The 72,089-nt window shown below is 39.2% G+C and overlaps 1 long non-coding RNA gene across 1 annotated transcript; it reads right to left on the bottom strand.

Annotated features, from left to right (window-relative positions):
• Positions 1-31,005: 31,005 nt before the first annotated feature.
• Positions 31,006-69,946, bottom strand: LOC129148728 (uncharacterized). Its single transcript, XR_008555693.1, has 3 exons — positions 69,921-69,946; positions 52,930-53,058; positions 31,006-31,118 (listed from the first exon to the last, which is right to left on the bottom strand). It is a non-coding gene; the product is annotated as an uncharacterized LOC129148728 (long non-coding RNA).
• Positions 69,947-72,089: the final 2,143 nt, after the last annotated feature.

The following is a 72,089-nucleotide window of genomic DNA, read 5'->3' as shown; positions in this document are numbered from 1 at the left end:
TATTAGGAGTCCTGAGGTCCTTCCCATTTCTGTCATGGCCTTTATGCACCTCACTGACTGACACTTTCTGAGCCTCCGTGCATCATAAGACACATGAGGGATCAGAAATTGCAACATTTAAGCTTCTTTGTTGTTCTAGTAAGTCTCTGATTCTTTATTAGCCCTCACCTTAATTGCCTCCTTGCTGACATCTTTACCTTCTTTTGTAGAGACTATTGTGTTGAGTTTTCCCCTCCTCCTCTAGCACTGTACTCCAAATTCTCCTGCCTGTCTTCCCAAAACCATTTCTCTCTTTCAATGACTTTCCCTGCTCTTCTCTGCACTTGCCCAGTTCCATCCCAGGGTAGAGAGCAACACTGCAGAGAGGGCTCAAATGAAAGCCTGTCTGGTGCTGAAGTAGGAGAAGCACCCAGGGCAGTGGCCGGCAAACCGCGGCTCGCGAGCCACATGCGGCTCTTGGCCCCTTGAGTGTGGCACGGCCTTAGAACCACTTCTTTAAAATAGACTTGCCCAGGCCGGAAACCAACTTCTGCGCATGGGCCACAAAGTTTCAATCGCACTGTACGTGCGCGCCCGCATGTGGTATTTTGTGGAAGAGCCACACTCAAGGGGCCAAAGAGCCGCATGTGGCTCGCGAGCCGTGATTTGCGGACCACTGACCCAGGGCATCCATCTCCATGTTGGACAAATCCAAGCATTGGACACTAGGTGCAGCTGACTTCCTAGGGGAGGGAGCCCAGCCTGACTGGGCCAGGTCACGGGGGGTCAGTGCCTTTGCTCCAGCACCTTCCTTCAGCTCAGCACCTTCCTAGCTACAAAAAAAAAAAAAACTGGATCCACTGACTGAGTGCTCTGCCAGCTGCAGGATAAATTCTTCTGAGACGATCACATCCTTTAGGGCCCTGCTTGCTTCAGGCAATTCTGACTGCATTTCACACATAGGCAGTTTGTTTTCATTTCGTCCTTTCATACAATACAAAGAAGCCTCTCCTTTCAGAGTCCATCTGAGGGGCCCTGCTTCATTGAAAGGTGTTTAACTCTGTATTTAAGCCACTAGCGTCCAGTTGGCTTGTCAGGCTCCCTCTTCCATTAGCAGATCATTAATAGACCAGTTAATAAGTAACATCAGGCTAACACTGACTTCGTAGAATTCAGTATGTACAGCCAGGCTCATATTGACTCATTGGTAAGTGCAGATTTGGCTTATTTTGAGTAAAATAGATTCGAAGGGAGGGAAAAATTTAGTATGATTGTTTGGTGAGAATTGGCCAGATTGAATCAGTGAAAAATCTGAATGAAGAAAGGTTTTTCAATATTGATTTTTATTTCATGGATTAATAATTATTGTAATTATTATTGTTGAATATCTGTTCTGTGTCAGACACTATTCTAAGCTTTTTTGTTTTTTTTTTACATATAATATGTCGTTTAATTTAACAGTGGATAAGTTAGAACAGGTGGCTAAAAAAATACCAAGTAGGAGGACTCCCTAACTAGATTTCAATAAACAGTTGGATTCTGTGACATCTCCCGGAATACTTAGTCTTTGACAGGAATTAAAAGCTCACAGGCCTCCAGGATCAGGGCCAATCACATACGTGAGTGAAGAGAGATGGGTGTGAGGCAATAGTGAGTGAAAGCGACTGTGGCGAACTGGAGAGTGCACACTCAGCTGGTGGTTACCTTGCTGAAGTGTAGCTGTTTTACCTAATCTTCTGATGTTTTCTTCAGAAGTGTCAGTAGGTATGTGGTATCCCCTCTTGTTTCTGAAACACTGGAAGGCCAAACAAGAAACATCTGAGAGACAGATGTGTCTTCCTGGTCTCTAGTTCATGACCTTTTCCCTCTACTATTTATTTGTACACATCACATACTACCGTACTGTCACAGGTAATCTCTTAGACTGTATTCAGGGAGTCCCCAGCTTTGGAGCACGTGATATCTCTTCTTAACAAATGGCTACTCTGACAAGGGACTCATTTCCCTTCTATGTGACTCTTCTCCTTCATGCCACCAGAACCTTCCATTAGCAAGCATTCAGCTCTTCCATATTCCTTGAGATAGTTTCCCTCCCTCATATTTTTCTCGTATTGCCCCATGACCATAATGACAGAGGTTTGACAGGCTGTTCTTGAAGCTGCAGGTCCTTCATCCCCGGTTGAAAATGGAATAATGCAATGCATAGTCTTTTAAGTCTGGCTTATTTGACCTGCATAATACTTTTTGAGGTTCATTGATGGTGTAGCAGGTATCAGTTTTATTTCTTTTTGTTCATGAAGAGTGTTATACTGTTTCCACATTTTGTTTATTGATTTGGATTGTTTCCAGTTTGGGGCTACTATAATAAAGCTCTGATAATCATTTATGCACAAGTTTTTAGGTGAACACATGATTTTATGTAGATACCTTAGAGTGGAATTGCTGGGTTGTATGGTTTTTAAGAAACTGATTTTTAGCCTTCACCGGTTTGGCTCAGTGGACAGAGCGTCGTTCTGCGGACTGAAGGGTCCCAGGTTCGATTCCGTTCAAGGGCATGCACCTTGGTTATGGGCATATCCCTAGTAGGAGGTGTGCAGGAGGCAGCTGATCAATGTTTCTAACTCTCTATCACTTTCCCTTCCTCTCTGTAAAAAAATCAATAAAGTATATTTTTAAGAAAGAAACTGATTTTTCAAAAGTGGCTATGTGCCTGGTGCATGGATTCCTGCATCACTGGGGTCCCTTGGCCTGGCCTGTGCCCTCTCACAATCTGGGACCCCTCAGGGGATGTCGGACTGCCGGTTTCGGACCAATCCCCGCAGGCCAGGCCGAGGGACCCCACCAGTGCATGGATGGGCCTCTAGTATGTATATAAGATCTTTGGTTAATCTCTTCCCGCCCTCCCTCCTCCCCCATTCCCTCTGAGATTCATCAGTCTGTTCCATGAGATTCATCAGTCTGTGCGCCTGTCCCCTGGTGGTCAGTGTGTGTCATCACTACTGGTCGAACGGCTGAACAGTCAGACGGTTGCTTAGACTTTTATATATATAGACTAGAGGCCCTGGTGCACGAAATTCGTGCACGGGGGTGGGGGGGTGAGGGTGTCCCTCAGCCCAGCCTGCACCCTCTCTAATCTGGGACCCCTCGAGGGATGTCCGACTGCCCGATTAGGCCCGATCCCAGTAGGATCGGCCCTAAACGGGCAGTCGGACATCCCTCTCACAATCCAGGACTGCTGACTCCCAACTGCTCGCCTGCCTGCCTTCCTGATTGCCCCTAACCACTTCTGCCTGCCAGCCTGATCACCCCCTAACCACTCCCCTGCCAGCCTGATTGATGCCTAACTGCTCCCCTGCCAGCCTGATTGCCCCTAATGCCCTCCCCTGCAGGCCTGGTCACCCCTAACTGCCCTCCCCTGAAGGCCTGGTCCCCCCCAACTGCCCTTCCCTGCAGGCCCGATCACTCCCAACTTCCCTCCTCTGCCGACCTGGTCACCCCTAACTGCCCTCCCCTGCAGGCTTGATCGCCCCCAACTGCCCTCCCTTGCAGGCCTGATCCCTCCCAATTGCCCTCCCCTGCTGGCCATCTTGTGGAGGCCATCTTGTGTCCACATGGGGGCAGCCATCTTGTGTGTTGGAGTGATGTTCAATTTGCATATTACTCTTTTATTAGATAAAATAGCTTAAGGTATCTACATAAAATCATGTCATATAGCCTATATTTGCAGGGTATACCTACACATCACTTCATTTACATGGATTTCACAGAGTTCTTGGTGTGTGGCAAATTCAGGTTTTGCTTTTTGGAACTTTATGCAATTTTTTTTTCCTGATATTTTCAAACCACAGTTGGTTGAATCCTTTGGAAACAAACCTGCAGATAAGGAAGATCAACTTTATAAGGGTTTCTGTTACTTCATATTGTCTCCCACACTTGGTATTGTCTGTTTTTTAGTATACCTATTCCAATGAATATGCATTGGCCTCTAGTTTAAATTTTAATTTGCATTTTCTTCTATTGCTGAAAAGACTATTTGTTCCCTATTGAATGGCCTTAGACCCTTTTATGAAAATCAATTGACCATGAATGTAAGGCTTTATTTCTACACTTTCAATTGTGTTTCATCGATCTATATATTTATTCTTTCCCCAATACTATACGGTTGTGATTGTGGTCAGTGTAATTTTATCCGAAGTTTTGAAATCAGTGAATGACATCCAAATTTGTTTCTTTTTCCAATTTTTTTGGCTACTCTAGGCCCTTTACATTTCCATATAAATTTTAGGAGCATCTTATCAATTTCTTTAAAAAAAAAAAAAACACACAACGACAACAGTGGAAATCTTCAATGGTGTAGATTAATTTGGAGAGAATTGCCATCTTAATAGTGAATCTTTCTACTCAGTCACTTTGTATGTTTCTCCACTTATTTATGATTTAAATTTTTTTCTTATACAGTCTAGAATCTTTGGTACATGGTTGTTTTGAAGTGGTAAGAGTAAATAAATAGGCTTACCACTATAATCTTAGGAGGAAAGTATTCATTATTTTACCATTAGGTATGATATTAACTATAGGATGCTTTTTAAGGATGCCTTTTATTAAATTGGGGAAGTTTCACTTTATTTTTAATTTGTTGAGAGTTTTTATAATGAATAGGTGTTTTGATTGGGTCAAGTGCTTTTTCTACCTTGCTTAAGTGATAATGTGGTTTCTTTAGTCTATTAACATGGTATATTACATTATATGATTTTCATTTGTTAAATACATTTTTCTTGAGATAAATCCATTTGGTCATGGTATAAAATACTTTTCATATGTTTTTGGATTTGTTAACATTTTGTTAAGGATTTTTACATTTATGTTCATCAAAGATGTTGATGTATTGTTTCCTTTTTTCTGAAAAAGTTTGTGTAGGGTTTATAATATTTCTTTTTTGAATACTTAGTAAAATTTACCACTGAAGACATTTAGTCCTAGATGTTTTATTGTGGGAAAATTTCTTTTCCATTACTAATTACATTTCCTTACTTCACATGGGTCTATTGAAATTGTTTCCTCTTGAGTCAGTTTTAGTTATGTAGGTCTTTCAATAAATTTGTTCATTTAATATAGGTTGACTAATTTCTTGGTGTAACTGAAACACAGGTTCCACTGCCTGACGCAAGGAAAGCCAAACAGGAGAGGCCAGTGCTGGGGCAAAAGGAAAGAGGGTAATTCAGGTGCCTCAACCTAGGAAAACGGTGGACTGGGGTCTCAAAGACCATCCCCACTTCCTGCTCAAGTCCTTGGTTCTGATAAGGATAGGGAGGGGAGGGATTTTTTTTTCTAACCAGTTATCATGCTACCTCTCCGTGTTCATGATGAATGGACAATTCATCTTTCTAGCTTTTGGCTCTAGGGCCCTGTCTTTCTAGCCTTGGGTGCTCAATGTAAGAACCTCCCCCTGCTCCATCTAGGCTAGGCCAATGGGGAGACTCCCCGGCGCTCCCTGTCTGGTGTCAGGTTCAGGGGGAGCAGGGGGCGGTAGGACCCACCATCAAGACGCCTGGAGATGTTGCAGCCCTATGCCTGTCTTCCCATACCGGAGATGGTGCTCGCACATCCAGGAGGTTCAGTTTGAGCCTGCAGGGCACCCCTGAATCCCTGCACCTGTGCCCTCAGTGCCTCCGAAGTGGTCAGCCCATGTGCTAACCCAGCTACCGGCTGCTCTCGCTCTCACTGACCAAGGTAAATTGGAATAAAGTTTTCATAATATTTCTTTACAAGCTTTTTTTTATTTCTTTTGGGTCAGCATTGTAGTTTGTTTCTGTTTTTTCTTACATTACTGATTTTGATCATTTGTGTCTTCTCTCATAAGTTCTTGGTGAGTCTTGCTAATGATGTATCAATTTTGTTGAGTTTTTCCCCAAAGAACCAACTTTAGGTTTAATTGGTTTTTTTTCCTACTGCCTTTTATTTTCTATTCCATTGATTTCTGTTATGATTTTTACTATTTTCTTTGTTCTGTTTGCTATGAGTTTCATGTTTGCTCTCTTTTCACTAGTTTCTAAAGGTAGAAATTTAGGTTTTTTAATTTGAAACCTTTCTCTTTTTTTTCTAGTATAGTATTTAACACTAGAAGTTTCTCTCTAAGCACTGCTTTAGTTGAACCCCATAAATTCTGATGTCTTCTTTTCTATTTTATTCAATTCAAGCTTCATTTCTTCTTAATCCATGGATTGTTTAGAAATGTAATATCCAAATATTTGATTTGGATTTCCAAAATTTCCTTTGTTGTTGATATTTAAATCTATTGTAATTAAAGTATGTTATTTCAACCCTCCTAAATTTATTGAGACTTGTTTTGCTGCCTACCATATGGTCTATTCTTGAATATGCTGTATTCAAACATATTCTGTGTTTGCTTGAAAAGAATAAATAATCTGCTGTTATTGGGGAGAATGTTCTATAAATGTCAATTAATAAAATTAGTTAATAGTGTTAAGTCCTCTATCTGCTTATTGGTTTTCTGTCTCCTTGCTTTATCAGTTATTGAGAGAATATAGTAATATATTAAACTATAATATTTAAATGTACATTTCTTCTATAAATTTTGTCCATTTTTATGTATGTTAGGGCTCTATTTATAGATTCACAGACATTCATCATTGTTATATCTTTTTCTGTATTGATATTCTTACTAGGAAACCCTTTTTTTCCCGCCAGTAATATTTCTGATCTTAAAGATTATTCTGGCTGACATTAATATAGCTAACTCCAATTGTATTATGGTCATTATTTGCAAAATATACCTGTTCTCAACCTTTTACTTTCAACCTATCTGTATTTTTTAATCTACAGTGTAGACAGCATATAGGTGGATCTGCTTTTTTTCTCCAGCTTGGCAATCTGCCTTTTGATTGCTTGTTTAGTCCATTCACATTTAATGTAGTTATTGATCATGTTGGATTTACATCAGCTATTCTGCTATACATTTTTTATATTCTAATGTAGTTTTATATCTCTGTTCCTCCTGTACTGCCTTCTTTTGTGTTAAGAAATATTTTTTAGAGTACCTCTGTTGACTTTTAACCATATACATTTAAATTAATTTCTTAGTGGTTGCTCTAGGGATTGAAATATGCTTCTTAATTTATCACAGTTGTTGACCTAAATAAATAGGTAAACTGAGGCAAGCTCAAAATTATCAAAAGATGAATTTATTTGAGAATAGTAGAGGAATTGCATTTTTGGGACTTGCAATTTGTAACAAACTACAGGTGAGTCTGTTGAGGGTTTGAGGTAGACTGTTTTCATGGGAAGGGAATGTAAAGAGAGGAGAGTTCAGTTAGAGTGTGTTAAAGTAAAAAACAAGAGGAAACAGTTTTGGGAACCCCCTAAGCAGACAAAACCATTCTAGTCATAGAAAGTTCAATTCAGCTTATTTTGCCAGACTAACCCTACCAGGGTCATTTCCCGGGCATGCCTCTGAAAACCGTAAGCAGAACTTGCCAAGGTAGATCTGAGGCAATCCCTGACCACCAAAAATGAATATCTGTATCAACAAAATGTCTTGTAGAATAATGTCCATATCAGCTTTATTCATAGTAGCAAAAACCTGAAACTACTAAGTGTCCATTTAAAGAGAATATAAATATATTAAGATATGTTCATTCAATGGAATACTGCTCAAACATAAAAATACTGCTCAAGTAGAAAAACAACTAGAAGAGAGTCACCCTAGAACTAGAAACATAGGAAAAGGGATTTCTTATCTATGTAATATATTTTCATAATTAATTTACTCATTTTTCTGATTATAAAATAATGCATATTAAATGTAGAATATTCTGAAAACACAGAAAAGTTTCATTTAAAGGAAAAAAAAAAAGAACAACAGCCATGATCTGACCATTTAACTTAAACCATGTTAATATTTGTTACATGTTGTTCTGAACTTTTCCTATAACATATGAATGAGTATATTTATAGGTTACATTTTAAGTGATATAAACAATATATCATATCATGATTATTTTTTCAAGCTAATCAATTGCATCTATATTATATTTTAATGACTCAGTATTATAATTTTATATAGATATACGACAAAATATCTAGCAAGTAACCAATTGCTAGATATTTAGATGTATTTACCCACTTAAAAATTAATTCTAGAGTAAGCTTCTAGAGTTTCAATTAATGAATGAAGATTCTTGCACAAAGACTTTACTTCCAGTAATGGTGGCATGATGCTATTAGGTGATTCTTCTCTGAGAAAACCAGAAGAAAATGTGACAAGATAATCCAAGACAAACATATCAGGGCACTGGAAAATGACCAAAGGTAGATAAGAAATGTTTACTTCTGTGAAACTACAACCACATTGCATAAGAATGGCAATTAGTGGTCTTTTCTGGGGGAATTTTCATCTCCCCTCATGTCAGCTTGGGTGTTGAAAACCTACAGCTTGACCAGCTGGGGGAGGCAGATTCAGGACAGGTGGCAGAGAATCTGGAAGATTTGGAAGGGAAGATGGACACAGAGAAGGCCTGAGGAAATTAGCGCTTCATACATTCTTGGATGTCTGTTACACTATGTATATACAGGGGGAGATCTCAGAGATTCCAGAAAAATGGAAAGCCTTGGGAAATATGTGAACTTGTGCCTTTTATTGCATTCCTCAATCCACGCAGTTTGGGCAGCAGAGGATGGAAGCCTTATAAGCTGGAGGTGTCTGGACATAACCTCTGCCCATATAATTGGCTGATTGCTGATTTATACAGATGCAGAAAAGATGAGTCAATAAATAGCTAATGAAAACTTATGGGTGGGGGGGAATGTAGCAGACATTCTAAACTAAAATGTGCAATAACTTTAAAAATTCACTCACTTGGTTAAACAGTAGATTTGAAATTGAAGGCATAGAATGTTATATTTTACTAGAGGCCTGGTACACAGGTAGGGTCCCTAGGCCTGGCTGGTGATCAGGGCTGATCTGTGGGGCAACCTCCAGGGCGATGGGGGGGAGGGACCCCTCCTCCCCCACTGGCACCTGCTTTGGTCAACCTGGAACCCCCACTCCCTGGCCCCGCCCCCCGCCACCGCCACCACCAACGGACGCCTCCCTCTGCAGGCAACCAGCAGGGCAATCTCCCTCCCCCCCACTGGCACCCACCTTGGCTGGCCTGGGGCCTGCGGGCTGCGGGCAGCTCCTGCGTTCAGTGTCTTCCCCCTGGTGGTCAGTGCATGTATTAGCGACTGGTCATTATGCAGTTCAGTCAATTTGCATAGTATGCTTTTATTATATAGGATTAGTCATACAGACCAACCCTGATACAGCATGGAAAAGGACCACACAGGGTGTGAGTATACGAGGTAGGGATTGTTGAGAGCCATCTTAAAGGATAGCTACCTTAACATAAACTTAACAAATATACTTACTAAATTCACTTCATAGTTGTTAGCAGGCCATTTTTGTTTCTTTTGTATATTCCTTAGGATTTCTACCTGTACAACCATATTGTCAATGATAAAACATTTCATTTCTTTACTAGTCTTTACCAATGCAGGTGTTTTTGTTTTTGTTTTTTCTTGTGTTATGGACTTTTCACAACCTTCACTACAATGATGAATACAAATAATGGGAGACTTTATTACTGTCTTATTCCCAATCTTAGGGAGAAAACATAAGTATGCATTAAGATACTTTTGTGGATTACTTTATTGTAAATTTTTTTCTATATGTAATTTACTGACTTAACATATATAAATGAATACTGAATTTAGATCTATTGAGATGATCACATTTTATTCTTTTTCTTTAAAATTGTTGAGTGGGCCCAGCTGGCGTGGCTCAGTGGTTGAGCATTGACCTATGAACCAGGAGGTCATGGTTTGATTCCCGATAGGCCACATTCATTCATCTTTTCTTCAGTAGTGCTCAATCTGTTGTTATACCCATTCAGAAAATTTTTCATTTCAGTTTTTATATTTTTTATAATTATACTTTTTATTTAATTCTTTTCTCTACTTTCCTTTTATTGGCTGAGATTTTTCAATCTGTATAAATGTTTAAAAACCTTTGTACCAGTTTCAACATCTGTGTTATATCTGAGTCTGTTTCTATTCATTGCTTTTTCTCCTGATTATGGTGACATTTTCCTTCTCTTATTTATGCTTAGTAACTTCTTGATTGCATGCTGGACATTGTGGGTGCCATTGTTAAGAGTCTAGATTTTGTTGTTTCTCTAAAGAATTTTTCTGGAAGGCAGCTAGTTTTTCACTGGATATTACTGAGGCTTGTTTTTAAGGCTATCCTGGGCTGAGTCCAGTTAGCCTTACTTCTGAGGCATGGTGTTTTGTGATTACAACTGAATGACCAGGGTATTTAGTGAGGTCTCCACATTGACTGAAATTCCAGTCTTACCCAGGCTAGTGTGATCTTTTGAGTCTCGGTTCAACTAACAGTTCCCCAGTAGCTTCCTTCTCAGGACTCATAGAACCTCATCCTGTGCATACCTGCCTTAGTATTCATCCAAAGACCCAGTCATCTCTATGGACAGATTGTTTCTCTGTGTAGCTCTCTCACCTCCAATATCTTGCCCCAGAAATTGTAGGTATCTTGTCTGTTACAAATGTTAATTTCTGTGTGGTGTATTTTTTGTGTGTGTTGTTTTATTTTTTGACTGATGATCTGAAGCTGAATGAGATCATTGTTCTTTGTTCAGGTTCCACTTCCTTGTGTCACAGTTTGAAAAGGACCTTCAGATGAGAAGCCCAAGAAAACATTTAGGTTATCTTTTGTGTTTCCTTTTTCTCAATATTACAGCTCTGTACCATGTGTTAACCAATGCCTGAAAATAGTTGCTATTTTAAACCAGGTTTATAATTCTTTACAATTGAAGAATAACATTAATACATATTGTACCCTATCATGGTTGAAACTAAAAGTTTTACATTTCTTTCTGTTCGTTGTTTTTCATTTTTGTCATGAACTTCCTATATGCCCTCTTAATATTTTTCTCTTAAGGTTTTCATAACATGATATTAACCAGTAATAATTTTAATGAAATAACATTTTATAGTTTGCTATTGTTTTTTTCATTTTGTTTTTTTAATTTGACAAAAGACATAGTTTTTAAATGTTTATGTAATCAAATCTACCAACCTTTTCTTCTATGGTTCTTGCTTGGAGTTATGTTAAAAAGTCCTTCTTCAGCCCCAAATTATTTAAACTCCTTTATTTCTCACAGTGCCTAGTTAACCTTTAAAACCTTTAAATATTTAATTCAGCTGGAATTTATATGGGCAAAAAGTATGAGGTAAGGATTTAACTTGATTTTTGTTCACAAAGAGTTAGGTAACTTTTCTAACAATTTGTGAACTAATCTATCCTTTTCTATCATTTATTATAGATGTCAACTTTCCTACATGTTAATTTTTTTAATATGAAGATATCTATTTCTACTCTGTCTATTCCAGTCTATTAATCTTTCTGCTTATTTTTACGATACTATCACAATAAATGTAGTTGCATGATGGTATAATTCCTCCTCATATTTTTTTGCATATATTTACCTATCTGTACATATTTTACTAAATTTGGATTGTACTGTTTATGTAATGTGTTAGCCTTCATTTCTTTTTAAGAAGTCATATTTCCAAAAATTAAATTATTTACACACATGTATTTAAGTGACTGAATATTCCATTATATATGTTCCATACTTTAGCCAATTCTTTATTTCCTTTATACCTCCTTAAGATATTTTAAAGGTTCTTGAAACATACATTCTGATTGCTTTCTAAAATGTCTGTTTTATTTTAAAATATTACCAGATAGAATGAGGGTGGTTAAAAGATTAGAGTTGGGGAATTGAGTTCATTTTATTAAATTACTTAAATATCTCCTATGTGCCTAGGTCTGGGTTCATATGTAAAATAAATGTATGACAGACATAGTTGTTGCCTTTAAAAGGCTTTTAAGGAAATAAAGTATGATTCTAACTAAGCCTTTAGTGTAGGTAAGCAAAGCCTTGTGAAAGTCTCCATCCCAACATCTGCTTTCTTGAGATAACAGAAACAGAGAACAAAGACTAAAACAAAAGTTTTAAAAGTGTTATTGTTCTCAGAAATCACTTCACTTTGCAAAAGTGCTTGCCAAAAAATCATTTCAGAATATTTTTGCTTTCAAATAAATATTTTATATCTTATGCTATTGCTTAATGTAGTAATAGTGTGCTTAAAAATCCATGATACAATGTATTTCCAGTAATACATTATTAAAATACACAAATGCTTATCTATATATATATATATATAATAGAGAAATATGCTAATTAACTGGGACGCCTTAACAGGTAGACCGAATAGGAGAAGGTTGTGCGCTCAGCGTTGGGGGCACGCCTGCGCTGGGGGAGGGCCTGATCAGCAGCGGCCGGGGCTGCTTCAAGGGCTGGAGAGGGAGGTAGGGCCAGACGGGTGACTTGAGGGTGGGTGGTGCGGTGTGATTTTGAATTGCGTGCTGGGCTCCTAGTATACTCATAAAGTATAATTATAGATATATTAAAATGCAATTTATTTTAATAATATAATTATTAAATTTAATAAGCAATATTCTAACATGTAAATACTATTTAATAAATTAATATTGTGAAACCTGAGAAAGAAGACACCTACTAAGAAGGGCCCCTGATGGCTAGCAGGGTTAAAAAAATTTTAAAAACAGAACCTAGCAGTTATTTCTACACTTGGGCCTGTCATGCAAACTGAACTTCTGGGAGAGACGTGCATTGATCTGCCTTCCTCTACAGTGAACTGCCTGCCGGCACTATTTCTGCTATCTGAGCCAGTCCTTATAAAAGAGTTCCTATTTCAACCATTAAGACTGAGGCTCTACCTAGCTAATGCAGCTCCAACCAATCAGAATGGTTCTAATTTGACCAATCAGGACAGTACCTTTTGTACCAATCAAACTGTGAGGACTGAGTCTTTATTTGCATGAGAATGGACCAGTCAGGGCCTCGGGTGGGGACTTCTATCCACATGAGCCAGCTCTCCTTTGGCTTGAAGAGCTATTTTCCCTTTCCACTAGAGGCTGAAGACTGTCCCCCTGGCTGAGCTGAAACACTGAAAATGTCTCAGCAGAGCAGAGCTGTAGAGGTGGAAAGGGGCCTGGCCCCAGAACTGTTCTATAGCTGAGCTGTTGTTATAGCCATGTTGTAGCACAATTGAGGTGTTTTACACTAAATAGAGTTTCCTTCTTCATTGTACTCCAATTTGCGGATTCCTATTGGCATTGAATTGGTTGACAATATATAATACAATTAAATAGTATTCAATAAAATGTATATTAAAATATGGAAGTATAATAACTTATCAAATATTTGATACCATTATAACAACCTGTGTCTTATTGAGTTTTCAATATGACTGTTATTTGAAGCATTGACTTAGGTTGAATATTATTATCTAATTAGGTTAAGAAAATTATGTCAAATGACCTTTTAAAAATAAGTTCTGGCAAAATAAATAAATACAATCTCCTGTTTAGACTGATTATTTAGTTTTTGCTATAAATTATCCTAGTCAGTTCAGGTTTTTAACAGCTTTATTGAGATATAATTTGCATATCACATATTTAACCCATTTGAAATGTACAATTCAGTTGTTTTCAGTATATTTACTGAGTTTTGTAACCACAATTCAATCATCAGCACAATCTAGAATATTTCACCACCCCCTTCCACCAAATCCTATATCCATTAGCACACATTCCCCACATGGTTGCTCTCCCCTGCCCTTGGCCCCAGCCCTAAACATACACGAATCTACTTTCTGTCTCCATAAAATTACCTATTCTGAGTATATCAAATAGTGTAACACAATACGTGGTCTTTTTTTTTTATACTTGTTTCTTTCACTTAGTATAGTTTCAAGATTGATCTGTGTTGTAGCATATATCAGAACTTGATTTCTCTTTATTGCTGAGTAACATTTTATTTTACTGATATTTAATCTTTTATTTATTCATTCGTCAATTGGTGGTCTAATGACCTTTTTCCAAAAAGTAGTATAGGGGCCACTCTAATAAAAGTTACAGTGCAGTGGACAATTGACACATTTGAACATGTTATATGTTTGGGGGAATTTCTATACTTTTCTGTACTTGTATCCATATGTGTAAAAGCAGGCAAATAGCCTTGGACTCACTAGTGTAGCACTATGAAATGTCTATTTGGAAGCAAGTAACCCTGAAGAAGCAAGAGCCACAGAAAGACATTTGGCAATTGTACCAGACCCAGTTCATATGCCCTCCCCAGATTTATTCAGCTGTGCTGTAATATACGTAATCTATATTTGGTCTTTGCGCTGGTAGACACATGAATACTCCAGAGGGTTCCAGTTTTTTGGCCTAGATCTTCAAAAACCCTTGGAATTTCCTGAGTGATAAAATGGACTTTTTTGTTCATAATGAACCCTTTTGGACCACATCTGAGTTTATACTAGCAAGGTGACTCATGGCAGGCTGGGCCCCGAGATATGTTCAGGATGGGGGCTAGTTTCCTGAAAAATGAATGACATGATTAGAGGGTTGGAATTTCAGCCCTGCCCCCTTCCCCCCAGAGAGGGAAGGATGACAAGAAATTAAGTTCAATCGTATGAACTCAATGATGGAATTAGGCATGCCTACATAATGAAACCTAGATTAAAAACTGAACAACATGTGTGGGGAAATTCCTGGTTAGTGAGTATATTAAAGTACTGGGAGGGTGGCATACCCTGATGCCACAGGGACAATGCTTCCCCCAAACCTTGGGTTATATGCCTCTTCTGTTTGGTTTCTCTGTGGGATATGATGCTAATTCCCTGGTGGCTAGTGTTAGAATTGATACTTTGCCCTTAACCTGTGGGATTTGTGCTAACTCTAGGTAGCTAGTGTCAGACTGGAATTGAGCTGTGGCATACCCAGTTGGGGTTAGAGAATTGCTCTTGGAAAGTACATGCTTCCTCCAGGGTTCAGATTCTCGCCTTGCTTCCTGGCTAGAGCAGCGCCAGTGAAGACATACTGTTCCTGCTTTATCCACTAACACTGCTCGCTATCTCTGCCTTTCCCAGAGGAGTATGGGCTCCAGCATGGCCTGTATTACCCGCACTTGGGTGAGGCTACAGCAGCTCTAGGACCCAGGTCCAAACCTATCAGACACATGAAAATCTTGATTTCCTCAGTGGCTGCCTGGAAGATCCAGATAGCACCACCCTAATGTCCCATAGGATGACCTTTCACCAGAGAAGAAAGAGCAAATCAATCACCCATATTCCCTGCCACCAAGGAATTTTGCAAGACATGGTGTTGTTTACAATCTTTCCAGAGACATCCCATGTGCCTGAATAGCCACTGAGTTTTGTTGGGTTTTGTTTGTGTGTTTTTTTTGGTGAATTATAGCCATCTCAGTAATGCACTTTTCTGTTTTGCATTGCCTTAGGGTCTGTTTTCTAGGGAACCTGGAATAGAACAGAAGTGTAGTTAGCAAAATCCTGTTGTTAAAGGCATCTGTGGCTGATGGCTCAGTGGCAGTGTCGCATGTTCGGAGTATACAATGGAAACTGAAATACCTGTGCCGACCTCAGAGGCAGGATGGCTTCTGACGGAGTATATTTGGGCACTGTCCCCTGTTCTGTAATCCACAAAGATGTTTTTAGTCACCTCCCAGAGATGTATTTGTAGCTAAAACTCCTGTCTTATATAGAAAAATAAGAAAAATTACAAGCATGATTAGCAATCAAAACCTTCCTATTCTAGAGGTATTCCTTCTACTAATGATAGTGATTGTTGATGACCAGTATGTTTGCTTTTAAAAATGTCTTTATTTGTCCAGCTGGTGTGGCTCAGTGGTTGAGTGTCAACCTATGAACCAGAGATCACAGTTCGATACTGTGATCTCTGGTTCACAGTTCAGGTCACATGCCCAGGTTGTGGGCTTGATCCTCAGTGGGGGACATGCAGGAGGCAGCCAATCAATGATTCTCTGTTCTCATTGATGTTTCTATCTCTTTCTTCCTCTCCCTTCCTCTCTGAAATCAATAAAAATTAAATGTCTTTATTTGGCAAAGTAAAAATTACCTCAATGCTCTAAAATAAAACAAAATAAATAAACAAAAGCAAAAATAATATACATGTTTATGAAATTCAAAACTCTTTGAACCACTGGGATTTCCCCACTAGAGGACAGGAGCCAAGCTATCCATTCTGTGGCTTTTATTTGACCCAGATATAAGACGTATTGAGGCTGTTCTTTTCTATGACTATGAAAAGAGGTAATTAATTGGGGGCTCAGGGACTATTGGTGAACCAGGGAGGTGAACAGGTTTCTCTTGTTAGATGCTCATCCGGGATACAACAGGAATATTGCTCACTAGATTGAGACTCTGAAAAAAAATTATAGAAACCATTTCTCTCACACAGTTTTAATCTCTTTTCCATGTAGAAGTCACTCACACTGCAATACATCAGGCAATCAGGTCACCTGTATCTAGTGTGAGTAGGATAGTACATTACTGAATCCATATCCTCTGCTAACTGGGACTATAATTGTTGTTGTTTTTTAAGGAATTTTTGGGAAACCAAATCAGAGACTTAGGGCTATAACAAAATGAAGATATAAGCTAATACTCTACCCCACTAAAAGCATTAATCTGAACAAATTTTCAAAAAGACAACCGTTTCAGTCATCTGGAAATTGACCAAAGCATCAACCTATGAACCAAGAGGTCACTGGATGGATTCCCAGTCAAGGCACATGCCTTGGTTGTGGACTCAGTCCCCAGTCAGGGGGGTGTTTTTCTCTCATTGATGTTTCTATCTCTCCCCTTCCCTTCCTCCCTCTCTCTCTCACTCAAATCAATAAAAACATATTTTTTAAAAATAAAGGAGCAAAAGAAGGAGGAATAACATTTATTGAGAATTCACTAAGACTTTTATAAAATTTTAAATGGAAAGATACACTGGAAAATGTCAATTATATTTTCAATGTCATTCAGTTTCATAAATGTTTAAATATGAAATAAAAGCTAATATTGGAATAGTAAACATGATACATGTCATATGCTCTTCAGAGTGATTTGAATTAGTTAACCCATTTAATCTTTTTCACTACCCTATGAGGAATCTTGATATTAGATGGCAGGAGGACTACTAAATTTGAGTCCTTGGTTCATACCAGATTATGATGTCCTTGACAAGCCAAATCCCCCAGGTATAATGATGGACCCTTTGGTAATTCTGGTAGAAAACTATTTCTGAAATGGCATAAGGATAGAGCTTATTCAACAGAGTTAAGAAAGAATAAGTGGCAGTGAGTCTAAAGACCATATTCTAGAAATCTAAATGGGGGGAAATAAATAAGTGAATGTCTCATTCAAAAGTATTTCATGATGTTAATATAACCCACAAATTGTGAGGCATGAAATAGTTAAAACATTTTAAAGTTGTGCATTGACCTATGAACCGGGAGGTCACGGTTCAATTCCAGGTCAGGGCACATGCCCGGGTTGTGGATTCAATTCCCTGTGTGAGGCGTGCAGGAGGCAGCCAATCAATGATTCTCTTTCATCATTGATGTTTCTGTTTCTCTTCCTCTTCCTTCCTCTCCGAAATCAATAAAAATATATTTTAAAAAATCATTTTAAGATATAGAAAAGGCCTTCTGTACCAGGACAGTGGTTTGAATGTGTGCCATACTGTTTGAACACTAAGCAAGACCACTTTCCCTTTGCTCTACAGCTGTGCACAGAGGAGAGGGGCATTTCTACAGGGAGGTGAGGGAGTGGGGGAGAGGCATGGATTCTTTGATTACCAATTCCGCATTTTAGAGAAAGAATGTGTTGTTTCTGAGAGGACAAACATCTCAGCATGCTAGAAGTCTTTCCTTCCCTCCCCACCTCCACCCTACCCCAAGAGAGCTTAGAAACATCATGCTGAAAGGGGAGCCAACATGACAAAGAAGATTGTGGAGATGCAAGAGAGAAAGCAGACTAGGGCTATGTGGTCATCTGAATGAGGAAACTGAGTGGGTTGATTGTGAGTGTGGATTCTGTAGCATGGCAGCTTGCATTTGAAGCCTGGCTCCATCAGTTCACCAGTTATTACTTGGGCTGCTACTTTGCCTCTCCAAGCCTCCATCTTCTGATCTGTGAAACATGGATGATAATACTATCTACTTCATTGGGATTGTAAGGATTGTTAACCTAGTGAATGGCACAAAGTGCAAGGTAAGCATAAATTATAGTTATTCTGAGACTTAAAAAATTACAATGCTTCTCAAAAGCTAGCTAGCTAGAAATTAGTATATAATTTACATATATAAAATTCAGTGTATGGCTGAGCAGTGGTCCATATAATCAAAGAGATAGGTAGCTACGTGCAAGAGAAGATTTGAACAGGAAGTTTATTGGCATATGACAAAAAAGCAAGGCAAAGTCCCCTCATTCGAAGTTCTCACCCCTGTGATAGGACACAATGGCATGGCATGGATAGCAAGCGGCAGAATTACAACTGGCTCCTCCCACAATTGCTTATAAACTGCAACAAGTGGCTATTACTAACAGGAATACACTGCAAATACAAACATTATTCTTCAATGTGTACCCACCAACAGAATTAGACCAAACTAAATTGGAATCTCTGGGAGATGCAGGCACCCATGTTCTTCTGGTCACCCAGGACTGGGAACTATTGCCTTAAAGCACTGACTTTCAAACTGAACTGTGTGTCACAGTCATGAGAGCCTATTGAAATACAGGTTGCTGGGGAATACACCCTCTCGAGTTTGTGATTCAGTAGATCTGAGATGGGGCCCTAGTGTCAATGTCCTCCAGCCAAAGACCACCAAGAATGCACCTGAAGTTGAACAAGTTGGTTTATTATTCTCTGCAAGGAGGGGGAACACCCACCTTGAGGAACCCTGAATGTGTCAGCATGTTAGAAACATCCTACTATGGGCTTTGGTTGAGTGATTTGAAAGAAGGTTGAAGCAAGTGGGAGTTTGCTCGATATTTGATGCTGCCAAAGAAGGGGAGCAAGTCCATGATTGGGTATCTTAATATATTTTATCTTTAGGAAGGGGAGACCAGCAAGAAGATAAGCTGTAATTGGTAGAGAAGTAGCAGCCACTCATTTTGGCCAAGAGGGGGTGTGTTCAGGAATCTGTGGGCTGCACGATGACCTTGTTTTTTGTCTGTGTTTAGATAAAATATGAAGTGGCCTTGTTTTGTCTCATTTTATCATGGTCTCAGAATAACCTTGCGTGGGATTGGTGTTCTCTGGAACTGTTTATGTTTACTAGGAGAATAACATGGCCAACTGTGAATGCCATGCCAGCTTTCAAATGTCAGGTATTGCCCCCTACCCTATTTTTCCTTCCTCACCAACTCCAGGTGATGCTGATAATACTAGTACAGAGACCACCAGATTTTGAGAACCACTGTCTAAGATGGTGAAGAGACCTGAGACCTATATTTGGAACAGGGGCAATAGAAAACATACATAAATACAGCCTTGGAAAGCAAGGGCACATAGCTTCAAGGAGATAAAAACAAACACATTAAGATTAACATAGCCTGGCAGGTAATGTAGCTTGAGGAAACTGAGTCCAGCACTGATTAATGCAATACAGCAGCTGTAAAGATGGATAAGGCTAGCATCATCTGGTTGTTCTTGCCCAGCTGCCTTCTTTAACCAGTTTCCAGCTTAGAGCCTTCGTGTCTACCATTTCTTTTGCCTGGTAACTGGCCCATTTCTCACCTCATTCTTACTTAGTCTTTATGTATCCTCTTAAAATGTCTCTTCTTCAGAGAGGCCTTCTCAGACAATCCCCCCCCCCCCGATTAAGTTAACTTCCCTCTTCAACACTCTTACTACCCTCTTCTTTTTCTTCAATATGCCAATCATGATTTATAATCAGATATTTTTTAATCTTAGATTTTTATTTTATTTTTCTGTCTCTCTCTCTAAACTGTGCATTGCCTGTGAATAGAGACTATGCCTAACTTGTCCATTGTCTCGTTCACATCTGGAAGAGTACTAGAAGGGAAGGACCCGCCTCCTTCCCCAGCATGCACTGAAACACAGATGAGTCCCTATTTCCCTGTATTCAGTCCAATCCATACTATAGCTTTAAAAAATATTTATTGCTTTGGCTTGACAATGACACTCTTCTCTGTTTTTCATTGCTTATATAGATCCCATAAAACACTTTATATTTTTATATGATTACTTCAATGAACAATATAAAGTGTTTGATGGAATATGCATGAGCAAGGAAATTTGAGCTTTACATCCAAACAAATCATGATCTGTTATCACACTCACCCTGTCTTGATTCAGTCTGATGGTTACTCTTTTGGTATCCATTTTATAAGGCCTATCAGGGACTAACTTTAAAATGAAATTTTTCCTTTGGACATTTTATTTGTTTGAGACATTTCTTGGGTTTGTTGTTTCAGTTAGATGTTCTGACACACTTCCTTTAAACCTTCTTCTGGGGCTGGGCTTGCTACAGCAGCTTCTTGGCTGTGGATCTAGCCAGGCCGAAGAGATTTTGCCAAGAATGAGATCCAGCAGAGCCTCAAGAGTTTTACGTTTCAAGCCAAACTGGGTCCTGTTCAGATCTGGTTTAGCTGGCTCCTGGATTCTGAATGCAAACACTTCACAATGCTTATAAAATGGTAACAGAAGACTGTGGACATCACATGGCACTTACTGAACATCACTTTAATGAGTTAAATGTAAATGAAACAGGAACATATGGATTCCATTGTCCTAAAAATACACAGGGGTTTAAAATAAAGGCAAATAAAGAAGTTCCTTGGTGACATGTGTTTTGGGGTTTGCTAAACCAAAGATGTTGGAAAGTTCTCCAAGACATTTATCAAGTCTAAATTGCATCTGGCTTCGCCCACTCCCTCATGTGTGGTCAATGGCTTTGGTATGCCCATTCTTCCCTTGTGCTCTCAAAGCCATTTGCTCTTCTCCTCAGATGGAGCCAAGCTCACTGTCATTAGTATACACACATGTGAGCAAAGCTCCGTGCTCCCCGAGCCTCAGGGAACATGTGTTCCCCAAGCAGAGTGAGGAGAGGCACTTCCTTTTCTTTCTGCCCCAATCCATCCCTCCTTCCTTTGTCCTGCATGTTCTTTTAGAGCCTTGCCTTTTCCCTCTTCAGGAACAGAGGAGCCATCCAGTACTGGCCTGCAAGTCTCAAAAACGTGAACTGGGTTGATTGGGCTGATTCCTATTTGTCACAGTAGAATACAGACCCCTAAGTGTTCCTTAACTTTAGACCCTTACAGCCAACTACGCACACTGCTGCCACGAGAGCCCCCTGCCCCCTCCGGGACCCAGACTTGCAAATGAGAGAAGGGCTTCCTTCTATAGTCACTCATGGGCTCAGAGGCTTCCTGAGTGGGAGAAGTAGCTAAACTATCACTGTGTCTTTAACTCTGCTCTTCTTTTAAACTGCTTGTGTAAGCATGGGCTTTGTTTTCCTGTGGTATGTAAGAACTACACTTTACCACAACAATAAAAAACGGGTCTGCTGCCTTGGTCTCAGACACTTTGTCCATATTCTGTGGGCAGAGAAAATCACTGGCCTCCAAGGACCTTCAGGAAAACCATAGCCACCTCTTTTTAAAAGCTAAAGTGGACATCTGGGTTTCCCTAGAGGCTTCTAAGAACCTGGTGCCTCATGACTCTTCAGCTCCTCCCAACTCCTGCAAACACCTGTGCACAATGTGGCCGCTTAGGAGCCTCAAGGCAGAGGGTCACCTGCCTTGCTTTCTTCCAGGCGAATGGCCCAAACAAGCCAGGGAGCTTCCCTTACTTCAGTGAAGTGACTGTGTTGAGGCAATTAATGTGCATTGGGATGTCACGTACCATTTGTTTTGCTTCCAGGGATGGATGGCTCATCTGATGTGAAAGAAGTGGCTTAGAATCCTGTTTTGGTTGGTTCTGGCTTTTCCTGCTCTAATTGTTTCTCCTTCTGCTCAACTATTTCTTGTTTCCCAGTGCTTTGTGGCTTGTTTTAAGAAACCTGTCAGGATTGTCTTGGGTCAAGGTAATGTGGGCATGGAGGAAAGGATATCAAAGTGTGGGATAAGCAATAAAATGTCAGTTCAGATGGACACGAAAAAGCCAGTTTCCACTCCAGGGAAAGTCAAGAATGAATCATTGCTGCTAGAGTCCTGACCAGCCAGTGGAATGAGACTCTTGCTCTGTTCTTGTCAGAAAAGATTATAAAATGGATCAAGAATGCATAAAACTCAGAATATGTTTTCCTTACTGTTCCCTGGAGCTTCCTCGTTCCAGCGTCAGTTCTTGTTCAGCAAGTAGGAGGGATTTGAATGCTGAGAGTAAAAGGGAAGCCTGCTCCTGTCTATCTGATATATTGGAAGAAAGAGTCAAGGACATTTTCCTTGATAGAATATGATCCCTATCATGGGGTGAGATCTCCTGGTTCAAAGCCCTGACACACACAGAACTGTGTCCAGAGGCTCCGTCCATCATCTCCATGCACTTCCACGCTTTCTGAGATTTCCGAAGATTTCCAAGGAACATTTGCATTACCTACACCTTCTTGCTATTTGCAGTCATTTGCTGATGTGTACAACCACAGCAACTCCCTCCCTTTCCCCCTCATCTCCAGTTGTGTATTATGCTCATGGCCATTACCAAATTCAATTATTGTAGAAAATAAGGAAAAAACTGAAATTTAATTAATCCAGACAAATGATTGGATTTAAGACTACAAAAAAACAGGCAATCTTGTGCACAGCCCTGTGTACAATCTGAGAAAACTCTAAAATATCATTTTTATTCCTATTCGAAGAATGACCAGACAAGATTAACCAGGGAACATTTGGGGGAGAGTTCTTTCCTGATTGGCAGAGGAAAGGGGGAATGACCTCGTAAATTTCTTCTACAACTGATTTTTTTACAATTCCGTAGGAGGACATTTGCTGTGTAGGCTTTGCCCCACGGTAAGCTGGTGTTCTTTATGGGGAAATTCTTTACATAAGACACATAGCCTGGTGACTTAGTTGATTCAGCCAGGCTGTATACATGGTGAGTGAAAAAGCAAACTCATTTTCTCACAGTTGCCTTCACAATGCTTCCCTTTGCCTTAGCTCTGTAATTGCAGAAAGTAGGATGGAAGGGTGGTCTTTATCTTTTTGTTTCTCATTGCCACCTCCCCTCTCCCCTTCCCTAGATAAGATGAACAAACTAGGTTTCACCAGCTGAAATCTATTAAAACATTGAGTCTGCTCCTAGCACCCTGCTACAACATTGACTATCTTGCTTAGTGCTTTTGGTGCATAGCATCAACATGTGTGTGGCAAGAACATAAACTCTCCAATCCAAAGAACACTGTTATAAAACAGAAATGTTACTGCTTCACCTTGATGCACCTGCCATCAAATCTTATCAAGTACTTCCTAGAATTTTCTCTACATAATTTATCCCTAGATGACCATTATTTCTTCTTGTTTTGTCTACTTTGTCTATCTTTTGTAAGTCCTCTTATCTTATTTCTCTGCAGTAAATGCCTAGGTTTGTCTGACCAACCTAAACCATTCTGATTGCTGATTTTGGGGAACTGCTGGGGCTTCTCCAACAGTCATTCTCACAACAGGTGCAACTGGTCCATGACCTCCCTCCATCCTCTACTCCCACTAGTAGACACTGCTGATTGGTCAGTGGTGGGTACCTGATTCAACCTGAGCACATCAAAAACCCTCTCCTAAGAATTTACATTCCACCCTCTGTCATGCTGGTCTCCTAGACAAAGGAGATATGGCATTGCAAACCATTGGCTATTGAGTTTTACAGGGTGGAATAGAATTTTCCACTACAATGGGAAGAAGACAAAGCTGATCTGTGAATAAAAAATCAAGCAGATAGACTGGGAGAAACATAAGTGAGATGAAAGTTGGAGATTTTCAAGGTCCCAGCTGTGGTTCCAGTGCCTTTCACAGCCTAGCTGTATAAATGCCTTCAGGTCCAATGAGTTAATCCTGTATTATAATAATAATTTTCCCTTTTCTGATTAAATTTCCTAGGGTTAGTTTCCGTTATTGACAGCCCAAAGAATTCTAACCAGTCCAATTTCCAAATAGCCTCTTGTAGCGTACATCAAGCTGCTTGAGCTAACCTGCCATTGCTCTGCCTGCAATGCCCACCTGCCCTTCTCTGATGAGATAGTGCTCGTTATCCTCCATAGATGCAGATGTATCTGATGAACTTGGTAGCTCCTTGACTATGGTCACTGTGTGTCTCATCCCCGAGACCTGGCACAGCAGGATTTTGCTATAAGAGCCCAATACAATGTTGATTGGGTAGAATTATTCTGTAGTCAACTCTGCTGCTTACTTTTCAATTGCTGATCCATCCTCCTTTTGTGTGATTCTCCTGTGTTTCTTCCCGTTCAAGCACAGCCACTTTCCCAATGCTAAGAAGCATCTCTATTAAAAACCTGTGTGGCTTTCATTAGTCATCACACTTTCTTCTGCCCCTCCCCCGGCTTTGTTTTTAACATCAGGTGAGCTCAATTCCAGTTAGCTTCTACCAGTCATTCATTTTTTGGTTCTCTGAGCAATCCTGTGTTAATCTTCTCACTCTATTGAGGCACTCCTGTGCGTGGAGTTACAGCTCAGAAAGAAAGAACACACACACTGCTTGTGGACTGCCTAAACAGACAGGGGTACGCGGGATGCAAATAAATGTCCCTGCACACAAAGAAATTGATTTTCAGTATTGAGACTCTGAGAGTTCGCTTACAGTATCTTTCATTGGGTGTAAGTCATAGTTAATCAGTTTTTGTGACATAACCTATCAGTGAATTCTTACTAATTTTGAAGAAAAGTCTTATTTGTCTTCGTAGTTATTAATGGGTTTGTAAAATTGGATGGCAAGGTAAAATGAAGCCTGAAAACCTTACCTCTCCATGCTAGGTCAAAACACAAAAACCACCCTGTCCCATACCTTGGCTCATGGCTTGATCCATGGTCTTAGGATCTGTACACTTTAGGTGAGCAAGAAACCTGGTTTGTGAGGGGCCACCTTTCTCATCAGAGGGCTGACCACTTACCATAAAAATGGAAATGCTCAGTGATTAAAAAGAGACAAAAAACCATGCAGAATATACTCATATTTCTGAGGTTTGTACGAGGCTGTGAGAATGTAATTTCTAAACACAGATTCTCATTTTCTCTGGCTACAAAGTGCCATTCAGTGTGTGAGAGTTCCATTCTCAGGGGTGAGTTCATCTTTTATTACCTTTTATCAGCACAAAATTATGGTGCACCAGGTACTTACTTCTCTATAACAGGAGGGGTCAAGTAGATAATTAATGAGAATTAATCTGTAAAAAGGAATACAATCTTCAATTCGAATGCTGGTTTATGATTTGGTTTATTATGCAAGTGTGAAACTTCAAAGGGAGCTAACGCAACATAGCACTTTAATTACATTTATTATATTTAAGAGCTTTATGGAACTTTTGCTTGCTGCCAAGAAATGGTTCTTGAGAACACTCTCCTCCTCAGCAGGCTGCTGGGCCCCTTGCTCCCAGAGCACCTACCCAGAGGAGCTGTTTGCACCTCGTTCCTATCTGAGAAAGAAGGTGCCAGCAGCTGCAGTGGAACACTGGCTTGGGGAGTGGCCAGGGATATTTTCTCCGAAAGATGGTAAAAGCACAGGGCCCAACAATCCCCCCTTTGATGCCTCTGAATCCACACATTCCCAAGGGCAAACTGGAAAGCTTGCGTTTAGGGACCAGCTTTTGAGGGACCCAAACCACAAGGTGTCTATCCTGTGGTAACCTCAAAAATGGTCACTTCCACCACTTGGAAAACAAAACAAAACAGGACACATGCATGTATCTCCTTTTGTTGTAACTTCATTCAGTAAAGATGGAGACCCTTTTTTAAATAACTGTATTGTTTTCCCACACTCTTATCTCTTTCAAAGCATGAAACTAAGGAAAAAGGATTCTTAGGTTAACATGACCTCGTGTCTGAATCCAGGGCTGAGGGCCAGGGTTCCTCCCATCTGATTTGAGCTCTGGTACCAACTTGTTCTATGGCCTTGGGCAAAGTTCCTCAGTCTCTGTGCTGGGTCTGCCGGCTCCTTTAATGACAAGGATGATGCCATCACGCTGACCTCATTGGGACATTGTGAGGACAAGTTAAAAGCTTTTTTTCTTTTTTCTTTTGTGTGTGTGTGTGTGTGTGTGTGTGTGTGTGTGTGTGTGTGTGAAAAAGTTTCGTGTTTCTGATGAAGGCAGGCTGAAGGAATGCTTAAAAAATGGAAAAGTTAGAAAATTGGTTTATTTATCTGGCATTGTAAGGGACAGAACAATATGTCCGAAGGTGTTCCTGCAAAAGGAAATAAAGCAGTGATATTGAAAAGTGACTTTGTTAGGAGAGGAAATTGCCCTCCAGCTTGAATAGTTTGCCTTTTTCTTTTACCCTTACCAATGGATCAGCACCATCTTTTTATAAGCGGTAAAATCTAGAGGTCATTGGACTAAGTTTACTTCACTTGGAATGAAGGGAAGAAAAACAATATGCCATTTCCTCAAGGGTATAGTCAGCATTGTGGAAAACAATAAAATACGGAGATTTAGATAAGACTGGGAATTTGAGTGAATATTTTAATTTTCTAAGTGTTATTAAAAATTTTATTTATAGCATTGAAATTTGAGAGGGGAGAATCAACCTCATATCTAGTGCTGTGAGAGAATGGTGAGCATTATTGCTCATTTAATAATTCAATAAACATGCATTAAACATGTTTATTGGGACATAGTTCTTGCCTTCAAAGAGCTTAGAGTTTATGAGAAAACATACAGACACACAAAATTGTTGCAAAGTAAATAATTTTGATGAGCACCACCATAAAAACATGTAATGGTACTATATGGGATAAGTAAGAGGGACATGTGGAAAACTCTTTGGAAGTCAGAATGTGTGGTACCTATTGAGATGATGAAACAATCACAGTATGCTTCTCAGATACAGAGATGTGCAACAGTTTCCTGGGATTCAGAGGAGATTCAGAGAGGAAAAGCAGAGGAACCCACACGTGCAAAGGTATCAGGCATGAAGCTGTAATAAATTCAGAAAGTAGTGCCATGGAGATGGAATTTCAGATACAACAAAGGTGATGATACCAGAAAAGTTAGCAAAGGGCCACCAGGGAGGGAGAATAACTCTAATCAGCCTGTGTTTTTATTCTTACTCCATCACTCAGGGCACTCAGGTGCAAGTTCTTCAGTTCCTTCATATGTCAAAGGGGAATGATAAGAATACCTACACAACAGGGTTGTTGTGAGAACTAAATGAGATAATCTATAATAATAAAAGGGTAATATGCTAATTAGACAAGACATCATTCTGGACATCCTTCTGGATGAAGCCGGGCCGGAGGGAAGCCCGGGTCCTGGGTGCCAGAGGGAAGCTGGTACCAGCAGCCAGGGGAAGGAAGGCCTACTCTTGCACAAATTTCGTGCATCGGGCCTCTAGTAAATAAATAACCACAGAATGTATGGTACAGTATTTGATAATAAGGTTCAAGCAAAAATTTTGCTAACACATATTGGAATTATAATCAAGTATGCTTATCCAATTTTAAGAGTAATTAAAAACCCAGAATCAGTAAAGAAAAAAGACTATACATTTATCCATGTTGATTTTTTTTTAATTCAGCATGAAAGCAAACATCATAATAAGTAAAGTCAAAACTTGGTAAAGTATTTACAATTCGTGTCACAGATGAAGAGTTGATCTCTCTAGTTATACAAAGAGTATTTGGAAATCAAGGTAAAAAATTCCAGTGATAAAAATAATTGGGCATGAATAGTTCATACACACATAATAAAAATGTAAATTAAAACATATCATTTTACACTTATAAATTTAGGGAAAAATACCCCAAATAGTACATTATATCTGTGAGACTATTAAGAAATAAGCACTCTAATGCATTGCAGGTGGAAGTACAATATTGAAATAACCTGAATAACCTTGAAGGTGTGAGATTTATCACAATTACAAATGCCTTTTTTCTTTGTTTCAGAAAACTCACTAAGAATCTTGCCCACAGATACCCTTTAGAAGTGCAAAATGACATATAGAGAAAGTTATTCATTGTGACATTGTTTGTAATAGCAAAGGGTTCCTATTACAAGACCAAGTGACAGCATTAGGGTATTTGGTTGAGTAAAATATGGTAGTAACGTGAAACCAATAAAAAGGAAAAAGAAGGAAGCAGATAAGGTTGCTATAATCTAAGATGGAGATGTCTCTAAAGCATAGTATGTTAAAAATACAAGCAACAGAAGGGTTATGTAGCTTGCTACTGTTTGTGTAAGAAAGTGTGATGATCAGAATATATACATGTAATTGCTTATAATTTCAAAAAATACCTTAGAATAGAGCCCTCTCTGGTTGAATCTTTTATACTATGGGAGTACAAACAAATACGTAGTAAAAATGATTACCTTTGGGGGGAGGTGGAATAAAATGTGGTAAAGGGTATATTTTTAATAGGATATACACTGAGTGGCCGGATTATTATGATCTCTGAATGCATAATAATCTGGCCACTCAGTGTATATCCTATATAATAAAAGGCTAATATGCAAATTGTCCCCTTGACCAGGAGTTCAACCAGCAGGCAGGCCAGCCAACCACCCATGTCCCCTCCCCCTGGCCAGGCTGGCCGGACCCCGCCCATGCACGAATTCATGCTCCGGGCCTCTAAAAAAAAAAAAATATATATATATATATATATATGTATATATATATATATATATATATATATATATATATATACTGAGTGGCCAGGTTATTATGCATTCAGAGATCATCATAATCTGGCCACTCAGTGTATTCTATATACAAAGGGTACAATGAATTTTCAACTACATTCAGTAGTTTTATAATTTATTTCACATTTATTTAGTAATAATACTGGTATTGCTATTTTGAAATTATTTTCTTTATATAAAGCAAATAATAACTTATTTTAATGTCAGAAGTGAAACTTCTAGTGGGAAAGAAAATTTCAGTTATATAACCAAAGTTAAATAAAAACAATATAATACTTTAAATGGATTTGAAATATCAGTATGAACCAGTAATTTAAAAAAGCATGTTATTTATTATCTTGCACTGAAACTGCCTAGAAAGAAGGTCACCTTGGAAGCATCCACAGCCCTCATGCCCAGAGTGTAGTTTTTATACCATTGCCCCCTAAGGGAGCCAGGATTCTTTAAGAAATATCTGGCTTCTGGTTTAGGACAGGAAGGGCACAAAATGATGAGCCAAAAAGCTTTCGCACATTGATGTGATTCTATCAAATAGCATATAATCCAGCTTGTTAGAATCCAACTGGCCAAAAATATCAATTTGAGCATCAGAAAGAACACTGTTTATAACTGATATTGAATCTCTGAAAATCTGTAAGTCTATGAGAAGGCTCAAAGAGAAAGGCAGAAAAAACACACACTAGTCACCATTTGAGGGGTCTGCTGAATCAAATCAATTTTAACAATTGGTCATTTAAAAGGAGGAAAAGACACATATATTCTGTCTTTCTGGGAGAATTTGTATTTTGGGTTTGCCAAATAGTTTCAGTTGATAAGGGAGAGCAATTGATGTATATGAAAAGAACAATAGATTTAGAAAGTCATCATTGTGCAACCACAAATGATTTTTTTTTTTTATCCAGGCAGAGCAATAATTGCTAATCAGTTAGGATAGGTTTTTTTCCCTTATCATCATGTCCCAAAGATCTTGACGTTGAGATCATCAGGTGAATGGTTGATGAGAACTAGACATTGGTATGGTGCCCCAAAATGCCACACACTACTCAAGGGAGAGAACCTCACAATGAAAGGGTGAGGCCGTCACTGATCCTCAATCTACTATCATTAATCATAGGGCAATCCATTTGGAGTGCAATATGAAGTAAATTATGTCACATGGGATGTACTGTTTCCTTAAATGTTTAATTTTAATCTATTAAAGCTCTTCCTGTTTATAGGAAATAAGGGAGATAGAATGATAAGCTAAATGATGTCTTCAGAAAGTGGTCAGACAAGTCATGGGAAGGAATGACAACTGGTCAGATGGGAGCAAAGATAGTGTGGAGTCATTCCCTCAATTTTTTTTTTCCATACAGCCATGTAAATTACCTACTAAAAATGAGAGAACTAAATCAATTATTTAATAAAGAGTGATTAGATATTTTTATTATGTCTGCCACTTATGAAAAGAGGTTTGCTAATGAGTCAGAATGTGGTTTTTTTCCACTTCCCACTGTATCTCAAAGTCATGTTTACATAATTCAGCTCTAGCACTGGGCTGCTAAGAGTGACCTATTGCATAAAAACCTAACCCTGCCAGATAGTCAGGCACAAGAGAAAGGTGAATAAGAAATTCCATTCTGGATGCCTAAGGAGAACATCAGCGCAAGCATAGTGATTGGATACTGATACTTCAGTTTCAGTTTCTCATAAGGATCCATAGCTCTTCTCCTCTACAATTTAGGTTGGCCTGACCTGCTCTTGCAGCAGCAGAGGCCTGGTAGATCTGCTTTCGCTTTGCTGCTTACTGATATTAAACAACAATCATTAAGAAGGCCCTTAGAAAGGTAGATTATCCAAATACAGAACTTAGGGCAAGTTGCAAGGGGAGATACACATGCAGATCAGATGGCTCTGCCCTTTCCAAAGCTGCTTGGGCTCTGCCTGGCGATTCTCAGTGTTTCTGCTTCTGTGCACATGTCAGGGGAATCATATGGACCCAACCATCTGGTTGCCTACTTCTTGCGCATGGCACAGATTTAATTTTTAAGTCATTAAATAGAAGTGACTACCTTCCCCTCTGGCCTGAGATCCTACTAATGGTCTGAGAAGACTTTTTCCAGGGAAGCCAGTTTGAAATTCGTCCATCTCTTTGTCTCTGCATTGTTCCTGTGGTCATTACTAGTCTTTATTTGGTTTACAAGAATCATTACAAAGAAAATTCACTCACTGCCTTTTCCCCAGGACTTCAAGGCTGAGGGAACAGAAATTGCTGGTATTTGCAGGGATCTGAATTAAAAAAAAAAAATGAAATTCAAAGTCTGTTATTTGACCTGGACAATCTCTACTAGATGAAAACACCATTTCCTGAAGCAAATACAAAAAGAAAGTCAGGAAGCCAGAGAACATTTGGGTAAAGAGCTTTGAAGAAACCCCAAGTGAAATGTTCATGGACATGAACAGTAGCAAAGAAGAGAGGTGGATGTTGAAAGACAGTATCTGGGGAGATTCTCAAGGGTGTCAAGGCAACATCAGGGTACACAGTTTCATGGGGAGCCTCACGAAACCATTCATTCAACAAGTACTTTAATACCTTCTAAGTGTTAGGCACCATGCTAGTGCTAGGAATGCATGGTGAGATAAAGCAGACACAATCATGGGACTACTGGAGAAAAAGTGCATACATCACATAATAGCCCAAACATCGGGATCACAAGTGTGCTAATTGCTACAGAAGAGAGTTGTTTAGTTCTCTGAGCATGTTGTATAGTAAGGAGAGTTGTCAAAAAAGGTCAGTGACGATTTCTTCAGTAAGTGACATTCAAACTGAATCTTGAAGTGAAGGTGGGATGAAATTCAAGGCAGCAGGAAAGGCATATGCAAAACTCCAGAGATGAGAAGAGTATGGCTCAAGGGATAGAAAGAAGGCCAGAGTGTGAGAGGACCTGGTACAAGATAAGAGTGATCATTCCCCATTGTTCTTTGTTAGGCATTGATGCTAACTGTGTTACAAACATTTTCTCCCTTTATGTTAATTCAGGGACTACATTACAGTATGCCAGCTCAGTATGTTCGTGGTCCAGAGCTAACAAATCAGGGATGTGCTTGTCAGTCATTCAACAAAGATTAACTGTTACTTTGTGCTAGATTCTGAGCTAAGAGCTAGTGCTTTAAGCTACTCATATTCCTTCGAGTCTCAAAGTTTTGATTGGCCAATATTAGTGAAATATATCATTTGCTGTATATTCTGATAACTTAATGTTGAGATGGGATCCACCAGAAAAAGGAAGTTCTCTTGAAACCAGAATTATCATATGTTATCATGAGTTGTGGAATACAGTTATAGCAAGATATTTTCCAGCTTGTTGAGATTCCTCTACATACTCTCATAGTAAAGTAATACCCTACTGAAAAAGAGACCCAGCTTCTTCCTCCTTATATTACTCACCCATCCATCTGTAGGACACTCCCTTAACTCTCAAGCCCAGCTTATTTTCCCACAAATAGTAAACACTGGACCTTTAAATCTAGAGCCCCCAGTAGGAATAAACAGATTTTCAGGTGAAAATGTTCCCCAATTGGTGAGAGGTGTCTCATCCTTTTGAGAATATTATTAAGAGCAAGGTCCTTCAGCCCTAGCTGGTTTGGCTCAGTGAAAAGAGTGTCAGCCTGCAGACTGAAGGGTCCCAGGTTCGATTCCAATCAAGGGCATGTACCTAGGTTGCAGGCTTAATCCCTGGCCCTTGTCAGGGTGAGAGTGAAAGGCAACTAATTAATATGTATCTCTCTTACATCGAAGTTTCTCTCTCTGTGTCTCTCCCCCTCCCTTCCACTCTCTCTAAAAAATCAATAGAAAAATATCCTCAGGTGAGTATTAACAAAATAAAAAATAACTAAATAAATAAATAGTGAGGAAGAATTAAAAAAAAAAATAACAAGGTCTTTCAGTGGTTTTTTTGCCCTCTAGTCAGCCTTTTCTTTCCAGACAGAAAGAGACTGGGCCCCAAAATGTTGAATCTTGAGGGAAATTCTAACTTGGTAATGGATTATCAATATCACAAGCAGTACCATAATGAGTAAAACAGATTTATGACAGATGCAATTTCAATTCTAAAGTGGTAAACCATGATTGTGCCTGTTTCTATTTCACTTCTAATTGGTTAATTTTTTAGATAAATTGGATTGGTATTGCTGCCTATCTTCACAAATCAGAAGACAAACATCCTTAGGTAGTTTGGCTTTGCTAAGCAGTTATACTCCTGCCTGCCAGCCTCCCATTTTCCTATATCCATAGGATATTGACATAGAGTTTCTAGAAAATCCTGTAGTCTTTAGAACCTCCTTGTGAATCATTTAAAGTTGACTTAGTTGTTAGCATGGTAAAACCAGTCTACTTTTCCCCTCTACTTTGTTTTGGGCTATACCTTGTCAAATTGATGCCTGACATTGGTTTATAGACTCTGCATATTAATGGTGGTTCCCTCTTAGTTTGCCTGCATTGATCTGATATGTTAATCTGGTGTATTAATACCACTAACGCTTGATTTCTAATCGTACAGTATAATTCAAAAAGGACTGGGAGCACCATTTTGTTCTAAGTCTGTAAAAGAGACAGAATATAATATAAAAAAGACCTGTTCAAGCATTTAAAGTCTGTTGAAAAAGAAAATTAATGCACACAAATCAATTAGAGGACCGAACTTTCGTTGTTTAGGACCTTCCTGATCTTAAAGGTTTTCACTGTACTTGCCTTGAGGCCACCAAATGAACATTCTTTCCTTATCCTTGTCTGTCTCTGCATTCCTCCACCTTTGGTTGGTTCTGTCCTGCACCATCACCAGGCATAAAGTATGCCCCTCTAGAGTCCGAAATTGACTCACATCTCTGGAGTTTAGTAACTTCCCAGAAGATTTCAGGAGTCATGGAGGAGTATCATCATTTCGCCTTCATGTTTTGACCTCACACTGCTACCCCCTCCTTCCTTCCCCTTTCCTTCCCCTTCTGTCTTTTTACCTCAGCCTCTGGAGTAACCAGTGTATTCTTTCCCCTTTCACACAAAATGGTTCACTGAACACTACTAATTTTCTAGGAGAAAAAGTCATGGAGGTGGAGTCTGTCACTTCAGGAAAGCAGGGGCTAGGATTTAACTTGCCTTGGACCCCACCCCACTTCCCCCCAGGAGACCCTCAGGTAAAGAACTATTTCTTTATATAATCCCAGGAAATTAGATAAAAGAATGAGAAAGTGCGATAAGAAAGGGAAGGAAAGCAACCGGAGCTCAGAGTGCTGGGGAGCTCTGGGTAGGCAGGGTATTGAAGAAAATGTTTCTAAAGGCAGAATCATGCCTCTCGTGCAAACATAAAATGAGCACATGGCAAAGCCTTTTTTTTTAAGCTTGTCAATTATAAGGAAACCAGTAAGATGTTACAACAAGGTCAAATGAAAATTTGACTTATTCTCTGCTGGACAAAATCCATTGACTTTGTCGTGAGCTGAAAACATTTATTTTGCCATTCATGCTCTATAACTTAGGTTCTCCCTCTACAGATTGGTAGAATATCTAGTCAAAGACAATCAAAGTTGTACCTTTTTATAGAACAGATTATGCCTCAAGAGTCACCAGACCAGACCTAGCATTCGCTTGAAAGAACAGCCAACTATCTCTATTGCCCATTCCAAAATATTTCACAATTTTTTATTTTTATTTTTATTTTGGACAGCAATGCAAAGCCTAGCTCAGAGTTGTCCCACCTGAATGGCCAGGAAGCTGGAGAATTTATGCACTGATTCCAATCTGTTATTGAGGAGCCCTTCCAGCTGGCTCTGTGCATGGGCCAGCAATGGTCTCCTGACCATGAAAAAAGCCTTCAGGCAGTCACAGTGTTGGCAAGAAACAGCTCTCTGTGTGTAGAGGTGACTACCAAGGGGAACTGGGGGGCAGGGGAGGGGAAAAAAGGAACACCAGTAGGTCAGTTACTTTTTCATTTATTGGTTGTTTTGTTTGTTTTACATTTTCCCTCAGAATGTAAGTTCCCTGAGGACCAGAAATTTTCTGTCTTATTTTTCCCTGTCTCCCCAACACTTAGTCTAATGTCCAGCCATGGTAGGTGACCAATAATTATTAGATGAAGGTTGTTGAATACATATAGGCCTCAAACTGGGCCTTGAAAGCAGGTTGCAGTTCAGCCTTAGAGGAAGGGAGGATCTCTAAGAGGCTCATAAAGTCGGGGTTTGTGTAGTGTCCTTGGAACCAGTTACTTGCTCCATAGCCAGCCTCCACCCCACCCCAAGTCTTGTTCACATTAAGAGCAGTGGAACACAAAGTACAGACTCTGCTTTCAACATACTTGAAAATGACCAGTAACACAATATTATACCTTCCACCCACTGTTAATTACTATGCACTTGATATGTTTATGCTCATACACACTAAGGCCCTTATATACACTTTCTAAGCCTCAGAGCAAAGAAAGTATAAAATAGCAGAGGGACACTTTCTGTGGAGCACACAATGTGCGTGTCAGAGCAGATAAAAGTCTATGAAAAAGCTAAACTGCATGTAGGCATCACTGAACAGACCCAAGGGATGTACTGGTTTATTAAGTAGCCAGATGGCCTTCCAGAGTAGCCAGAAGAGCAGACAGGCCCCAGATGACAAATGATGAAGGACCCTCCCTATGGGCATTTTTTGGAGACAGCATGTTGACATTAGGTATGGAGTAAATCCATAACCTGTATTGTTCATGAAAATTCTTAAGAAAGGCAGGTGCTATTCACTGGCCTTACTCAAATGAAATTTTGCCAGAGAAAATAGCCCAGCTCTCTTTTAAATTCAATAGTAGACTTCTCTCCCCCCCCCAAAAAAATAACCACTTCAAAACAAAATTCCAAACGAAAAACAAAGTGGCAGAAAAAATAACTTGAAAATTGCCCTCCATTTGAAATGGTTGACAGATGTCTTACAGAAATTTGGAGTATTGTCTGGCTGCTTAGAATCTACTTGTTTTAAGTGGATTGCTCATGAAAACATCACCATTGTCAAATTATAAGATATCATTTTATAAAGAACTATCAAATGGATATGTTGACTTTAAATAAATAGCCAGATATTTCTCTAGCAAAATGGCATTGTTTGGGAGCAATAAAGAATTGTTCAGGATAAGAGGTCAAATGACAAACCACACACAAGTCCAGAGAAACGAAAGAAAAGTAGCTCTTTTATTAACTTGAGAGGTGTTGAATGGGAGGAGTTGCTTGAAGGAGACTGAAAGTTGGAAGTATGGTGACTTTTCATTGGCTGAATTAAGGCAGTCTCCCATTGGCTGAGCTGTTACTAAGCAAAGAGGAATCTTTTCTTCATCCTGCTGAGGTAGTAATGTAGCATCTCTTCATGTAGGAAATGTAAGGTACATCTCTTTCTCTTGGGGTCAGTAATGTGCATTGAGTGGCATGAAAGTTCTCTCTTCTAACCTCCCAACTCCATCTTAAATGTGGTTTCTGTTCAATCATGTTCACAGATACATGAATTTGTCTTGCTGTCAATCCTATGTACCAGTGACATTAAATGGTTTAGAAATTCAGAAAGAACACTGTAGATTACATAGGATTTATTTCTCAGAAGAAATTCTAGAGTGTGTCCCTAATTATGTAAATATTCTTCGTGTTTGTGTGTCTCTGTGTGTGTGTGTGTGTGTGTGTGTATGTGTGTTTTGTTTTAATAGACATACCTGGGTTATTCAGGAAGAAATGGCTCTGAGAACCTGAACACTCTTATTCCAGCAGAGTAACCCTTAGAAGGCCACCAGATACCCACAGAAAAAGTGGCAATGGGTAGTAAGCTATTCAATCTCCTCTTGCAGGTCAAGAGTACACTTTGGGATTGCTTAGAAATTATCCAATCATTCACTCAGAAGAATTTTTTAAATTACTACTGTGTAACAGGCACTGATAATTTTTAAAAGAAGTGTGTTGTTTGTTTGTTTTCATGGAACTTACCTATTTACTGTGGAAAATAGTAGCCAATGGATTAAAGACATACTTTACAAAACTCTAAGCAATGAATATACAAAATTTCTGAGCAAGATTTTTACTGGCATTTATGCTAAGAAAATAGAGAAAAATATGAAGTAACTATGAAAATAGAATATGGGAACTTGGTGAAGGGAATTGAAAAAAAATTATGGGAACTTGGTGAAGGGGATAGAAAAAAAATTATGGGAATTTCAAGGAAGCCAGCAATCCATCACGTGTCAATAAAAGCTTCTGGGGCATCTTCAGTGCTCGGGGAAGGAAAGAAGTTTTAAGTATAATTTTTCCCTAGTGGGACCCCAGATTAAAGTAAGGGTGTAATCCTGCAGAGATATCAGAATTAGTATGAGTAACAAAGAAGAGAAAAGTTAGGAGAGAGCAGGATGGTTTCCTAGAAAAGGAGTGTACTTGAGGGACTCCGGAATAGAAAGCAGGAAGCTAGGTTTCACTCTGGCCTCTTCGACCCAAGAGGTCATTCCGATGCAGAGCCAGATCAGACTGCTTCAGGTCCTTGCCGGCTGTAAAAATCAAGCTTCTTTACCACTAAGAGTGATTGCGGTGGGAATAATACAGTGCGTATTAGTGTCCAGCGTTTAGTGTGAAAATAGGGATGTTCATGGCAAACAGAAAGTGGTGTCAAAATGTTCTACAATGATCAATTTCAGGAGGAGAAGCAGGAAATTGAGATTCTATCACCATGCCCTCTCTCTGAGTTATCACTGCCTGTCAGCAGATGTGAGGAATCTCTTCCTTAAAGCCCCACTTAGCAGACTGTTTTATTCCCTGCTGTTTACACTTGACGTCATGACATGTTCACCAGCTGCATCTGTTCAGGACCCAAATGTCCAGGAAGTGGATATTTTCTTTTTCTTCAGGTCCAGGTCAGCAAAAGCCTGATCTGGCAACTTGAGAACAAGGCCTGCTCCACAATTATTCTCATTTCAGGAGCATCTACATTGACAGAAATGACCCTGGGCCCGTGGTAAATGTGAAGCACATGCAGAATCCAGATAGTATGCACAGGGTCGGGGAGACATGGCAGATACACTGCAAGCCTTCCCGGGACCAAAGGAATCCAATACAGAAGAATTAGTGCCTGTTAATGTGCAGCTTCCAGGCTCGACAGTTGCAGAATCATGAGGGGCTTATGGAAAGGACACACTCTGTGTCATCCAGGAGCCGGGGGATGGCAGTATGGAAATGAGTGGCCAACACCTGGCTTCTATTTCCGACTCTGCCACAGACATCCTGGCAGTTTCTCCAGAAACTTTCAAGCTGTGGGTTTTAAATTGTTGGGGAAAGTTAGCATTGTGGCTTTCTTTGCCCGTGGGAACAGAGAGATAGTTTCACTACTTTTTTCCCCTTCTTTCCGAAATTCTCGTCACCGTCTTCTCTTCTTGTTTAGAATTTGATCAGGTGCTTTTGGGACAATCTGGAACTTAGTGAAGAGGACTCTCACTTTGATGCTGTGACACCAAGCTCTTCCCTCTGTGCTCAAAATCAGGTTAGACCAATGGCTACAAAGCACGATGCTATGGCTAAAGATTTCATGAGTTCTTTCTGCTTGGGGTGTGGACACTTGTCTAAGAGAAAATGTCCCCTTTGAGAACAGACATCCTCTCCAATGATAATAGGAGAATTTAATTCTATAGAGAATTAATAGGGTTCTAGAAATATATATGATTCATAATTAATGTACCAAGTGTCGGTCATTCAAGATACTAATATGTGGATACACAGAAAAGAATTCCAGCATAAGTAAAAATATTACAGTATAAGACTCTGTTCAGCATATATATATATTTTAAAATATAATACAGATGGGAGAAAGCCCTACCAATTTTTTAAAGTTCACTACCTATGTAAATAAGCTGGCCAGACTCTATGAGACTTCACAGAGGCTCTCTGGCACAGAAGACTTCTCTAGATAAACTGCCTGGAGAAAAATGGGAACAGACAGAGAGGCTAGCTTGCAGAAATTAACTCCTTCTGGGCGCATTCATGATGTTTTCAAAGGGAGTAATGGATTAGGTTTGGAGGGCAGCTCAGTAGAGAGGAAGGAGCAAGGGACTAGGAGAAAGAAGTCCTGTTCCAATTTACTTAAACCCTCAGAGACTCATTTTCCTCATCTGTAAATGGGGTGAATAATATTCCTGCTTGCACATCTCCCAGGGCCACTGTGGGATAAGTACTAGTAAGGTCAAGAACTTCAATACTTTGAAAGACATTATGTCTAAATACATAACATTGTTATTGAGGTAGAAAAGAAAGACTGTGAAAGAATTGGTTATTAGGGTAGGGTAGAAGCTTGAAGACTCAGGAAAAGAATACCAATGTTACCCCAGGACAAAGTATAGTTAAGGACATTTTAGCACAAGAATCCAGGATCTGTCCTGGCTATTCTCAACCTTGTGTGAATGTTCAGTGGTGACACTCAGCGTTCTTGGCACAGCAACCCCATGACAAAGATTAGCCAGGTGCTGGCTCTGCCTGTCTGCTGTGTCCAGCAACCCTGTTTACTACAAGGTCACCATATACACTGTTTGAACCTCTCTTCTCCTCTCCTGCCACTCCTGAGCTGAAGGTGGCAAATGGGACTAAAATATCACCGTTGCTATCCCATGCAGATGGTTGGGCCAACAGAGCACCCGCCGGCCACTGCTGAGCCCACTCCTGACTTTGCTTCAATGATAGCTTCTCCGTGGTCCCCTGTGTGCGTAGAAGGCTTGAGGAGGAGCAGCTCACCAGGGGGAGATCCTGAGGAAGGCCTGGACTGTGCTGATTGTACAGCTACATATCTCAGCTTCCTGAGGCTGCGGCTCCTCAAACCATGGACAGTCCTCCTTTGCCACCTGGCTCCATGTTAGGCTCTGCTGGTAGGGGTCTGGAAGAAGGCTGCAGGGCTTGGAGAGGGCGAAGGGACCTGCTCTTTCTGCTTTGTTACTTGTTCTTGTCTGTACCTTTGCAGCATATCTTCTTCCCTCAGTAGCAGCAGTTGAATTAGATGCATGGCCGCTCTTCAGAAGACTGAGTTCAGTTGCCATGGGCTCCTCTTCCAAGTCTCTAAACTTATTTTATTTTTTAAAGCTACTTAGGTATTTACTAGAAGCCTGATGCACGGATTCGTGCACCGGTGGGGTCCCTCTGCCTGGCCTGCGGGGATCGGGCCGAAACCAACTCTCCAACATCCCCTGAGGGGTCCCGGATTGCGAGAGGGCACAGGCCAGGCCGAGGCACCCCACTGGTGCACAATCAGGGCCAGGGAGGGACTGTGGCAGGGTTCCAGGGTATATCAGGCCCGTCTCGCCCAGTCCCGATAGGCTGGATCCCAGCAGCAAGCTAACCTACTGGTCAGAGCGTCTGCCCCCTGGTGGTCAGTGTGCATCATAAAAACTGGCTGAATGGTCGAATGGTCAGACACTTAGCATAATAGGCTTTTACTATATAGGATTTATTTATTTATTTATTTATTTATTTATTTACTTGTTAATAGAGGGAGTTGTGATGTGAGAGCAAAACATTGATCAGCTGCCCCTGCAGACCCCCTACTTGGAATCGAGCACACAATCCAGGCATGTTCCCTGACTGGGAATCAAACTGGTGACCTCTTGGTTCATGGAACGATGCCCAAACAACTGAGCCTCACCAGTCAGGGCTAAACTTTATAAGTACCAAAATATCCCTTTATTCCTCATCCCTAGATGTAACAGTTGGCCCTGAAGTTACTGTCTGTGTGATGTCCCAATACCCAATTCTTGCCTCTTCTAACACAGGCAGAACTTGCTTTGCACATTTCAATATGCATGAATTTGTTACCACAATTTACTTAAATAACACCACTTCCCCCATAACACAGTCAAATTTTAGTTGCCATGGTAGCTCATCTATGAGTATAATTGCATAAAGCACAAACTTTGTTGCTAGCTCTTTAGTCCTCATTGGTGACCAATCACATCCTTTCTTGTTAAATCCAGCTCATTGGTTACTGTGCATCTGTTGTTCAATTCAGACACACAAACAAAGCATGTGGTTGCATTTTCTCCTTGTTTTCCAGTAATAAACCCACAAGTAATTGAAAGAGGAAATTGGCCAGTGAAGATGAAAATGCAGCAAAAAAATGAAAAGTGATACCACTAGAAGTTAAATTCAAATTGAACATAAATGGAGTTTTAGAAGAAATAGCTGAGCAGGAGAACATTAATATTTTGTTATGGTTTGAGAAACTGGATATCCAGAGGAAGTTACTGGGACAGGGGTGGGGGGTGGGGGTGGGAAGAGCACGAACTTATCAGCATAAATGGCTTAAAGGGCGAAGATGTCCCAGAGGAAGGGACACTGGCAAGATATTCACATTAAAGAAACTCTAGAAGATGTTTTATGGCACTGAGAGCATGACAGATAAAATGTTAGAAACAAGTATGACAATTTTCCAAGTCACAGAAAAGATGCTTCCTCAGTTTGGTAAATTATAAGACAAGAAGAAGACAAATCCTGTTCAAATAATTATTGAAAGATATTTTTATGAAGACATAAAATACTTGACTAGTAAATATCCACGTTTCTAATGTTTTAGACTATAGTGTACTAAATAAATGTTAGTTTATTATTTCCTTATAGTAAAAGAAATGTTAGTTTTTCATTTCCTTATACATTCATAACTGACAGAAGAGACTTTTTAAAGTTTTTACAAAAAATGTTATAGCTTATAGAACAATTATAGTTTTGTCATTGACTATCAAGCTTGCTTTGTGTGGTTACAGCTTATGCAATCATTTTTTAAATATATTTTTATTGATTTCAGAGAGGAAGAGAGAGGGAGAGAAACATCAATGCTGAAAATCATTCATTAGCTGTCTCCTGCATGCTACCGGTGATCAAGCCTGCAACCCGGCATGTGCCCTGACCAGGAATTGAATTGTGACCTCCTGGTTCATAGGTAGACTCTCAACTACTGAGCCACATTGGCCAGTCCACAATAATTTTTACAGTCCTATATTACCAGGCAAAGCAAAGGCTGCCTGTATCTGTTTAATAATTATGTATAGTAATCCTCTCTGTTTAAGATATGGATTCTGTTCCTGGTCTGGACCTGGATCGATATGCCAGCCTATTGGGAATCCCTGCTTCTCATAACATTTTCCTGGCTTTTTGCTGTTAGTATGAAAGAGCAGTGAATGTAGAGGTGATAATACACTTAGATTGGAATCTAAGTTCTAGTAATTTCCTGAACATACATCACTTAACCTCTCTGAGTTCCTATTTCATCACATAAAAATGAATTTTGTAATAAAATCAGCTACTGTAAAAGTTACTCAGGGTCACATACATGTGAAAGATACATGTATCAGTAAGGTACTAGGGTAGGCTGGATAATGGCCTCCAAAGATATTCACATCCTAATGCCAAGAACCTGTGACTATTACCCTATATGGTAAAGGGGACTTCACAGATGTAATTAAGTTAAAGATATCAATATGGGAATATTATTCCGGATTATCTAGGTGAGTCCTAAATATATTTTTTAATTACGGGGGTGAGTCCTAAATATAGTCACAAGTATCTATAAGAGCGAGCTTGAGGGATATTTGGCTACAGAAGCAGAGAAGATGAGGTAATGAAGGAAGCAGACACAGAATAATGCACTTTGAATGGAGGAAGTGCCCACAAGCCAACAAATACAAATGGCCATTAGAGACTGAAAAAAGCAAGGAAATGGATTCTCCCCGTTCCCCTCCTCCGGGCTCCAGGAGGAACCAGCCCTGCAGACACCTTAGCTTTAGCTCAATAAAACTGATTTTGGAATTATGACCTCCAGACCTGTAAGATAATATATCTCGTTTTAAGCAACTGAATGTGTGATAATTTGTTATAGCAGCAATGGGAAACTAATACAGCTACAAAGTATAGATATTACTACTACAATCAGTGAAAGTGCTAATGCAGCCCTTTCTTACTTGTCTTTTCCTTGGATCCATCTTACTCAAAACTGAGACTTTTAGGAAGTACTGGAAATGCTAAGTTGGAGGAAGACAGACAGCTGTGTATGTTCACCATTTGTCAAGAGAATCAAGGAGGGTAAAACCCCATCTTCTCTTGCATACATTCACATGACCTGAAAATCATACTTTGTCCTAGTGAATTCTCTCCAGTGGAGTGAAATCTTCTGTTCTTTACATCTTTTGCCAAGAAGATGGAAGTAAACCAGTTCCAGTTGAACCTTTCCTCTTGGCTTCCATTTCAATGTATTGTGCATAGTGAGAAAAACCTCTCTAGGCCTGTTCTCCTGAATAACTTTATGTGAACTATCTCCAGAGAGAAGAGTGTACTGGCAAAGGTTTATGCAGGCTGAGATTTGATGCCCATAAAACAAGCTTCTAGAACTCCTAGCTAAGAAGTTGGAATGGCATGTCTGCATCACTGGCAGTAAATGGGTTATATGTGTGCCTAGGTGGTCCAGAGAATGTCAACTCCAACTGTTGTCTATAGTTTTGATCTCAGCCATTTAGTCATCTGGTTGCTTCAATTGTTGATTGACATATAAATGTTTTTAAAGAACAAAAACAAACAGCAGTAACGCTACAGTGGGTATGTCATTACCCACATAGTCATGTCCAAAACAGGGCACCAGCCAGTACATAGCCTGCCATCTTTACAGGAAGAATCTAATATTATAGGGATGTTTTAACATGTGCCCTTCTGCTGGATGGATCAGCTCAATCTGTCATTCTGTACAAACTGGTGGCTCCAAAGGGAAGTTTCTCCAGCATCACCCCAACTGATCATTCCTCATGGCCTAAACTGTTCCCCATTTTGTCAACTGGCTATGGCTCAGTAGAGAGCTGTAGAAGGGCAGTGTGCTAAAAGGAATGGACAAAAGTGATAGTGCTGATGCTCCCTAGAGTATTCTCTAAGATAGCTCAGCAAAATCCAATCTTACACTTATCACAGTTGGAAAGGGAGAGACAGCCTGACATTTGGTGCCGCTCATATGAAGCAGTGAATCATACCCAGTACCACCTTATGTTGTTTTTTTCTAAACAGGTTGAAAAGTAGTGTAAGTATGAGAGCTTAATCGAGTAAATACAGACTGTGGGGAACTCTATATGACAGCTCCTGGACTCTTCAAAAAAGTTAATATCATGAAAAAAAAAAAAGCAGGAGTAGACGGGAATTTTCTAAGTTAAAAGGAAATAAAGAAACCTAACAACCAAATATAGTGTGATAACTTGATTGGATTATACGGTTTTTTTAAATATATCTAGGGGAAGATTGGGGAAATTTAAATGTGGACAGCACATTAGAAAATATAGAAATACAGAATAAATGTTAATTTCCCCTGGGTGAGAGAATATTTAGCGAGAAAAATGTCCATATTCTTCAGATATATATGCTGAAATATTTAGAAGTGAGATATCATGATAACAGCCATTTGCTTCCATATATATCAGTAATAAATAAATATCAGTAAAAGAGAGCCAGAGAGAGAGCACAAATGTGGTAAAACATTAATTGCAGAATCTTGCTAAAGAGTAAATGGGTGTTCACTGTACTGTTTTTCAACTTTTCTATAGATGTGATATTTTTCAAAATAATTAATTGGGGGATTGAAAATATTTTTTATAAGAAGTATTCAGAAGACTATAGTTAATTATTCCTTCATTCTGAAAGCATATAGATACAACCATTAAATCATATTGCAAATTTTCTTGTCTACCAGTTTTCAGTAAATAATAATATTAACCATTAAGATAGATTTGATAGCCCCTTATAATATGCAGCTTTCTAGTGTTCATTTATCTCATTTTATATGACTTGTCCACTGAACACAAAGGTCTTCATTATAGATTAAAACAAGTTGCCTGGCAAGTCCAGTTCTCTCCCCATCTCTAAACTTGTCACTGGTGATACCTGGCTTTCTTACACAAACAGCCATCTACCATGGGAGCCCAGTCCTAGCTCAGTAAAGATCTGACTGTCCTGATTTAGCTCTGCTCCCCATGTCCTAGGAGGTCTTATTCACAGATAATTTATGGATTATATCTGATGGGAAGGGGGCAACACTTTATCTGCTCAAATGAGACTGTTCTCCCAAACTAATTAAATCAGCAAACAGTATGCAGAGTGGGTACTACATTAATTGCAAAGTTGATTTTTTGTTGTTACATGCCATTGAGTCAGCTCTAACTTTTGATGTCCCTATGAATGAGTTGATGTCCAATGTCATGTCCTCAACAGCCCTGCTCAGCTCCTGTAGACGCATACCTATGACTTCTTTTTTGTAGCTAATCAATCTCATATTTGGTCTTCCTCTTTTCCTGCTGCCTTCTATTTTTCTCAGCACTATTGTCTTTTCCAAAGAACCCTGCCTTCTCATGTGCCCAAAGTAGGACAGCTTCAGTTTTGTTATTTTTACCTCCAAGGATGTTTCAGGCTTAATTTGCTCTAGGACTCACTTGTTTGTCTATTGGATGGTCCAGTGTATTTGTAGACCTCTCTTCCAAAACCATATTTCAAATGAATCAATTCTTTTCCTGTCAGCCTTCTTTACTGGTCAGCTATCTCATCCATGCATAGTAATTGGGAATAAGGGTGTGAATCATCTTAGCCTTGGTCTCTAATAACACATTTTGTTCTTGATGATTTTCCCTAATTTCTCTATTGATGCCCTTCTGAATCTTAGCCTTCTCTTGACTGCAGTCTCCATTTGAATTGATAATTGAATCAATGTAAACAAAGTCTTTAACAATTTTGATGTCTTCTTTGTCTTCATTAAAGTTATGTGTTTCTCTGTGGATTTTTAGGGACTGGAAAAGAATAGAACTTAAAAAAAAAGTAAGCTCTTTTAAGGACCTTTTTATTTTTATAATTGGTAAAATTAAAGATCTAAGTTACAGAACTATGAAATCCTACAATGTATAGAACTCCTTTAAAGTCAGAGAGAATTTCACCTGATTTTTCCCAATATTTGCAGAGCTTAGAGACACATAAATGAAGGTTAGGACAAAGGAATGTCATATTTGAATGGTGACTAGAGTCATGGCTTATTGACAGCAGACTTAATGTAAAACATGCACAATAGCGGTATTGTTTTAACAAGGAACAAAAAAAAAAAAAATCAGAAAACACTCAGTCCTCAAGCTTGCCATCAAAGGCTTGTGTTAATTTGTATGAAGAAATTCTATACAGTGTACATACTAGTGCAAAAAAAAAAAAAGCAGTTCACTAAACTGTTAATTAGGTAATAATTATCCAAGGAAAGTGTGGAATCCATAAAACACTCCAGAGACCTGTAAGTCAGCCCAAGAGTCTGATAACTACACCGAGTAAATGGTAGACTCTGACCCGAGATCTAACATAATGGCATCAAATACGGTGTGATGTTAGAACAATGACACTAATCACTGTAACATTTCTGCAGGAACTTGTTACCATCCCGGGAATTTCCTAGTCAGCCTCAACCCTCCCATTAAAGTGGACAGACCCGCCCACACTTAGAGAAAGCCTTGGCTGGGCAGCCCAGGCTTCAGCCTCCGGAAAAGTCTGGCAGTTTTTCTTACGACAGGAACCTGAGAAGGCCGATCAAATATTAATCAGTAATATTTATTGATCACTTACTTCCTATGCACCAGGCCCTGTGTTAAGACATTTATATGCAGACCTCCTCTATCACTGACAACAAACCAATGGGATGGGTGCTGTTATTTTATTTATTTTGCAAGAGGAGGCTGAGTATTCAAAAACTCAGGCCACTTGCTCAAGTTCACACAGAGAGAGCAAGTAGCAAAGCCAGGGCTGGAACCTACTTCATCTGCTTCAAAGGCTTTTAGATATTCATGTTTACTCTTTCAAGCAGGAGGTACAGCACAATAATTCTGTAAATCATAATAACCCCCTTTTTATAGCTCTTCGGAGTTTGTAAAAGTCATTGAAAATAGCATTTCGAATGACCATCACAGGAATACAGTGGAATTGTCTGCATCTATAGGAAGAAGACCCTCACTGTGTGCGGGACCGCCTGAGTAGCATGCAGGTCCAGGCTATCCAAGGCCACTGTCCCCCGTGACCCCCTGCGGTCGGCGCCAGCTCTTGCACAATTCTCACAAGTGCTCCATTTTCTCCTTAGGCCTGTTCCTCAGGAATACAAATAAAAATGCAGGACTGGCCATCTCTTGTGAAGTTGCCTCATTTGCCATCTGTCTCTGACCTGCGCTGCCCTAAAGCTCTTTGCCACACTGTGTTTCTGATCATCTTCCCTCTTTCTATTGATCCTCTTGGTGATTTCAGTTCGGTGGGATTATTGGCTCTTTGATTTCAGGAAATCTCTCTCCACTGTAGCATTTATCAGCCCCCCTTCCCTAATTAGAACAGTGTAGGCAGCAAAACATCCACAAAGCCTGTAGTGCAATACAAATGATCTGTGGCTTTTGAATGTTTATTTTACTAATTATCTGCCAAAAAGGGATTTCTTTTGCTGCCTGGCGGAAGGTTTTTGAATCCGCTTTGGCAGACAAAATTGCTTGGTAAGGTTGATAGATGTCAGCAGAATTAGAGAGACTGGCCTTTTCTAAAACTTCATGGTCTTCTAGCAGGTATAGCAGAAGTCAAGCAAAAGGCTCAACGGGAGGGGACCCAATGAGGCCTTGTGCAGTGAAAAGAGAGCAGGATTTTATGACTGGGCTCAGCAGCTACAGACACATTCCAAGAGACATCATAATTCACTACAGAATGAACTGCCATGGACAAGGTGATAATTGGATTGTGTTTATAGGTTATAGGAATGACTGAATGGGTGAGTGAACAAATGCGGAAACAAATATTAACAATGATGAGTGCTTTTTCATGTATATAAATTCTACCCGTGGCTCTGTGAGTTGATAACTGTTATTTCAGTTTCATAGACAAGGAAACTCGGGCTCAGTGGTTGAGATACCTGCCTAAGATGATCTGGCCAGAAACTAGAGACTTCTAAATACAAATTTCTCTTACTTTGGATTGTTTAAAAATATACCTGTGATTGTTTTTATTCATATACTAGAGGCCCGGTGCACAAAAATTCGTGCACTCAGGTGGGGGGCGTGGTCCCTCAGCTAGGCCTGCACCCTCTCGCAGTCCGGAAGCCCTCAGGGGATGTCTGACTGCCGGCCCCGGCCCCCATCGCCCGCCACTGCCAGTTGCCACTGCCCCCCAATTGCCATCTCCTCCCTCTGTCCGCTGGCACCCACCTTGGCTAGTCTGGCGCTGCCCGCTTGCTGGCCCTGCCCCCTGCTGACCAGTCATTCTGCTGTTCGGTCGATTTGCATATTAGGCTTTTATTATATATGATGGGGAGGCCAATAGATCAGGAGACAACTGCCATTGGAAAGATAGTTTGTTATTCAGTGTTTTCAAGAGGAGAGTGCATGCCAGACCTTGCAGGGCCCCGTGGAGAAGCACCAGAGTAGGTCAGGAGGCAGAAAGAGAAAGCTTGGGCACAAGACTTCATTGTAGATGTTGCAGCAAGGAATGGGCAAGCAAGGTAAGCAGCGGAGCAGGCTTAGGACTGGATAGTTAGAATCTTTTGGGCAGGCTCTGGACTACTGGGGTGGTCTCTAGTTGTCCTATACCTGACCCTGGGTGATGCAACCCCAGGTCTGTCTGGTATCCATGCTAATGCTTTTTACTATTAGTTATACTGCCTTTTCAGTCATCAATGTACATTTTTCTGCTAGAGCAAGCTACCACTTGTTTATAACTGACATTGGTGACTCAACAAATCCCCAAACCAAATGTGCTCTTTTTTGAAGGGGTGGAATTTAGGGATAGAGCCTGAGGCTCTAAGAATGAGAAGGGAGGAAATCTGAAGTGGGTGGAAGGAAGTGAGGTGATAGCCTTGGAGGAGCTAGAATATCTAGCAGAGAGGATCTGAGTTCATCATGGAGACATCAAACAAGGACTCGGTTTCTGAAAGTGAGAGGCAGAGTGGAGCTTGATAATAGAACAAAGGAAACGGCCAGCACTGGAAGCTAGAATAAGGCCAGAGAAGGGTCAGCTGCTAGATCAGCAGAATGCAGAGCATGGGAGCCCCTCAGGTGCAGTGTCTTCTATTGGCTCATAAATCCAAAATGTTTCTGGGTCCTGGTTAAATCTATACCTCCGGGCAAGACCTAAGTATTCCACCCTCAAAAGTATATGCAGAGGCCTAGCATCAGGGAAACTTCCAGAACATGCATTACAAACACTTGGTCACTAGTCTTCCCAGTCTACCATTAGGTCACCAATGACATCAGAGCACCAACACCAAGGCTCAGCCCTGTGTGTTGAAGTAGGAGGAGGGCACCTGTGTATGTGCTTTGCAGAGTGAATACTAAAAAAAGATCCCATACACATGCACACATATTCTTAAATTAACACTCTGCTTTGCCTGGATGCCCCTCCATTACAGGCATTTCTTTGAATGAAGACACTGTTTTTCTGAAGGTTCTAGGTAAAATATTATGCTTACTGGGGTGGAATAAGAAGTTAATCCATTCACAGCCATTTTTATGATCTGTGAGGATATACAGTGGAGAATTTTGGTTGGCCTACCTGCCAGAGATAGGGATCTAAGGACACAATCAAATCACAGTGCAGATACATTTTAATTTCAAAGTACAGCTAAGTAAGGCCCAGGAAGCTGCTGTAAGGTGAGACCTCAGTAGCTGAGGAGAGTGGAGGAGAGTGAAGGTAAGAAACAACTATCCCTTGTGACCCTTTCATGTACTAGTCATGTTACATGCTCCATATCTTAGTTAACACAAAAGAAATTGCAAAGTAGGTATCACAATTCCATCTGTTATCTCTGAAGAAATTGAGGTTTAGGGGGTTAAAATAATTGCCCAAGATCCCTCAGCTAATTAATGGTAGAGCTAGAGTGAAAATCCAGATCGGCCTAACTCCAAAGCCCATGCTCTGTTCCTGTGCCACTGTACAGGAAATGCCAAAGATAAATCTGTCTTCCTGCATTTTCCCCAGAGTCACCCTAATGATAAACAGAATCGATGCACATCTGCAAAGTGGGTCTTTTAACATATGCCATGTCCACGGACTCTGACTCCCAGTCTCTATGGACCAAGGGTATTTGATAATGTTCCTCGGGGCCAACACTCGGGGTCACTGTTTTGGAATGCTAAATGCTTTCCTTCATTTTCAAATTGCTTTTCTGTTTAAGAAGCAGCATGAAAAGCTTTTGAAGTCTCAAAAGTGACCGCAGAGAGACTTGTACATGGCATTTTGAACTGTGACTGTTGAGAAACAAATGTCCATTTTTATTTTTAAATGTTCTTCAACTCATGAAGACATTTAAGAAACAAGAATGGGGCTTTTTAAAACATCCCACTTATCCCTGGAGTGATCTGTTCTCTGGAGAGCAAGAGCCAAAGGGTAGGCAAAGAGCTGCTTGGACTGGGTTCCACGGCCCATCGAGGGATCTCAGGATTAGGAGGCACTTCTCAGGGTCCACCTTTGGCATGAATCTACTGACACCTTCACATGGAGCGGGCTGGCCTCAGGACTAGCCCAGGTAATAAGTCCACATTATTATAGCCATGTATTGAGGACTTACATTACAGTCCCACTGCTCCACACCCCAACTTTAGGTATTAGAAAGTAGTTCTCATTATGTATAGACTTTGGGACAATATCATGTTCACTTTTCATCTGTTTTATATGGGAGCCGCTGGAGAAATGATGACAGATGAATCTAAGAGACAGTGAAGGATGCAAAGTAGGGTTGTAAGGTTGAAGATGACAGCACTGTGCAAGGATTGAATAAGAAAACTGTTCGTAATCTGAACACTGCTTCTAAGTCAGGAAGAATTCTGAGTCATGAAGGATTCTAAGTGAAGCTTTTAAGCCAGTTGTTAACAAGTATTTGGTAAACTTAATGGGATAGCTGTTTTTGTTTTGTTGCACAGTTTAAGTGAAATCCTTTCAGCCACTTTTGAGCCCAAGATATTGGGGGGATAAGATTTTCTTTGTTTACCATTAGGGCAAATAAGAAGTCATGTTTCCTGTACAGTGTAACTGTGGAAAATGAAACTTCAGTCCTGACGTATTAACAAAAAGTACATTTTTTAAATCATGAGATTAAAGTTTAAAAGAAGAGTTGACTACTTCAAAAAAATACATGGAGGTTAAAATGACAAGAATCAGTTTTTATAGCCTCAAATTCATCCAGGGTGCCACACTCAAGTTGCCTGCCACTTTCATTTGTGTTTCACTGGGTGACCTTGAACACATCCGTGCCTCTATTTTTCTTTCTGCAAATATTTGTAAAAAGCTAAACTTCAGATTGAGGGATTTGACTATTTTAACAATACTGTTACAGGACAAAACCCCTCAAATGAAAAATGTCAATAGAACAGAAAATTAGAAAACAAATAACAAAAACCATGTTAGTCTGGATATTTTTTTCTTATCTCACTCTTTTTTCCATTTAACTATTTAACTTATTCTGCTCTGTTTGCTTCTTACAAACTCAGGGATAGTGTCACAGGCAGGTGGGGATAGATTAGCTTAGTAGCACAAAGGGGAGGAAAAAGGGGGAGCAAGTGGACCCAGCTACAAAATGTCTTGTACTCTCAGCTAATAAAGAATGTTCTTGAGGGAAGATGAATGGCAAACACAGATAGAAGTGAATGAAGCTCTGAGGACTCGTGTGGCAAATAATACTGCCTACTCTATTCAGCTGGTAGAGCTGCCCACAGCTGTACCTTGAGACGGACTCTTTGTCTGCTCTGTGCTCCCCGTGTTAAGTGTGCTGTGATGAATTAGTGATGCCTGACACAGACATGGACAGGAGAGATGTTTCAAAAGAACTCCCTTAATTAAATATTATTCTCAAAACAACCCTGCAAGATAGATTCTATTAATCCCATTTTGTAGAAGATGAAACTGAGATTTAAAGAATTTAAGGAGATTTTCTAAGGAAATAACTGATGAGAGACAGGGCTGGGATTTGAACTTCACTGTCTTTCGGCAAAGCTCATGTATCTCGAACAGATTGAGATGACACTCCCAGCATTGACTACCTCACAGTGTTATAATAAGAAGGCTTTTGTGAGATGCTGTCTGGTAATGTTCACAAAATCTTATACTACAGAGAGTGCTTATATGGCACCCGTATATAATGTAAGGCTGGTCATCTTTCCACGTCTTGTCTCATGGGAATACTGCTGTCTGCCGATGACTCATTTTGGAACAAAGGCCACGTTCCTATAAGTCAATCAGTTCTGAGTATTTGCCTTCAAAGAGTTCTGTAAAATCACTTTTATAAAATCCCTCCTATTGAATGCTTCCCTCAGTTAAGTCTGTGAGAGAGCAATCGTTCTCCATCAGCAGCTCTATAAAGTGCTGGAGTGGCCCGCTGGAACTAATGTTCCTCTAGGGGCCTTAATAGATTGCTGAAATTCTGAACTTTAATACTGCAATAACATTGGTTTTGCCTTAATATGCTGTAAAAAAGTTTCATAAAAATAAGCAACATTTCTATGCATACTTTCACATCCACAGCATATGTAGTTTTCTGTGAGCATTTTTCCATCCTTGAAATCATAAAAATGCAAAAATATGGAACTAATTTCATTGGAGACCATTACTAGAATGGTCTGGATTCCCACATTTGTCAATTAAATATGTTTTCAGAAGCGCCTGTGGACTGAATTGTGAAGGCTATTAACTCAAAGGAAATTGCTGAATGGCAGGTCATGAAAATATTATCATTTCCCCCCCCCCCCTACTTTCTATTTCTGTATTATATCTTAACTTTTTTCAAAACTATACCTAGGCTGAGGACAGAGGTTTATAAATAACAGTAAATTTCTAATTTTTTACAGTTGAAGCATATCAATTTAATACTCAAATTTTATTCTCAAAGTTGAAAATATAAATATAACAAAAACCTAAATTTCATGCTATAAAAATACGACTGATTCACACCCATTAGGATGGCTATTATTAAAAACACACAATAACTAGTGCAGAATTTGGAACCCTTATATATTGCTGCTGTGGAAACACTTTGGTATTTCCTCAAAAAGTTAAGAGATTAGATTACCTTATGATACAGTTATTCCACTTCAGGGATATGTCCAAAAGAATTGAAAGCAGGGACTCAAAGACTTGTACACCAGTCTTCATAGCAGCATTATTCACGATAGCCAAAAGGTGGAAACAGCCCAAATATCTATGAATAGATGAATAGAGCCCAGTTGGCATGGCTCAGTGGATGAGTGTCAACCTATGAACCAACAGGTGAGGTTCGATTTCCGGTAAGTACACATGCCCAGGTTGCAGGCTCCCCAGTAGGGGGTGTGCAGGAGGCAGCCAATCAATGATTCTCTCTCATCATTGATGTTTCTATCTCTCTCTCTCCCTGCCTCTCTGAAATCAATAAAAATATATTTTTAAAAATAGACAAATAGATAGGCAAAAATGTGGTATGTCCATACAGTGGAATATTATTCAGTCTTAAAAAGGAATGAAATTCTGATACATGCTATAACATGTATGAATCTTGAAAACATTATGCTAAGTGAAATAAGGCATTTACAAAGTTTATACAAGGTACCTAGAATAGGCACATTCATGGAAATAAAAAGAAAAAGAGAGGTTGCTGGGGGCAGTGTAGGAGAGAATGGAGAGTTATTGTTTAATGGGCACAGCATTTCTATTTGGGATGATGAAAAAGTTCTGGAAATGAAAATGGAGATGGTTGCACAGTTTTGTAAAGATATTTCATATCACTGAATTGTATACTCAAAATAGTTAAGATGGTAAATTTCATCTTATATATATTTGACCACAACAACAAAAAATGAAGATTAATGATTTGTGAAGGTAGACAGTGTACCAGGCAGCACTTAATAAGTGAAACTTGCAATGATCATCAACATAATTTCTAAAATAACATCAAGATTTACAAGCCAAAATAAACATGTGATTTAAAAAAAAAATATTAATGGCACTAATTCCACAGTCTCTTTTCAGTGTTCCTGGCGTGAAATATCAAGTGTTGATTTTGTAGCAAACAGACTGGTGCTAGGGACACAAAAGTGACTAAGCGATAGTACCTAAAAGTAATTATAAGGTACACAGTAGCAGGGAACACAGACATACAAATCTACCATCTCAATATATTATAAACATGTTGATATCATCAGTTATATAGAATTATGTGCCAAAATGAATGACCCAAATTTGGGGTGAGTCTGAGAAGACTTCCCAGGCATAGTGACATTCTTCCTTACTTGAAGGACAAATAAGAGTTTTGCAAGAGAAAGGAGTTCTGGAGAAAATGTCCTGGGCAGAAAGGATGCATTGGCTAGGATAGCTGCAGTCCTGGTGTAGAAGGCACAAGGCTATGGCAGGTGAACCTGAAGATATAAGCAAGTGCCAGATCACACAGGCCCTTGGATAGCTTATTAAAGGATAAAGACTTTCTCCTGGACATTTGAAAAGGAAAGTACTGTCATCAAGACTTGTTTTAGAAAGATTGTCTTCAGAGTGGAAGGTACATTGTATACAAGTAAGATAAGAGGCAGGGAGAGTGATTAGATAATATTACAAGTCTAATCCATCATTTCACTAAATACTTATTGCATGTCTATGATGTGTCAGGCACTATTTCTAGCCTCTGATAATATGGTAGTGAACAGAACAGAAAACAAATCTCTTCCCTTATAGAGCTAGTAGAGAAATAGAGAAAATAAAATAAATCTAATAAGGCTATTAGACCTTTCTCTTAATTGGTTTGTACTGCCTCCCAGATGATGACATTTATTGCTCCTTTTCATCTGAATTTCCTCTTGCTCACACATGTCTTTTCTTACACGGGGAAACAACAGAATCTTTTCCTGTTCCTAGATTTCAAACCTGATTTCCTTTAGAGCTCTTGAAAAGTCCCACCTCCTGCTAGAAGTTGTCCTGACTAAAGGAAACTGAGTGAAGGACCCCTCGTCTGCATTCCAAGCAAACCCGTTGCCTTCTCTCCTCCTCGGAATGTGTGTGTTTAATCATGAAATGATGTGTATAGAACTCTCATTTCTATAAATCGACTAGTTAGGCTGATTGATGCCAATACACAATCATGTGTATTGCCTCATCCTTTTCCCTGCCTTTAATCAGCTTCTTCTCAGGCTCATCTCTATGACTTCTTTCCTCAAAACAATCTGGGCCTGGATTCTTTTGGGTTGGAGATAGAGTTTTATAAAATTAATAATGCCATGTATTTAAAAATTATTGATTTGTGAACTATTCTATTAATTTTGAATAATTTTATATTTTTCTACTAGGCTATTTTATGAGCTTTCAAATGTACTAGTATAAAATTATTTATTTTATTCATTTACCACTTTAATTTCTAATGTGTCTTATTATACATATGAATATTTTTACTTCTAGCATATTACTTATGGGATTTTTTTTATTTCATGATCAGTGTGCTAGAGGTTTATCTATTTTATTATTTCCAGATCTTTAATCAGTTTTTCTTGGCATACTCTTCTTCTTTAATTAAGGAATAAATGACCTTTAATAAACTGCACATATTTAAAATATACAATTTGATAAGTTTTATCATATGTATACACCCAGAAAATCATTACCACAATCAACATAACAAAATGATCTATTACTTCTGACCATTTCACATTACCAGGAAATGTTTAGAGATAATATATATTTGTAGCTACATGGAATATTGGAGCTTATTTAGATTTCTCCACATTTGATTTAGTGAAGTGTCTAGGGAATATCCATGATTAGAGCTTATAAGTGTGAGATATTTAAAGAGAAGAAACCAGTATAGATTTTGGAACCATCACACCTGCCCGTTAAATGTCACTAACATAAATGACAGGTGGAGGCGAGGTCAATGAGAGGACACATCGTACAGAATTGCCTTCCAACTTCTGTGTCATTAGCATCAGAGCTTTGTCAGGAACTAGGTTGAGAAATGCTACTTCTAGAGATACTGAATAACCTCGCTCTGGGCACCTAAAAAGGGACCCACACACCGCCCTGGCTGGTTTTGCTTAGGTGTTAGAGTGCCAGCCCACACACCAAAGAGTGTTAGGTTCCATTTCCGATCAAGAGCACATACCTGGGTTGTAGGTTTGAGCCCCAGCCCTGTCAGGCCGTGTAAGGTGGGCAACCAGTCAATGTGTCTCTCTCACATTGATGTTTATCTTTCTCCCTCTCTCTCTCTTTCTCTCTCCATCTCTCTCCCCAATCCCTTCCTCCCTCCCTTTTACTCTCTCTAAAAATTAATGGGAAACAATATCTTAGGGTGAGAATTAACAAAAAGAATAACAAATAAAAAGGCACAAACACACACACACACACACACACACACACACACGCTCACACGCTCACACACATGCCCACATACACATACCACCTGCCACTCTGGCTTCTGATTAAGGGCACCCTATGAAACTTACTCCAAATGAGAGTGAGAATTGGGGATTCACAATAATACTGCTATTGTGATTACTCAAAGTACCTTTATTCAGGGCCACCCAGAAGGAACCTGACCCAGTTGTTCTCATATGCTCTTGTGGTTGAGTGTATGGCTCCTATAATTTTTCATCACCTCAGATTTTAGGATTAGGTAGCTTTGAAACAAATCTCAGAGCACACATATATTTGCACACATGACTGAGGCCCTGAGGCCCATATTGGAGGGGAATGCATGGGACTGGCACAGAATGGGACACATGGCAAGAAGCATGCTCAACCAAAATGATCGCTGCTCAGAGGGAAGCTGGCAACTCTTCAAGGACTGTCACCAGAGTCCTTAGCCAACCTGGGCCAGGATCATCAAGTTATAGAATATAGGCATTAGAAAGGATTGTATAGAGAGCCATTGAATTCAACCCTCTCATTTTATGTTGAAGAGACTGAAGCCTGAGTAATATGACTTATCCCAAATCTCCCAGTTGATTCGCACTAGAGCCAAAACAAGAACTCGGGTCTCTGACCAACAGTCAAATGCTCTTCCTACAACACCATATTCTTTCCTATAATTATTTCATATCTGCCACCACCTGCCCAAACACTGTCTTGTTGAATATTAAAGTAAGTGAGGAAAAAAAACATGAGTTGACCTAAATTGCCTGAATAATTGTGACGGCTTATCCAGGCATGGTCCCATATGACATCGGAGAGTCCACACATTTTCAAGATACTAGTACTTTCAAATCATAAATCCATGTGAAAGTGAGTAAAGTGAATGCCAAACAAAATACTTTCCTCCTCAGGACCCTCACCTGCCTCACCATTTCTTCTAGACGTTCCTCACCCTCCCTGTACCTACTATCACTGCAGTGCTGAGCTGACCATGTCATGAGTAAGCACATTCTCTATTTGTGAAAGAAAAATCGATGTATAGGTTAGTGATCTCTGGCCCAGGTTCTTGGGTTCACACAATAAAGTAACCAATAGCCAGCTCCATAAAATCAGAAGCACCAATCTGGGCTATTGAGTCAGAAAAAATGTGTGCTGAGAGGCAACTTTGTTGTTGTTGTTGTTATTGCTCTGTCACAGCAAATTGCTAACCCCCGATTTCCTTGCTCAAAGAAAGGAAATAGTAGCATCTTCCTCTCAGGACTCTTTAAATAAAGCTAACATGTGCAATGTTTCTGTATTTTAAGATATTTAGTAAACACAAGTAGCTTTCTTTTCCCTGTCTCCTACTCCCCTGCCCAAAGAAGGGTTTAATGTTTTCGCAAAGATTATTCTTCAGATAAGATTCTATTTACTCTGGCCAGTTAGCAAAGAGCTTGCCTTGATCAGAACTATTTCCTAACTTCAGCTCAGCATCCGGCCACTGATGGCTTTGGTTATTAACATCAAGAGAAGTTCCATACCTCCGAGGACATGAGACAAATCTGAGCTGTAGGGTCAAGATAGGAGACTTTCAAGCAGGAGATAGCCATCTGCTCCCACTGCCTAACTTGTCGATGGCTCTCCCGCAGTGAGAAATCTGAAAGACACATTCTTATGGCTTCCTTACGCACTATAAACTAAGCAACATGAATGTTATTGAACATACAAAGCACACGAGTAGCAAGGTAAATAGCCAACTGACACAAGTAAGGCAGCAAATCAGGATCATGTTGGCACTCAAGTTCTCTCATTGAACACTAAGAAAAAAATAGCAACAGGTAGAACAAGAATCTAAAATGTCTGCCTTCATCCTGTGACTTCTCAGTTTATGCCCCAGTAATATTCACAGCCTGGTGAGCACTAATCACAGTGAGACGCTGAACAAAACATTACATATGCATTATCTCATTTTATCATCATATCAGACTCTGTTGAGGAAATATTATCTCCAGTTTACTGATGAGGAGAATGAAGATCAGCCAGGTTAAGGAACTTGTCCAAGATTATACAACTAGCAGTTGACACAGCTGAGATTAAAACATTTCTGCACTCCTAAGCCACTGAACTCTATTCTCCTTTCCTTTGTGAAAGTTTGAAAAACAAAACAAAAAAACAACAAAACAGCAATCTAAGTGACTGTTTACAACTCAGTGAGGTCAACTTGATTCTATCTTAGACACAGTCAAAATTAATTGCTATATTAATTCACCAATCTATTTTTCCCTGCTGTGGGTAAGAAATTATGAGCACTTATCCTCATTTTTTCTAACGTGATCTATTTACAAGCCCTCTCAAAGCTGGAAATTTTTCTAAAACATTATGAAACTGAGAGATCCATGCAGCTGTTTACCAAAACCATGTCTCCAAGTTACACAGCATAATATGTTGTCTATAGATTAGAAACCTTACCTTTGTCCTCTGTGGTAAAGCCTAAAGTTTTCCAAGCGTCCATATATCTTAGATTCCATTTTCTGTCAGTCAGTCCATAAATAACTTACTGAACATTACTGAAATCCCACTGGGAGTAGTAGGTAGGGTTCAAAGAAAATAGAGGTTTATGCTTCCATTTCTAAGAACATCCATTACAATCAATTTTGAGAAATAGACAATACGCTCAAGATGGAAATGTAAGATCACTTTAAATAATGTACAAACATATTCAAGTGCATTTGGTCATCATAACCCCATAAGAAGAAAAGTCATGTAACTTTTTACAGGGAACAATGTAATTGCCTGTGGGAGGGGATGAGTGGAGTTTGATCTGAACCAGGAGTACTAGCCTTGATTTTGCTATAACTGACAGTGTGAGCTAGAGCTTACCAGTGAATCCTTCCAGAACTGGATTTCTTCTCCATAAAATTAAGCAGTTAGTCAAGACCAGTGACTCTCAAACTATGCAAGGCCAAGAACCACTTCTTTCTCCTCCTTCCAATAATCGCAACATATGGTTCAATTGGATCTAAGCTGGAGGTGGAGGGAGGTGAAGATTCCCTCTATGTACCCTGAGAAATCTCTCAAGCTGTTCATGGGACTGTGTGCTTCCCAAAGACACAATTTGAAAACCTCTCTTCTAGATAGTATCTAAGGTACCTTCTTGCATTAATGTATGATGACTCTATGGGTCATGGAACTATGTGGTTCCCAAGGTATGATATAGGCATGTTTTAGCCTGTGTTTCCCAAAGTTTGAGACAGACACTCCTGTGCTAGTGGTATCTTTGGGAATGTGATCCTTTAGAGCAGAGGTGCATGATATAGGAGTAAAACATGAAAGGGAAGAAAACCTGTGCAAAAATATGTTGTAAAGTTGGCTTCTGCTATAGGCAACTGGTGGTCCACTCTGCTGGGACCTTCTGAGGAATCTTGTAAAATATGTCAAAGAACTGATCACATAGGGCAGCCAGGAAAGCATGTATGCTCCCATCTCCCAATGCTAAAGAATGGCCCCAGGCATTATCACCCTTCTGCTTCTGGTTATGTATAAGTGAGTCTCCAGCAATTCTGCACAGTAGAGAAGAAGCAAGAGGTATCTGACTGGGACAGAGACAAAGTGCTGGGAAGTTCTGACCCCTGAGAGGTGCGCTGATCTGATCAGATTCTGCAAGGAACAAATCACCCACTGCAGCAGTGGCCAGAGTAAAGATCAAGGCTAAGAGGATTCTGGAAAGGAATGCTACAGGTGTCCAGTAGAATATTCTTGTAACTTGAAAATAAACATGTGTTACATAAAGCCATTTTCCACAGAGATGTATCTGTGACAGGAGATAGGGAACATAGTTAAGGAAATATCAGAAGGAGCGAGAAAGTATTGCAAATATTATTCTAAGTAAACTATATCCTCTAATATTTGTTAATATATTAGCAAATATAGTTTACTTGGAATAATAATATATATATTTTTTAATCCTCACCCAAGGATATTTTTTATTTATTTTTATTGATTTTAAAGAAAGAGGAAAAGAGAGAGAGAGAGAGAGAGAGAGAGAGAGAGAGAAACATCAATGTGAGAAACATTGATCAGTTGCCTCCCATACATACCCCAATTGAATCCACAAGCTAGGTATGTGCCCTGACCAGGAATCAAAGCCATCAAAGCTGCAACCTTTTGGCTATGGGACAATGCTCCAACCAACTGAGCCACTCAGCCAGGGCTATCCACTTATATATTTTTTAAAGTCTCAGAATTCTTCAAATACAATCAACAATATCTGAAATTCCAGCCAGAATATAGAATGATCTAGTTTTCATTCTAGTATGTGCTTAATATTATTGCATTATTGCATTATTCTGGAATTAATCTGATTTTCACAATATGGACAATAGCCAATCACTGCCTAGACATCATCTGTACTTAATAAACAACACATTTCCACCACTTATGTTTGAGATAATTTTGTAAAGTCATTTATTCAGAGCTGGAAGGGACTTTAGAAAATGATGTGTCAAACCAATGCCACTAAGTGATATAAGACTTCCCTCAAGAGCCTTCACTAGAAATAGTCATTCAACATGTGCTGTCACCAGAGAATCAAGATGAAATACCTGGCTTAGTTTTGAGCATCTCTTTTTGCCAGAGTGCTTACAGTTGTCATAAAGTTAGGCTGCTAATTTGCCCTCCACCAGTAAATGCTATCTAAGGCAAAACACACTTTAGCCTAAAAATTGTTAAGTTTAAGGATGCTAGGTTTGAAAAAACACTTTTTTCCAATTCTCTACTACAAAAATCATATGATCATGACTTGCTACCCCACTGTAGCAGATAAATCATTGTCAATGTGAGCTTTACTGTGCTTTGAAGTATCTGTGATGGCTATAAAAAGATTTCTGTTTATGAATACTGCACACATTATGGGCTCTCATTTTCTTTATACATCAAAGGCTGATGCCTATTAACAGAATAAAAATACTCGTGCACCAGGACAAAAATGATTAATCTAAAATTATGTACAGACTCTGATACTCATCTAACATGCCAAGACAATTTTGCATTCTAACCCAATTTCTCTTCTCTACACTCTCCCTAAAGGGAAAAGATAATTGGTACTTGGAAAGAAATTAAGTTTATCTACACAATAAAGGGCTGAGAGAAATCTGTGGAGGAGGAGAAGGAGGCAAAGGCTCTTTGGGTTTGTGCTGGGAATTATGGATGAAGATCAGGAGAATCTGAATTGCTGGAATAAGTGAAGGAAATGAAGAGATGGGACAGATATCAACATTTTTGTGGACTGGAGAGTAATATTCTTAAATATTCTTTGCAGGAAATTATAGAGAAAGAAATTTACTTACAATTTATGTTGCCCATTGAACTGTTCTTGTTCATTGATATGTGTTTTTTTTGTGTCTATAGCGGTTACACTACTCTCCTCCAAGTAAAACCCAAAATCAGTAAGAACCAGCACTCATTTATGATTTTAAAAATCTCAGCAAAGTGGGAATAGGGGAAATCATACCTCAACATAAAAAAGGCCATATATGACAAACCCACAGCCAACATCATATTCCATGCGGCAAAAACTAAAAGTGTTTCCCTGATTAGGGACAAGGCAGAGATGTCTGCTTTCACCACTCTTATTCAGCATATTACTGGAAGTCCTAGCCACAGCAATCAGACAAGAAAAAGAAATAAAAGGCATCCAAATTGGAAAGAAGGAAATAAAACTGTCATTATTTGTAGATGATATGGAATTGTATATAGAAAACCCTATAGACTGCACTAAAAAACTACTAGATCTTATATTTGGATTTGGCAAAGAGTGAGGATACAAAATTAGTATTCATAAATCAGTTGCATTTTTATATAATAATGAATTATCAGAAAGAGAAATTAAGAAAACAGTATTGTTTACTCTTATAACAACAACAAATATAAGGTACCCATGAATATATTTAACCAGGGCGGTAGAAGACCTGTACTTAGAAAATTATAAGATACTGAAGAAAGAAATTGAGGAATATACAAATAAAGAGAAGCACATATCGTGTTCATAGAAAGGAAAATTTAACATCATTAAAATGTTCCAAAGCAATCTATAGATTCAATGCAATTCCTATTGAAATAGCAATGGCATACTTCACAGATCTAGAAAAATATTCCAAAAATTTACATAGAACCAAAAAATACCCTGAATAACCATAGCAATCTGGAGGAAGAAGAACAAAGTTGGAGATATCACACTACTTGATATCAAACTATACTACAAGCCCATAGTAATCAAAACAGCATAGTATTTGTACAAAAACAGGCATACAGATCAATGGAACAGAATATAGAGCACAAAAATAAACACCTTTATAGTCAATTAAATTTGACAAAGGAGGCAAGAGCATTCAATGGGGTAAAGACAGTCTCTTCAATAAATTGTGTTGGGGAAATTGGACAAATACATGCATAAAAATGAAACTAGACCACCAACTTACACCATACACAAGAATAAACTCAAAATGTATAAAAGGCTTAAATGTCAGTCATGAAACCATAAAATTCTTTAGCAGAAAACATAGGCAGTAATATCTTTGCCGATATATCTTCTGAGGCAAGGGAAACAAAGGGAAAAATAAACATATGGTGCTATATCAAACTAAAAAGCTTTTGCACAGCAAAAGAAGCCATCAAAAATGAAAAGGGAGCCCACTGAAAGGAAGAACATATTTGTCAATGATACATCTGATAAGAGGTTAATTTCCAAAATATATAAAGAACTCATACAACTCAACACCAAGAAGACAAAAAAAAAAAAAATTAAAAATTGGGCAAAGGACCTGAATAGACACTTCTTCAAAGGGAACATAGAGATGGCCAATAGACATATGAAAAAAAAAATGTTCAATGTCACTAATCCTCAGAGAGACACAAATTAAAACCACAATGAAATATCACCTCACACCTGTCAACAAACAAGTGTTGGCAAGGATGTGGAGTGAAGTGAATCCTCCTGCACTGCTGGTGGGAATGTAGACTGGTGCAGCCACTGTGGAAAACAGTATGGAGTTTCCTCAAATAATTAAAAATAGAATGCCTTTTGACCCAGCAATCCCACTTCTGGGAATAGACATATGAAAAAACCTGAAACACTAATTCAAGAGAATATATGCACTCCTATGTTCATTGCAGCATTATTTATAATAGCAACGATCTGGAAACAACCCAAGTGCCCATCAGTAGATGAGTGGATAAAAAAAAAAAGCTGTGGTACATTTATACAATGTACCAACATGGATAGGCCTGGATATTTTTATGCTAAGTGAAATAAGCCTTAGCATAAAAAGAGAAAGACAAATACCATATGATCTCACTTATATGTGGAGCCTAATGAGTAAAATAAGCTGATGAACAAAATAGAAACAGGCATGGATACATGGAGCAGACTGACAGCAGTCAGAGGGGAGCAGTGTTGAGGGAGCTGGATGAAAGAAGGTGAAAGGATTAAGAAAAAAACACACATATGTATAACATACAGACACAGACAACAGTGTGGTGATAGCCAGAAGGGAAAGGGGTGGGGGTAGGTAGAAGTGGGCAAAGGGGGGATTAAAAAAAAAAGATATTTCCTGGCTGTTGTGACTCAGTGGTTGAGTGTTAACCTATGAACCAGGAGGTCATGGTTCGTTTTCAGGTCAGGCCACATGCCCAGGCTCAATCTCCAGTGGTGGGTGTGCAAGAGGCAGCCAATCAATGATTCTCTCTAATCGCTGATTTTCCTCTCTCTCTCTCCCTCTCCCTTCCTCTCTGAAATCAATTAAAATACATATATATATATCCTTATTTTCAAAACAAAAAGATACTAACCAGGTATGTGAAAATAGCCCAGTTGCTGATTTATTTGGCTTTATTTCTTGGTTTTTATATTTGTATTGGCTTCTTTTTTTTTCTTTTTTTTTTACCATTACATACTTAAAACTCTTTCTTGGCTTAGCTTTTGAAATACTTCTTCTGAGTGTAACAGCCATTGTGGTTAAGTTTCCACTGCATTGTTAGTCATTTCATTTCATTCACCAGACACATATTGTGTGCCAACCATATGGCAGGGTCGACACTGAGAAACAGAGGTTGGAGATGAGCAATGATCAGGCCTTGCTCTGAAAGCTCAAGAGCTGCCAGGGGTGGTCCTGGCATCTTCTCCAGGGCACCTGAGCGGGAGTGTTTACAGATCCATATGTATCAATATTGGTATTCACAGTATTACAGGCCATGGTCTTAGGAAGCTTATTATGCCTTTGATTGCCAAGTCAGGGCACCCACCAAGATAAGTTCAACTTTGGATGTATACTAGGGTGGGTGGAAAGTGAAAAATATAATCATTCATCCAGATACATTGCCAATATCTGGAAATTTCTGGGCAACTATCTAATTTTCTTCACTTTCATCTTGATGTTTAGCCTCATAAAGCCATATGCTGAGTGTAAGCACTTGCAGAAATGCATATCCTTGGCTTCAAGGGTATTTTCATTTGATTGGAGGTGATAACACAACTGGAACTGAGTCGTGCCATTGGACATATTCCTCCCATTCCAGTAAAAATGGTTGGAGGATGTTCAATACCTGAAAGTAGCCAGAACTTCAAGTCGGACATTTCAGCAATAAATTTATCACTTCGGAACCTGAATTTTGTTGACATGTAAACTTTTTAAAAATAAATTCTTCAAGCTGGGAAGGTGCCCAGCATTTTAAGCCTTGAACCATACGAAGAGAATCATATTGTAAATGGAAATAAGTTCTTTAATATAAACTGGGCGACCATTCAATCACTAAGCCTGGCTTTGCAGTACCCTATTTAATCCACTGAGTGTTCTGTTCTTTTCCATTCATCTAACATGAGCCATAAATATGTTGCTTCTCATTTTGCTCTCTGAGGATATTTCTTTTCCTTATCATGACTTAGAGGCAGCCAGAAGAATAGTATTCATGCCTGGAAATGAATTATGAATCATTCAGTAGTTTCAGAATCCAAAGGGATAAGAAAAGCAATAATCCCAAATATTTCAATCATCTTGTTTTACTCCCACCACCACCCCCTTTTTTTTTTTTTTTCAAGAAAATGCTATAATTTGAAAGCTTGCTACAACATTTTCTTATTAAAGTCATGAACAGACATCCTGGAGAGACTAGGTAAGGATAAAAAAAGCGAGGCAGATGAACAAGAAAACCTATTTAAATGCACCCTTATCAGATAAAATTTTGATGATCAATGTATGGGCCAGGATGGGAAGACAGGAAAGAATGGATTGTAGCTTTGTCTTCAAGGTGTAGCTTGCTGCTTTCCACCAAATAGGAAGGCAGAGTGTCTCTTTTCTGTTTTGAGTCAGACCTAGCCAGGATGTCTGAAGGCCCATTCAAGAACCAAGGCTGGTCCAGTTGGAAGTGACCTTGTGATCTGACAGAAAAGAGCATCTGTATTTGGGAAGCTCAGCCTGTGCCAAAAATAAAACTAGTGGAACCCGGGAACTGCCCTCATATTCCAAGATAAACTAAATGAGTTAAATAAGTAGTAAGTCTGAATGAACATTCAAAATCTTTGATAGCTAAAAAGGGATCATATACAAGGAACATGGTCACACCTTGGGTCAGACTTAAAGAGGAGAATCTGACTTAATATATATAAATAACAGCGTGGTGGTTTTGTTTTTTTTACCTACAGAGTAATAAAAGCAATATACAAAGATCTTTTTTTATGGTCAGTATCTTCCTATTGTATATGCCAAAAATCATGTAAAGTATCTACAGTCTCATTAACAAATACTAGAGGTTATGTATTTTATGTGATGGTCCCACACATAGACTTTATTAGTAAAGATTTATTGATATAGATTTATTAGAAAAATAGTAAAGATTATCTCAGGAGGCCTGGTTCCCAGTTTTCCTATCTCCTGTCTCAAAGCCTATTTTTTAATCCCATAGCTATGTAACATTTAATTGCATCAGGTCCTTTCCAGTAGCTGTGCCAGCGACCATTGTTTATCTGCCAGTATCCATTTGCTTCTTCCTTTTTCTATAACTGTGATTTATTCCTAGGGTTGCCAGATTTTGCAAACAAAAATACACATTGCCAAGATAAGCTTGACTTTTAGAAAAACAACAAATTTTTAGTATATGTCCCAAATATTGTACACTTATACAAAAAATGTTTATATGAACATCTGATTTAACTGGCTAGTCTTTATTTTATCATGCAACCTGACTAACTGCTTATATTTCTGCCCAGCTAAGACCACATTTCCAAGGCTCAGACTATGATGTGACCATGTGACCAAGTTCCAGTAATGAGGTAGAAGCTTATGTTGAGTGATGATCCTACCGTCTCCATAAAAGAAAGAGCCATATTCTTCTCCTCCCTCCCCCATCCTCCATACTGCTGTCTGAGAAGCATAAGCTAGAAGAAGGGGACAAGGGCAGTCGTGGCCATACCATAGCTCTAGTAGAGATGGAAGGAGCCGTGGTCCCCAGAAACATCGTGTGGCTGACATGCAGCCCTAAGCTGCCTTTCTGCAAATGTCCCTTAAGAGACGGGAGGGGAATGAAGAGAGCAAGACCAACTTCTGTCTTATGTAAACCACCATTATTTGAGGTTTTCTGTTATATTCCTTTGAACTCAATCCTAACTGATTTACAGACTTGCCTTCTCAGAGATTTGGGGACACACCCAAACCAAAATCTGTGGAAAATAGCGTATTCGAAAGGCTCTGAATGCTCACAGTCACACAGATCTCATTCTCTCTCTGACTTTCTCTTATACACATAGAGATTCACTTTCTTTTCTGAAGCCCTGGGACTTCTAACTTCTGCTCTATCTTGTTCTTGACAGTACTCTGAATTAATTCTAAGAATCTAGAAAAAAAGAGTGCCCATGCTTAGAGAACTTGAAATTACAGCTAAATTGTATTTAGGAATTGCATGTAAGAGGTTGCATGGCCATTTTGACAGAAATAGTTTGCTGATAGTTTTTAGTATGCTATCTGGTAGCAGGGAGAAAAAATAATTGATTAAAATAACTGAATATTTGGGAGTATCTTTGGCTTTCAGATATGTAAAAATAAATTCCTGACAATAATGATACCTTGTATAAGAGAAAGAGACCAATATATCATTCCTTGACATTTTCCCAGGTCAAAATACCCATATATAAATTGGTAGTCCAAATGGGCAATGTAGATATTTTTAATTCAGTGCTTGAAATTTGCCAATTTCAACATTTTTCTTGGTGCCATGAAAAATGTTGCCACTGGCAGGCATTCCACAGTAAGTAGGAAGGCAAAAATAGTGTCAAATGATGGAAGTAGGAGAACAGGAGTCTCTACATTTTCATTAATGGATCATTCAGTATCCTTGATTAAGAGACTAATGTTTCATACCTTAAAGAGGATATAGAAATGAGAAGAACCAAAGGAATATGACCTTCAAATGAAATATATAAAAGTAGAAGCATGGCAAGGATAAGATATTAAAAAGATTGTATATTGCTTGGCTTGTTATAATAAAACACAGCTGCCATTGGTAGACTTTTGAAAGGCTGAAAGTTTCAGAAACTGGTTAGAAAGTTAATGTTATCTGTGGTGGGAATGAATTGCATTCTCCCAAAATTCATGCCCACCCAGACCCTCAGAATGTGACCTATTTGGAAATAGTGTCTTTGCAGAAATAATTAGTTAAGTTGAGGTCATACTGGATTAAATGGGCTCTAAATTTAGTGACTGCTGTCTTTATAAGAAGAGAAGAGGTCATACAGAGGGACACACAGGAAAGGCCATGTGGCAGCAGAGGCAGATGGTGGAGTGATGCAGTAACAAGCCAAGGAATGCCAAAGGCTGCTGGCAGTCACCAGAAGCTGGGACAGAGTATGAATCAGATTCTCCCTCAGAGACTCCAGAAGGAATCAGTCCTGCTGACACCTTGATTTTGAACTTTTCACCTCCAGAACAGGGAGAGAATAAATGTTTGTTATATGAAGCCACCCAATTTATGATGCTTTATTACGGTAGCCCTAGGAAACTAATATATCATCTAGTGCCCCCATTTTGAAGGCAAGATACTGTACATATCTTTAAAAGATACCACTGGACCATGGGGCAATCAGAAAATTCCAATGCTTATTTTTCCACTTCTCTGGACAGTGACCAATGGATGCTATTGAAAAGCAATGTTTGCAGGCTCTTTGTTTATTTGAAGAGCTTTTATTCTGTCTGCCAAGTTGGAAGGACTCTTAAATTATGTCTTTTGTTGAAAGTCCAGTTGCTTTTGTTTGCATTTTGTGGCTCCATTGCCTGTTGTTTTAGTTTTAAAGGAAAGGAAAGCAAAATGTTAAAAAATGAAGCAAAGCAAAGTTTCGTCAGCATTTCAAGGTCTCTGAGACTCTCCAAACATAATAGCATAATCAGTGTGTCTTACATCCTAAGTGTGTGGGATCAGATATACATATATTAAGAGATAAAATATAAAATGTTAGAGAAGATATTAAATATTGATCACATGAACTCTGAGTGATAGTTTTTTAAAATGCTGAAAGTATCCTGGTGGAGTCAGATAAATATTATTTTATTATAATTTAGATATTGTATATTTCAAGTGTTCTTAAAAATGTGTTTACATTTTTTTAACATTAAGAATTACTTTAGCTGTGTTGGTGTGGCTCAGTTGGTAGGGCATCGTTCTGTGCTCCAAGAGGTCGCTGGTTTGACTCCCAGTCAGGGCACATGCTTGGGCTGTGGGCTTGATCCCTAGTAGGCAGCAGACCAATGTTGTGCTCTCACATCAATGTTTCTCTCTCCTTCTCTTTTCCATTCTCTCACAAAAACAATAAACTATTCTAAAAAAAATAATTACTTTAAAACAATATTTTGAGAGGGAATTCTAGGAAGTTGGTGGCAGCAGCAGGCAATTTTTTAAACCTTCTGAATCCCCACATAAAAACAGATTTACTAGATCACAGAACCAATAACTCATGGTTGACCTTTACAGCAAAACTATGTGATAAGGAATCACCATAAACTCCCAAATATAAGCAGGCGTAACAATACAAACTGATAGTCAGAAGACCAGCATGATCTCCATGACAGGGCAGGAGAAAGCAGAAGGGACAAGGGTATGGCTGCAAGACTTGAGAACTGGAGCATTCCAAATGTTCTGTTTACCACACCACCACCTCTAGCAACTGTGCCACTATGTGCTACAAGCCCATGTTACGGATTTAACCCACCTACTGAGTGTTGCCAAAGGAATGGACTTGTGTTTGATCAAACCTCTGGATCCAGCTGCCAATTTGCAGGAAATTTAGAGAATAGAGGAACATGTTATGTGAAACCAAAAATATATAGTCAACAAAATCCTGAGAGTGGAAAACTGTACAAATCAAATGCCCTAGTCACAGAAAAACTGAAGGATAAGAAAGAGAGGGACAGAGGGTGTGTAGATTTAAAGATTTTAAAAACATGCAATTTTTTAAATAGGCAAAAAAAAAAAAAAGCTTTATGTCAATATATTTCAAAACCTTAAGAGAAAAGAAAACATTAATAGTCCTATAGCCATTTGACAATAGTTCAAAATTTAAACAATAGTTTAAAATTTCCCTAATAAGAAAAAAAAAATCAGGTTTAGATAGTTTTATCAGAAAGATCTGTCAACTTGTGGATAAAAGTTTATCCCAATCTTATACAAGCCAGTCTACGTAACTCAGCCTCCTTTGCTGTAGGTGTGGTCACATGACTCAGTTTTTGAGAGTGGAATGTGTGTGATTGTGATATGCTGTGCCATTGCCAGGCAGCCCTGCACCTTGGAGACTTCCCATGTAATCCATGGCACTGTCTCTGTTGCCATTTCTGGCAGCTGGATGCAGAGTAAGTAGCAGAGGACTTCAAGGCCTTAAAGTATGGTAGAGACATAAAAAGGAGTTTGTTCCCAAAATGACCATATGATATACTGCCTGTGAATAAAGGAAAACTGATTAGACTTGCAAAAGTGAGAAATACATTTCATTAGTTTCAGCCACTATGTTACAGAAGTTAGTGTTACTTATTGTAGCTTGTATAATACCAAACTCAACAAGCATGAGATTATAGAAAATTACATGCTAATCTCACTCAGACTAAAATAAAAAAAAGCAATCAACTCTTTTAGAATCTATTTGATTCCTTAGTTCAGCTATCCTGAGATTATATAGACAGTTTAAATACTATGTTATCTATATCTATTAGATGAGTTTCAAATAGAAGAAGTTTACAGAGTGAGTACACAAAAAATAACTATGAGAATTCACAGACAAATGATTGATATGATAAGTCAATAAAACCATTGGGTATAAAAGTTAATTGCACTTTAATCAATAATATTCATCTAGTGAATATAATTTAAATATATATATACATATATATATAATATATAATTGATATTATAATGTTCCTAAAACAAGGGAATTTTAAAAATATGCATGAATTTCATAGGTTGTACTATCATTCAGCAAATATTCACTCTTCTCCCTGTCCATGAGTGGGATATGCTTTCTTGTATCATTTATGTTGGGCATGACCGTGTGACTTGTGTCAGATTTTAGCACACAAACAGAAATTGCTGATAGCCTTATGAGGGTTCCCTGGTAAATGACAAGCTTCTGTTCTGTTGCTTTCAAGATTTAATTCCTTTTTATTCTTTTTGCTGCTCTGACTTGATAATTTTAAACGATCTATTTTTGAGCCACTGATTCTTTCTTTCTGCTTGGTTGAGTGTGCTGCTAAAACTCTCTATTGAGTGTTTTACTTTAGTCATTGTATTCTTCAGCTCCAAAATGTGTTATATTCTTTTTTATGTTTCTATTTCTTGTTGAATTTCTCATTTTGTTCTTGCATTGTTTTTCCTGATTTCATTAAATTGTTTATCTGTGTTCTCTTATAATTCTCTCTGAGCATTTTTAGAACACTTATTTTGAATTCTTTGTCAGCAATTCATGGATCTCAATTTTTTTAAATCAGTTACTGAAAGTTTGTTGTATTCCCTTGGTAGTGTCCTTTTTCCCTGATTCTTCATGATTCCTGTAGCCTTGCATAGGTATCTGGGCACATGATGAAGCAATCATCTCTTCCAGACTTTCTGGACTGACTTTAGTAAGGAAAGACTTTCAGCTGTGGTGAGGGCACACTGCTGTATGCTGTGACTCTGTGCCTGGTGGTGTGGGGCACCATGTATAGGGGCATGTGGAGACTTTGGGTCCAGGGGCTGTGGTGTTGTGTCAACTTAAGCAGCTGGGTCCATGACTTCAACAACGTGTGTGGTCCTTGGTGAGAGCGGTGGGTGGAGGCATCCACAGTGGCTGCAGGTCATGCACTGGAGCAGAGGCCCTGGCTGTCCTCAGGTGCTTGCATGACAGCAGGAGCTAGCCACCATTGTGTGCACAGCAGTGGAGACTGTTAATGGGAGTTGGGGCTGGTGGCATGCAGAGGCAAAGCTATTGGGGCGAGCTGCAAGCCTGCACGGCAGTGCAAGCCAGTGGCAGGAGTCATGGCTGGATCCAGGCCCACAAGCAGCTCTGAGGACCTTGACTGTTGATATGGCATTTTTTGCAGCTGCAGGGGCTCACCATGCGCATGTGTGTAGCAGTGGAGATCAATGGCAGGATGCAGGGCCAGTGCTGTGCAGGTGCACAGCTACAGGGGCTATCTGCACGGGTCCTCTGCTGAGCAGGCCCCTGCTGTCACTCATGTTCATGACTGATACCGGTGTCCTCTGCCCTTGTTCCTTGTTCTTAGCCATCTCTACACTGAGTGGCCAGATTATTATGATCTCTGAACGCATAATAATCTGGCTACTCAGTGTATATCCTATATAATAAAAGGCTAATATGCAAATTGT

The sequence above is a fragment of the Eptesicus fuscus genome, chromosome 4 (assembly GCF_027574615.1).
Source record: "Eptesicus fuscus isolate TK198812 chromosome 4, DD_ASM_mEF_20220401, whole genome shotgun sequence".
NCBI lineage: Eukaryota > Metazoa > Chordata > Mammalia > Chiroptera > Vespertilionidae > Eptesicus > Eptesicus fuscus.
This window is presented reverse-complemented; position numbering and strand designations above follow the sequence as displayed.